This window comes from Loxodonta africana, chromosome 2, assembly GCF_030014295.1.
Source record: "Loxodonta africana isolate mLoxAfr1 chromosome 2, mLoxAfr1.hap2, whole genome shotgun sequence".
In the NCBI taxonomy this organism is placed as follows: Eukaryota; Metazoa; Chordata; class Mammalia; order Proboscidea; family Elephantidae; genus Loxodonta; species Loxodonta africana.
The window spans coordinates 188,790,007-188,862,095 of NC_087343.1; the positions used below are offsets into that span (position 1 = coordinate 188,790,007).

At 44.3% G+C, this 72,089-nt stretch overlaps 1 protein-coding gene across 2 annotated transcripts; it reads left to right on the plus strand.

The window, feature by feature from the left end:
* The first annotated feature begins 13,322 nt into the window (after window positions 1-13,322).
* On the plus strand, window positions 13,323-30,551 carry KCNIP1 (potassium voltage-gated channel interacting protein 1). 2 transcript variants are annotated; one of them, XM_010592436.2, is made up of 7 exons: window positions 13,323-13,454; window positions 15,268-15,337; window positions 16,969-17,039; window positions 17,885-17,992; window positions 26,161-26,265; window positions 27,168-27,230; window positions 30,347-30,551. In XM_010592436.2, exons 1-7 carry the CDS (start codon window positions 13,353-13,355, stop codon window positions 30,392-30,394), a joined length of 567 nt encoding a protein of 188 aa, XP_010590738.2. In that variant the 5' UTR covers window positions 13,323-13,352; the 3' UTR covers window positions 30,395-30,551. The 2 variants fall into 2 exon arrangements, with proteins under 2 accessions (XP_010590738.2, XP_023407159.1); XM_023551391.2 differs by having other exon boundaries at window positions 13,334-13,454; window positions 15,268-15,425; window positions 16,964-17,039.
* Window positions 30,552-72,089: the final 41,538 nt, after the last annotated feature.

Below are 72,089 nucleotides of genomic sequence, written 5' to 3' on the forward strand. Positions count from 1 at the left end.
TCATCCGGGTCTTATGTTTGCATATGTCATTGAAACCAATACAGAATGATTAATGTTCACTTTAACCAGTTTACGTCCAACTGAACTGGCCACTGGATGCCTCTCTGCCAGAGACACTCACAGAACAAAAAAATCTTCCTCTGTTCAAAGAGAAGCACACTTAATTAACTAGACTCATCAGAAGAAGCAGCATCGGGACCTAGAAAGTAACAAAAGTGATGATTGCATTCTGCTTTTGAACATGACCTTAAAGTCACAGTCCTAACCTGCCAGAAGATGGGAATAACATCGCTGAGCACCTACCATGTGCCTAGTGCTTTGCGTATCTGATCTTATTTAGACTCAGAGCTACCCTACAGGTGGCTATGACTATAGCTCAAATTAGTCTAATAACCATTTACCTCCTAGGGACTGTGGGATGATCAGATCAATTCTAAAACCATTACCATGCTCTCTGAGCTCACCAAGACAGGCTCTTAATACTGAGATGCATTAATACCAAATCCAGAGAAAGCTCACTGGGCCAATCCCCATTATTTCCCTGTTTGTGATGACGGTCTTCGATGAACCATACAGAAGTGTGTGTTCACACAACAACAAAGAAAAGATTCATTAGATCAGATCCCAAGGGCTAAACCTACCCTTTGAGATTGGTTTTAGGACCCTTAGCATACAAATTTGGGATAAACATATACCAAAAACCAAAACCAGATGCCATCAAATTGATTCTGACTCATGGCAACCCCATGTGTGTCAGAGTAGAACCGTGCTTCATGGGGTTTCCAATGGCTGATTTTTGGGAAATAGATCACCAGGTCTTTCTTCCAAGGTACCTCTGGGTGGATTCGAACCTCCAACCTTTCAGTTAACAGTGAGCATATTAAACTTTTGCACCACCCAGGGACTCCAAACATATACCAGTTATTCTAAAATAGCAGCAATATGATGGAGCTGAGTTATAGTGGCTGATCGGATACTGAGCACCACTTCCTAAATCCGTATTCAGGGACGCCACGTGGTTAGCTTGAACTCTGCGTGGTGGGAGTATTTATACCAAGGAAATTGGAAAAAACGGTATCAGTCAGAATCCCCAAGCCCCTCCTTGATAGCCAGTTGGGGAATGTTTACCAGCCCACCAAAGCAAGCTCTCTACTTGGAAACCATCGCTTAGCAAGTTGTCAGGTTATCTGGATAGCAGTGAACTACTCTTATTCAAAAAGCAGGCCATTCACACCTTACCCCGAACTTGATCCAATGTGTTTGCAACTACAAGGCTCTTTGTGTAGAATATCTAGGGATAGAATTACAAGAAAAATCCCTGCAGACCTGAGATATCCTACTCACGTGGCAATTTTACTCCCCCCCCCCTTTTTTTCCAGCCTTTCTTTGCGCTATCATCATTCCATCTTAAAACTAAAAGTGCCCTTTCACCCTGAACACTACCATACCCTCCTCCTCCTCCTGGTTTGCAATCAATTGTCATCTTAGTTCCTCAGTAAAACCAACCAACAAACAAGCAAGCAAACAAACAAACAAACAAAAAACAGTTGCCTTTGAGTCAACTCTGACTCATGGTGACCCCATATGGGTCAGAGTAGAACTGTGCTCCAGAGAGTTTTCAGTGTCTGATTTTTTGGAAGTAGATCACCAGGCTTTTTTTCCAAAATGCCTCTGGGTAGACTTGAACCTCCTCCAACCTTTCAGTTAGCAGTTGAGGGTGTTAACAGTTTACACCACCCAGGGATTCCTCCTCAGTCAGAAGGAGTAAGAAATCCCACCTATGTTACCCTGTTATTTCGTGCAGAGAGATTCTAGACCTGTCCATCTTGAGCAGCAGTGACCTATCTTCCCAGCCACAGGTCAGCACCTGCTCATTAGCTGGCTATTTCCGCATCCTGGTACTTCAGGGCAGCATCCAGCTGAGTTCAAAGGAGAAATGGCAGGAGATTTTCCCACTGCTCCTGATTGCTGCCTAGTGACAGGATTTGGGCTTCTTTTGACTAACTGTCCCCTAGATCTGTGAAGACTACTGGGGCCACCTAAGTAAATCATCAGAAGTTCCATTCCCAGGGCACTCTTTCTGGACATAAAGGTCTGCTTAAAATGTCCTCTAGGAATTGCTCCCTGCACCTGAGAAGCTACAAAGAACCTGGCAGTTCAACTTTGCACTCTGGCTTCCGACTAAATTAACTGGACATAAATTTTAAGAGAGGAGGGATCACAGGAGTCCCTAGTGTAGGTGGGTTTGCTCCTTACCCTGAAACACCATTTAGGGCTCCTTCTTTCCTCCAGCCTTAGCACCTGAATGACTCACAGCTACTTTTCCCAGAGTTGCTTTGGTTTTTCAGTCTTTATGGAAAATGTGTGAATGTTATACTGTCACAGAAGGAGTACCTGGGTGGTGCTCAACCACTGGCTGAAAAGTTGATGGTTCGAACCCACCCAAAGGAAGGACAGGCCTGATGGTCAGCTTCAGAAAGACCACAGCCTTTAAAAACCCTATGGAGCACAGTTCTACTCTACATACACGGGGTCGCCATGAGTCAGAGTCAACTTGACGGCAACAACTAACAACAACCAACACACTGTCACAGAACAAGCCGAATCATGACTGATGTCCCAATCTGGGTAGCTGGCTTTGTGAACTTTTATTTTTAATTATGTAAGTAAATATGTAGAATTCAGTGACATTAATTACGTTCATCTGTTGTGCATAATAGTTGCATTACATTTCTGACAGTTAATTTCCACCACCACCATCCCTCCCAAGAAATTACAAGGGGTGCTTGACACTCCCTTACCCACCCACCCAAACCAACATGCTCATCTGCAGCCCACGTTAAAAAACACCCTCATTCTGGAAGAAAGGTCAGAGGACAAAAATACACTGTATAGTGAAGAATTTTCTAGTCATTTGGTTTTGAAAATCTTCCCTCTAACGGAAGTAGCCACACGCAGAGATTTTTGTGTGTTTTTTTGTTTTTTTCAGAACATTTTCAGGACTGAGGTATAAATGAATGAGAAATGTATAAATTCAATTTTGCTTAAAAGGGGCAGGAGGGCTTCAAGATTAAGAGAACAAACGCTTGGAGCAAAACATGATTTGAGTTTTATTGAACCGAGAAGGCTGAAAAAAAAATGTCTAGAACACTTAGAAAATCTTTATCAAGGCTCAGTTCAGCACTCCTGGGACTCATTGTTAAGTTTATAAAATTCAGAGCTGATGAGCTAGTGTGCTGAGTGGGTTTATGACTCACCTCCAAGCTTGTCTCTAAGATCTTAGCCTGCAGGGTTATACTTAACAGCCAAATGGGACTTTCTTTTTCCCTTCTGCTCCAGACAAGAATCTTCACCTCTGGGGGACATTGTCAATCAGAAAGATGGTGCTAAATCCACCCAGAAGAAACCAAATCAACCACGTCCCAAAGGAGAGAAAAGATTACATTTTCAGATGTCAGCACGCCATCACTAATACAGTCTCTAATATAGCCAAAAAAAATTTAGGCAACATTAAAAATGAACCATTGGAAATACTAAAAATATGATTGCGAGAGGAAGCCTGGCATTCAGTGCTATAGATGCTGTCAGGTAAGTTGTCTGCAGCTCAAGTATGTCACGCTGTTTTAAGTTTCCCTCTGGGTACAGCTTTAACGACATCCCTCCCACGCGTTTTGATATGTCAGATTTTCATTATCACTTTGTTCAAAATACTTTCTAATTTCCATAGGGATTTCTTCTTTGATATACGGGTTACTTAGAAACAGATTGCTTAATTTCCAAACCACTGGGGGAGTTTCTGGTTTTCTTTTTGCTATTGATTTCTTGCTGAATTCCACTCTGAACAGAAAACATTCTGAATAATTGCAATTCTTTTAATTTTGTTGAGACTGGTTTTATGGCTCAGAAACCGATCCATTTCGGTAAATGTTCTATGTGCGTTGAAAAGAATGTGTGGTATTCTAGGATTATCGGGTAAAGATCAGTTGCCATGGAGTTGACTCCAGCTGATAACAACCCTGTGTGTGTCAGGGCAGAACTGTGCTCCATACAGTTTTTAATGGCTGATTTTTTAAAGTAGATCACCAGGCCTTTTTTCTGAGGTGCCTCTGGGTGGAACTTGAACCTCCAACCTTTCAATTAGCAGCTGAGCTCATTAGCCATTTATGCCGCCCAAGAATTCCGTGATTGTTGAGTACAGAGCTGTGTGTGTGTCAACGAGGCCACGTTTGTGAACTTCGTCGTGCAGATCTTCTATACCCTTACCGATTTTGTCTGCTCATTTTATCAGTTACTGAGAAAGGAGTTTTAAAATCTCCAACTATGATTGTGAATTTGCCTATTTCTCCCTTTAGTTCTGTCAGCCTTTGCTTTTTATATATTTTGAAGCTATATTATTAAAAAAAATAATATATTAGTGCACACTAATTTAGAATTGTTTTGTCTTCCTAGTGAATGGAACCTTTTGTTATGAAAACTCCCCCTTTACCTCTAGCAAAGCTTCTTACCTACTTTATCTGATGTTAAAATAGCCATGCCAGCTCTTCTTGGTTTGTGTTTTCATGGTGTATCATTTCCCATCCTTTAAATTTTTCTGTGCGTTTCTGCTTGCAAGCAGCATTTAGTTTGGTTTTCATCTAATGATTGTTGCCTCTTATGGAAATTTTTTTATTTGTATTTCAGCAGTTTTATGATGATGTTCCCTAGGTGTGGTTTTCTTTGTATTTACACTACTTGGGGTTTGTAGTGATTCTTGAATCTGTGGCTTGATATAGTTCACCCATTTTTTCTTTAAATCTCATTTATTTTCCCTTCAATTGTTACCTCTGGGTCTTTCTTTATATCCTCTCTTTTTGGGGCTTCAGTTACACATATTTTAGAACATTTCTTCAGTGCTGTATTTCTCTTCTGCTCTTCCCTGTATTGTCCATTTTTTTCTTCTCCCTGTGTATTGGACGGTATATTTTTCTATTGACCTATATACCAAATCATTAATTCTCTCTTTGCCTGTGTTTAACCTACTGTTAAATTCAAGTTGATAATTTCAGATAATACATATTTCAATTCTAGCATTTTTTTTATTGATGTTTTTGTGTGTAGATTCTAGTTCTACGGTGGTATTCTTTCTTTCTGTCTTTTTTTTCCCCCTATTTCCTTAATTGGTAAAATAATGTTCACCATTATTTTAAATCCCATGCTTTAATATCTGGATCACTTGTGGATCTGTTACTATAGTCTATTTTTTCTCTTGATCCTGTCTCTTAATATACCTGGACAATTTTCACTGAATAGTGGACATTAGTATAAAAAATTGGTAAACTATCTTGTTGAGTTTTCAACTTCTGGAAATTAATAGAGTCAGGGCAGATGAACTTAATCCAAATAGGGATTCAGCTGTTTTGGGTCTGGATTTCAATCTTTGTAAAGCCTAATCTATTTCTAAATTGTCCTTGGCCTTAGAATGTAGTCATTTAGAGGTCAAATTGAAATCCTGTAGTATTTACCAGGAATTCTTCTCCTAGGCAGACCCTGAACTCTACAGTTACCTCCCCAACTCTGTGAGCCTGCCAAAATCTCCGTTTAGCTCTGCAACCTTTTGGCTGTGGCTTTTGCTTAGTTTCTCTTGACCTCTGTCACTTAGGAATTAGTCAGTGCCTTAAAGAAATAAGCGTCCTGTGCTATCAGGCTCACTTCTCTGTGCTTCCCTTTCTTTGTAGGAATCTTGGCCCCTCAAGACCTGGATGTCTTAGCAGGACTGATGTCCAACTTTTGTCTCCCTGGCCCCGTAAGATTGCCAAAAGTTCTGCTGACATCCTTTGCTTGTAGAAGAACGTTTTTGCTCAGCTTCCCAACCTCTCCACCCATGCCATGTATGAGTCAGGATACGCTTTGTGTTGACAGGCAGCATTGACTGTCAAAATCGTCTTAGTGAGCTTACCTCCTCTCCAGGATCATGGACTCTCAGGTGCTGGCTACCTTGGTTGCTTTTCCATGACTTCAGACAGATGTAATTTGTTTTATCCCCCTTTTCTAGTTGTTCTCAGTGGGAAGTCAGCTCTGCTAAAGAGAGATCACCAGTCCTCGAAGCAGAGCTCCTGTCACAGTCCTTTCAGCTTCTGTGCCTTTGTGTATGCCCTGTCTTTGTACCCTATTTCTTCAGAACTCAGATTATCACCTTCCCTTGAAGCCTTCCTGCCATCCCTTCCAGGCTGCTGCCATCCAGGCAGCATGCATTAAGAGCTTCTTCGTCTCAGCATCTTAGCCGTGTTCATGCTGCTTTGGGGTAATTTGTCAAGGCAGAGTTCCAAACCTGCAGCTGACATATGCTCTATACTTGGCCAGTGCCAAGTATAAATACCAGGACAAACTTTTAATTTTAGCTTCTCTTGAAAAATAAGAAGATCTGGCCTTATTGGTCATAAATTTCTGCTTGACAACAACTGGCTGTATAACAGCTGCTCCCCTTTCACGGGCATTTGTTTTCCAGTTCCAGTCCCCACCACTCTATATACTTGAATACCCCATCACCTGCACTAATTAAAATACTGCCAATGACTCTAGGCATCTGAGTTTTTAGCCGCTGGTCTGCGTGAGGAGCCCTAGTGGCACAGTAGTTAAGAGCCCGGCTGCTAACCAAAAGGCTGGCAATTCAAATCTACCAACTGCTTCTTGTAAATCCTATAGAGCAGTTCTACTCTCTTCTACAGGCTCACTATGCTTCAGAATCAACTCATTGGTGCAGGCTTGGTTTCGGTTTGGTCTATGTGAGTACATCCCTGCCAACCTGTGAACTCCAGGTGAACAGAGACCATGTCTTTTAATCTCTATTCCAGTACCTACCATCACAACTCTAGCATGCCAGAGAAGGTCAATTCAAACTTGTAGAAATGCATTTATGAAAATACTACCTAATCAGGGAGTTCAATGGGGCAATTAAATCTTATTTATAGTTGTTGTTGTTAGTTGCCATCAAGCCATCTCCAACTCATAGTGATCTTATCCATCACAGAATGAAATGTTGCCTGGTCCTGTGCCATCTTCATGATCACTGGTTGTGTTGGTGTCCATTGTTGCAGCTATGGTGTCAGTCCAGCTCATTGATGGTTTCCCTCATTTTTGCTGAGTATAATAAATTCTTCCCATAGAATTCAGGTCAGGAGTCAAGAGCAGAAACACTTACCAGTGGATACCACCTATACCACCACTTTAAGGAGCAACTGGAAAATAAGGCCCTCCTGTCCAGGGTTGGGGAAGAATTACTAAAACACATGTAAAATGGTGGCTGGGCTGCCTTATACAGCCTTGGTCAGGGGCAGTAGTAAGGACAAGAGGAGGCTCAAATGACTGCATACAGAGGAAAACCAGGCTGACAGCAAATAGCCTTGAAAAGGCCCAGCAGTAGAGCAGCAAATAGAGCTTCCATTTCCTGCTCTCTGGGACCTGGGATCCACCCCAGGGCACCATGCCCTGGATGATTTTCCAGGTCTGATGTTTCATCTTATGTTTTATAGTAGGTATAACAGGGGACCTAGCCTGTGCCCTCTCTGCCCACATGTCCTAATATGCTAATCATTTTGTTCAACAGTCCTTTTCCTTTTCTGCATCTGTGTTATTTACCAAGCTTAAGAAGGGAAGAGAGAAGCAAACACTTGTAGATCTTATGAACCACCAGATTGTAAGCTCCACGAGAGCAGGGAATAGAATTGTTTTATCCACCAATATGTGCAAGTTGTTGTTATTCTTAGCTACTGTCAGGTGGCTCCAACTCATAGCAACCCACATACAACAGAATAAAACATTGTCCCATCCTGTGTTATCTTCACGATCGTTGGTATGCTTGAGTCCTTTGTTGTGGCCACTGTATATTTTGGTGCCTTCCAAAGTAGGGGTTCATCTTCCAGCACTGTATCAGATAATACTCTATTGTGATCCATAGGGTATTCCTTGGCTAATTTTTGGAAGTAGAACACCAGGCCTTTCTTCCTAGTCTGTCTCAATGTCAAAGCTCCCCTGAAACCTGTCCACCATGGGTGACCCTGCTAGCATTTGAAATACTGGTGGAATAGCTTCCAGCATTATACGTACAAGTCACCATGTTATGACAAACTGTCAGGTGTGTGGTGGGATATATGCATAGTAGATAACTTTACTCGATACCTGGTTGAGTGAGTAAATAAATCATCCTGAAGATACTCAGCTTCCAATTGCTAAGTAGCAGAGAAGGGTCATGGGGCCTCCTCATGGCAGAGGGTATCCTATAAGCTATACTTCAAATCAAGCATCTGGTATTCCCAAGGTCCCATCCATATTGAGCATCCGCTGCCATGCGCCATCCCATCTCTCCTCCAGCTGCATGGCTGCATGGCTGAGGCATGCTCAGTGAGCTGCTGCTGGGAGCCATAGACCTTGGGAGGCCACCATCGCTCTTGCCTGTTCTGGCCGTGGGAAGAGGACAGGGAGACGGTCAGCCCCAGCTCTGCTCACAAGAGCAGCAAAGGCCCCTTCACTATGTTGAGCTGGACAGTGACCTGGACAGACTCCACCCTCAGAGCAGCACTTCCATGGAAAGTAAAAGTGTGTTTTGCTTATTTGATGAATGGATTTGGTAAAATGTTTTCTTACTCTTTCCTAGACATCGCCTGGTGGTATTACCAGTATCAGAGAGGTAAAAAAGTTTAAACTCACTTGACTACTTTGGTCACGTTACATTCAAAGGAAGAGCTTCTTAACTATGTATTTTGTAATTTATCTTCCCACTCACCGACTTTCTGTGCCCCTTGATAGCAAACGTCTCTTATATAGAAACAATCAAAAATGTTCTTTTAGTGATGTTATAGGATAAGCTTTGTTCCCCCAAAGAAACTGATATGTTTTCTCCTCATGGGCAATAAGATATATGTAACAGCTCAAAGTCAATTTGTGGCACAAGCGTAGCAACTTTTTAGAACAAATGACCTGAATTTCAGTGTTCTCTTTTTCCCGACCGTCTTGATTTCCTAACGTAATCTATAATCTATATTCTCTAAGGTAGTTTTTCTCATTATTTTATCCCTTTTTCTCTTATTGTGTTTATTTCCTATAATCAGTTTCGAGTGCTTGCTGAAACAAGTGGAATGTATTTAAATAAATAGATGGTGAGAGAGAGTGAGAGGTAGATGGCTGCTTGGCAGGTGTGCAGCAGGAGAAAAGTAGGTGGGTAGGAGGGTAAGTAGACATAGAGCAGGAACCAAAACCTCAAATGCCCATGAGGCCAGCCAGGCAGCATGAATTAACTAAGTGAGCCAAATGTGAATGACAGAGAGTGCTAGAGACTACGGCTGCCCAGAAGGAGCAACCACTGCTCAGCTCTAGTAGACTGTTACCTTGTGAGAAATTGAGACCAGAGTTGCCAGATAATCCCATTTCCCCAGAGAAATCAGAATCCAAATTTGTATGTAAATTTCTCGTGTTTAAACATTAGCAACTAAGTCCCCCAAAATTAAAAGACGTTGTATAGGCCAAGCAATACCTATCTTTGGCACGCATTCAGGCTGCCATTTTGTAACCTCAAAACTAGATGGGTGGATACAAAGTCCAAACTAAAGAGCCCATGCAAATGCTATTTTCCAGTCACGGGGCAGTAGAAGGAGATGGTCATGGATCTAATAGAAGAGACACCGTCACCAGGGAAGAGCCCAAAGTCTTGGGCTCTCCTACCTCTTATAGTCTAAGACACAGAACTTATTAGGGGCAAGACTTCTGCAAGGCTGGTCACAAACAATTTACAGTTTGTGCTCAAGAAAAGCAGAATCCATTATGGAGCACATGGAAGCCAGATCTGATGAAAGGAGGATAGCACTGACTGGATTCTAGGCCCAGCTCTGACACTGACTGGCTGTGTGACCTGGCACTCAGCCAGAGCCAGTTAGTGGCAGAGTGTGGAAGAGATGGCTTGAGCCAGAAGGCCTTCACGTGGGCTCCATGTGTTCAAAAGCTACAGGAACTCTCTGAAAGTATGGACAATCTATCAGAATTAGGGGCATTTGTTTTTCTGAGAGGGGCTAAAGCTTTTTTTACACACTTGGGAGAGTCTGTGACTCCAAAACATTAAGAACCCCTTGATCTGAATCACCTGCTCCAACCTCCTGTTTAGTCTGGGAATTTCTTGCCCACAATTTCCTCTACAATTGACCATCATTTCTCACCTTAGCTACCCCCAGTGACAGGACTCCATTACTTTCTGAGGTACTTCTAATTAGAAAATCACTTCATCTCTTAGGGCTCCCTTCTTCCTAATGGATGTGATGCCACCACCCACCATACACAAGGTTGTGACAAAACAACAAACATAAAAACACCACAGATTAAAAGTACCTTACAAAGAGAAGGTAGTCTAATGTATTCATATCATGTAGTTATCACATAGTATTAAACCTCTAGGTTCATTCTGATCCCTGTCATCCAAATTCAGTCTGACCTAGTATCTGGCTCATCACTGTTTTTAACAACAAAAATAATAACAACAAGTAACATTTGGCCTTGGCAGCTCTTGACAAAAACCTCAGAAGAAACTGTCAGCCCCAGTAGTTAATTCTGGTTCCTTCTCCTCCAATCAGGCATGTGGGCTACCCTCCTTCCTTTTCTGTGACCTCCACAGCAGCACCCAGGAAACCCCTGAGGGAAAACAGTAGGGATGCAAAAACCCCTACAGCCCTGTCCAAAGTTCCTTCAGAAAATATTTACTATGGCCAGAACCATGAGGCATAGAAGGAAGGGAAGCAAGAGCTGGAGAGGGAGAAGGAACACTTAGATGTGCACTCCCCACCCTGTAAGATTACCACAGCTGCCCACAGTTTAAATCAGTGTTTCAAAGAGCAAGCCATGACACATGAGGGTCACAACCAGCATGTTTACAAAAAGGAATCATTTAAAATTAAGAATAAAATACATCTCATGTTAGCAAGGGAAAGTATTATTTCAGGAAGCTTTTATGTCAAAATATTTTACATACATTTTTGAATATATATACGTGTACACTGGATTGTGATATAAACTGTAGTTCTTAATGTGAAACAGTGGGGCCAAAAATGTTGGAGAACCACTAGTATAAGCCCCCAACACTCACATGGAGGCCATTTCCCAGCATTGTGAGCTCCTAAGAGTTGAGTTTCCTTCCATGACTGATGCTACCAGAGCCTGACAACTGGAGGGTGATGAGAAAAACAAAACACAACAAAAGCTTGCCAGTCGATACTCACTCAGCTATTATAGAATCTGTTTGATATGGAAATTGGTCCTGATGCCCAGACAGCAAACAAATCATTTATTAATAAAGTCCAGTTCTACCTTAATGAAGTGGGTTTAATATTTGATATGTCAATAATTACTTAGTACATTTTTAACAAAGGCTATAGCAAGCATTGTTTCTGAATCAAAAAGATTTTCTCAAATGTCTGCAAAGAGATTTCCCTGGGCTTGTGAGTAATTCAACCACAGGAAGATTAAGGGAAATAAGATGCTACTACAAAAAAATCTTTTAAGTTTCTGGATAAGACCTAGAAAGGTATAATGGACACCTTAAAAAATATGTCTTTGCTTTTGAAAATACATTTCCATCTTTCTCATCTATCTACATTTTAATGTTACCAGCTCTCCTCACACAGTAAAATATCTGTGCTTTTTTTTTTTTTTTTGTAAAAGTGCTATTAAATCTAATAGTTGGAGATTTAAACCAACAACTGATTTCTATTTTTAAACAAGTTAAAAATTCATGTATACGCTCTGAATTAGACTTTTGTGGATTTTTTTTTTTTTTTTAGACCAGGCCCTTTAATTCACATGGAAACACTGCAGTTTAGGTAATTTAGATAATTGCTGCTTGTTAGCAACAAACTTAACAATAATTAAAGGCTCTGGAAGAAATATGAGGACATTGACCACTTGCAGCTACATTGTATAAACAGAGTATCTTGTTTACCTTGAATCATCTGCCTTACGTCCACCGGGATAAGGTGATATGTGTTACCTAATACATAAGAAGGATGACAATGGGGAATTGTTGCCAAGTTATTCTGCCTCACCCTTGGAGCCTTGCCTGAATGTCCACTACCTTCGAGGATATATAGAAGATACAAACTTAGTTTGATGAATTCCTTTTGCATTGGGATCAAAGTCTCCAAAGGAAAAGTAACAATGGCAGAGGAAATCTGGCACAAAGAGACCAACAGGCACTGATGAGGGAAATGACAATGCACCGTACCCACCTCACCCTGCTCTCAGCTGTGGAACTAAGCCCGCCCTCACTCTCTGTCTCATGGGATACGACACGGTGTGTGTGGTTCCCAGCAGCGCCCATCTCCTCACTCTTCTCGTCAGCCTAGACTGACAGCCCTTTTCAATATATGGATTTGGGCATGTCTGCATGACAACAACAGGCAGAGGAGGTTAGACAGCAATTGATCCTTGATTGGAGTAAATTTATAAAAAGCATTCTGGTAGGGCCCAGAGGCAAACACCCACAGATTCCTCTGTGCGAGAGAAATGTGGAAAGTTCCCCTTATTTGGATTTTGTGATTCTTCAGTAGGAGATGGGCAGATATCTCACTTTATTTGACTGACACTTGCCATCTAGTGCAAAATTCTATTACATCGTGGCACATACAGGAGGAATAGTTAAACTACTACTTAAGGCAACTCTTTCTAGAGCTTCCCGGTGCTCTAGAGTACATAGTGCTCCCTTTTAAGTCATCCCCCTATTATTTAGGAATTTCTAGTAGATATTACAAAATGATACGTGGTAAAATATATTCAGATTTTTAAATTAATATTTAATATTTTATAACTTGAACTTTTTACTAAATCATGCTAGCCTTCCCCTAGTTGGCCCGAAAGGTGAGAGTTTATGTTTTCTACCAGATTTGTTTCCCTTTGCTGTTTAGACGGTGCTCATCATTCCACTCACTTACCTGGGTCTCTGGAATACTCAGAAGATTCAGTGGGCAGCAATTTGAATGCTCAATGAAGTTATGTTGAAAGGAAGGGGAATGCTTTCCTATGAACTTATTTTCGGCACTTGTGCCCTCATCTCCACTTGGAACATATTTGTCCCCAACTCTAAAGCTCCCTCCCTATATGGTACCTGATACACTGAGAGTTATAGGGTGGGCTGGCTGTGAGACAGGAAGTGGCTGGCAGGGAGGTGGAGCTTGGGGCAGGAAAGTCATCTGCAGTTTGACCCCAGCCCACAGCCCCATGTCCCAGGTCATGACAATACCCTTTTGACAGCCCAGACTGTGGTCTGACAAGAGTGACCACTGAGGCCATCCACTCCAATGCCATCTTCTCTGGTTTCAGATAAGATTGAAGATGAGCTGGAGATGACTATGGTTTGCCATCGGCCTGAGGGACTGGAGCAACTTGAGGCCCAGACCAACTTCACCAAGAGGGAGCTGCAAGTCCTTTATCGAGGCTTCAAAAATGTAAGACCTGTGTGGTCTTGGGAGGCCTGGGTGGGATCTCCCACTTGGGGCTAAGCTTTCTCAAATGCCAAAAACCTGTTGCTGTGGAGCCATCTCCAACTCATGGTGACCCCATACATGTCAAAATAGAACTGTGCTCCATAGGGTTTTCAGTGATTGAATTTTTCAGAAGTAGATCACCAGGCCTTCTTCTGAGACACCTCGGGGTGGACTCAGAACTCCAGTGTTTCAGTTAGCAGCTAAGCCCTAACCATTTGCATCAACCAGAGACTCCCCCAAATGCCAAGGGGGCCCATCAGGGTAATTTCCCATACACACAGTTGTACAAGGAAGGGTGGATCTATAGGGGGGCCGTGAGAGCAATATCACCTAATTAGAAAGAAAAGCTTGGGCAAGGAAGAGGCAATCTCAGTAGATGTAAACTGGACAGCTGCCCAGAAACTTCACAGAGTGGTACAACCTTGGAGAATTCACCCTGGCTCAGGCTCTAGCCTTAGCATAACATGGTCACACTCTCATTCTCCTTGGTGCACCCAAAATGATGGGGTTAGGTCTTCTGACTTATGCTGACCAAGCTCACAGAGACTGAAATGTGAGCTGACTGCCAACGTATTAACTTACCACGGGAAAGAGAGCTGACAGCAGAACCAGACCCTCCTCTCCACTTGCCAGCACCTTTCCCTTTCTCTGAGCTACATGGGAAGCCAAGTTTTAATCAAAGATGTAATCAGAGGACAGGCAATTAGTTGGCCCATTGTTTCTTCATATATATTAATACATTTCTGTCTTCTCAGGACAACTTGCAAGCTCTCAGATCCAATCCTGAGTATTGAATTTTTTTTTTTTTTAATTTAGCTCTCAGGAAAAAAAAAAAAAAAAACACTGCTGTCAAGTCGATTCCGACTCACAGCAACCCGTTAGGACAGAGTAGAATGGCCCCATAGGGTTTCCAAGGTTGTAAATATTTACAGAAGCAGACTGCCACATCTTTCTCATGGAGCAGCTGTGGGTTTGAACCACCAAGCTTTCGGTTAGCAGCCGAGCGCTTTAACCACAGCTCCACCAAATCCTAGGTGGGCAGAGTAGAAGAAGATGCTCATCATCTCCCTCTCTCCCTATAGGCCAAGCTTGATGAAGTTCAAACTGCCTACAGTCTCAATGCTCTCCAAGGTGCTGACTAGTAAGGATTTCAACACCTAGAAGTTATCTGACAAGCACAGGGATCCCTGTGCCCTCCCACAATAGCCTTGATCACATTTGTCTTGCACCTAGTTTCCTACCACCAGGACCTCTTTTCTTCCAATTGTGCAGAGGCAGTGTTATCAGCTGGCCACTGGATTGGAATGGGGTCCAGAAAAGGGAGGAAACTGACATTGATCGGCATCCACCATGCACTCGCCACCACATCAGTTTGCATATAAAACCTCATGATACCCTTGTAGGGAAAGCACTATAGCCCCATTTTACAGCTAAGGACACTGAGGATCAGAGACTGACTTGCCCAAAGCCACCCAGCTTGGAAGTGGCTGGGCCAGAATCCAAACCCAGGCCTTTCTAATCCCAAAACCCAAACTCTCCACCTCATGGTGTCTATTATCTGATGATGTCTCTTAATTTTCCAAAGCAGCGCCCATCCTACGATGGTGCCACCTCCTGACCACTCATCTGGAGATATGGGAAATTCACAGGTTGTTGCCCAGTCCCTGCCCACCTGGGATCACAAGGAACCCTAGACCCCAAGGATGGGCACAGCCCACTCTGGCTAGAACAGGTCCTCAAATATCTCCATTGACTCTGTCTCTCCATCACACAGGAGTGCCCCAGCGGCGTGGTCAATGAAGAAACATTCAAACAGATCTACGCTCAGTTTTTCCCTCATGGAGGTGAGTCTGACCTGTTAAAAGACTTGTCCCGCTCCCTCTCTGGTGGGCAGCCTTCCCTGCCTCCAGCACCAAGTCCACTCTTCTTGCTGTCTACCTCCGCCTCATGGTAGGGGAGAATGTGGAGCAGGATACCTTTCTTATTACAACAAGATGTGAATTTCTTTAAAGCTTTAGGAGAAAAGAGCTCTGAAAAGGGACCCTCTCCAAGAGAGGGAGAAAGATAGATAAAGCCATATCATAAACTCTCAGAAGATGTCAATACAGCAGGTACTGATATCCCTGGTGGGGCAACTGAGTTTCAGAGAGGCTAAGCAATTTACTCCAGATCCCATGGCTAGTGAGGATGAGACCCCATAAGCATGGGATGTGCAATGCAAAGTTTTGACATGTTAGCTCCACCATTGTGCCAGATACTTCCCGTTCTTTTCCTTAAAACGGCTGAGACAAACTGAATTAAAAAAAAAAAAAAAAAACTTTAGTAAGTAGCCAAAATTAAAAACCGGCTGCTGTTGAGCCATACTCAGAGAACAGAGTAGAGCTACCCCACAGGGTTTCCAAGGAGGAGCTGGTGGATTCGAACTGCCAACCTTTTGGTTAGCAGGCACGCTCTTAACCACTGTGCCACCAGGACTTCTTAGTCAGTAGCAGAAACTATAAAAATAACTGAATCCAAAAAGATGCAGGAAGTATAAAACTGTGCTTATAAAGCCAGACTAGTGAGGGCATGAGACCCTGCAGCACCTGCTCTGTGCTCTGCCTGGCTCCTGCAGGAATCTGCTCTGGCCCCATGGGGCAGGAACACATCAGTGGCTCCTCCTGTGGCCTCCATGTGTCACATGCCACCTCCCATCCTGCCCCAGGTGCTACCTCCTGTACACCCAGAGCTTGTTCCTGGGCCCTGACAAAATGGAGATTCAATCCTCTCAAACACTTCTTGGGCCCTGTTTCTTCTGGGCCCCCAGCAGCAGCAGATGGCCTCCGCAGGCGTGTGACCTAGTACATGGTCCCTAGGGAAGAGACAGGGGAGGAGGGGGGCAGAGTTCTTTGAGTTCCCTTGAGTGGCTGCTTATTGAATTTTAATGATGTGTTAAGCACTGCTGTAGTTTAAAATTCTCTTTTAAAAAATTTCAAGGGATACGTCTTGCTACATCCCCTTTTACCGAGAAGAGAAAGTAAAACTCAGAGAGGTTAAGTAAGATGCCTGCGGTCACACAACTATGTAGTGACGGAGCTGTGACCCAGCCAGGTCTGTCCATTCCCACATGAGTGCTCATTCCATGGTGGCACCCTGCCTCTCAGAAGAACATCTTATCCAGTCAATCACCAAACCCTCTGTCCCCCAAGAACTCCACACATGGAGAGGCAGGAGAGGCTTTCTCCCTGGACAATTGGATGGAGGGAGGAACAAGGACTTGTCTTGGCTCTTGCTAGAACTTCCCATCTAGACCCCAGAAGAGCCAGACAAAGCCGAGTTCACACCAGTAGATTCTCCCAGCCCCTGATTTTCTCCTTTCTACCATCCCAGTATCACCCTCCTCTTTTTCTTACTGGGACCAGGCCTCTGTTGTTAAATGATCTCTTCCCTCTGGGAGCCCCTGCTCCCATCACCTGCCCACCCTCTCTCCCTACAGATGCCAGCACCTATGCCCATTACCTCTTCAACGCCTTCGACACCACCCAGACAGGCTCCGTGAAGTTTGAGGTAGGCTTGTCTCCTGGGCCCACTCAGAGGAGTCTCCAGGTTCCTCGTCACTTCTCCCTCTGAACTGTGGGGCAACATGGGAAGGATTGGATCATCGAATGCTCTCAGTCAAGACAAGGAAACCTCTATCATTTAGTAAACATTTCCCGAAGCTACAGAGAAGAAGAAGCGACTGCCTCCTCACTTCCAGGAATTCAGGAACTCAAGGGGCTAATAATACCAGTTGAATAGCTCACATGTCCACTGAGTTTACCATGGGGCAGGCTCTGTACTCAGTGCTTTGCATATATTAACTCTATTAATTCTCACAATAACCCTACAATGTAGCATTCTATATTTGTTACCATTTTACAGAAGAGGAAAGTAAGGCAAAGAGAGATTGAGTGGCTTCCCCGAGGTCAAACAGTAACTGGCAACGAAGGGATCTGAACTCAGTCCATATGTTTCCAGAGCCCATGTTCTTAGATACGGGACTCTACTGCCACTCACATGAATAAAGCAAAAAGTAATTGCAGCAATGGGACAAGGCAGTAGCAGAGGACGCTGCATTTACCTGTGTCTGGAGGTGTCAGCACACACACACACACACACACAAACACACACACACACACTCACACACACGCACACCTCCGTTCTTCCTCAAGGGGGCACCTGCCAAAAATGTGGCAGCAGAGGGAATGGAAGGGGGTAGCTCTTCACTGAGCTGGGCCATATCCTTCAGGGGACAAGAGGATATGGGTGATGCCATTCTGGTAAAAGCTGTCATGAAGTCGGCCTCAAGGACAGAGCTTACCCTACTTGATGACTGTGTGGTTAATGTCCCTCGTGCCTTTTTCACTTCTCAGGACTTTGTGACTGCTCTTTCAATCCTACTGCGAGGAACTGTCCATGAGAAGCTCAGGTGGACATTTAATTTGTATGACATCAATAAAGACGGATACATAAATAAAGAGGTAAATGCATGGAGGCTGGGAGCCACAGTTCAAAGAGAAAACAGCCCAGATATGAGGACAGAAATGTCTGACTGAGGATGGATCTGCTCTGGGGCTAGCAGAGCTGGTTCCTGGCAAAATGAAGAAGGCCACCTTTGGCTACCCCCACTGTCGTACCCTGCTCTGGTCCCAGGCTCTTAAGAGAGGATTAAGCATATTCATTCTCACTGGGGTGTAAAAAACTGGTTTTAGTGGAAAGAATTACCCTTCCCAGGGAAGCCAGCAGCTTAACAAACAACCACAATTTGAAGCTCAAAGTTGGAATTGCAGTCCTCACCCAGAAGAGAAAAGGGAGATTTTTGAGGAGACTTGCCACATGCAGTCGAGTTGACCCTGACTCATGGTGACCCCACGTGCATCAGAGTAGAACTATGCTCTGTAGGGTTTTCAATGACCGGTTTTTAGGAAGTAGGTCACCAGGCCTTTCTTCTGAGGTGCCCCTGGGTGAACTTGAATGTTCAACCTTTCGGTTAGCAGCAGATTTCATTAATCGTTTGCGCCACCCAGGGACTCTTTTTTATTTTTTTTTTCATTTTTATTGTGCTTTAAGTGAAAGTTTACAAATAAGTCAGTCTCTCATATAAAAATTTATATACACCTTGCTATATACTCCTAGTTGCTCTCCCCCTAATGAGACAGCACACTCCTTCCCTCCACTCTCTATTTTCATGTCCATTCAGCCAGCTTCTGACCCCCTCTGCCCTCTCATCTCCCCTCCAGACAGGAGCTGCCCACATAGCCTCACATGTCTACTTGATCCAAGAAGCTCACTCTTCATCTGTATCGTTTTCTATCCCATAAAGTCCAGTCCAATTCTGGTCTGAAGAGTTGGCTTTGGGAATGGTTTCTGTCTTGGGCTAACAGAAAGTCTGGGGACCATGACCTCTGGGGTCCTTCTAGTCTCTGTCAGACCATTAAGTCTGGTCTTTTTACCAGAATTTGAGGTCTGCATCCCACTGCTCTCCTGTTCCCTCAGGGGCTCTCTGTTGTGTTCCCTGTCAGCGCAGTCATCAGTGGTAGCTGGGCCCTATCTAGTTCTTCCGGTCTCAGGCTGATGTAGTCTTTGTTTATGTGGCCCTTTCTATCGCTTGTGTTCATAATTACCTTGTGTCTTTGGTGTTTATCATTCTCCTTTGCTCCAGGTGGGTTGAGACCAATTGATGCACCTTAGATGGCCACTTGCTAGCGTTTAAGACCCCAGATGCCACTTTCCAAGGAGGGATGCGGAATGTTTTCTTAATAGATTTTATTATGCCAATTGACTTAGATGTCCCCTGAAACCATGGTCCCCAAACCCCCGCCCCTGCTATGCTGGCCTTCAAAGGATTCAGTTTATTCAGTAAACTTCTTTACTTTTGGTTTAATCCAGTTGTGCTGACCTCGCCTGTATTGTGTGTTGTCTTTCCCTTCACCTAAAATAGTTCTTGTCTACTATCTAATTAGTGAAAACCCCTGTCCCTCCCTCCCTCCCCGCTCTCATAACCATCAAAGAATATTTTCTTCTCTGTTTAAACTATTTCTTTAGTTCTTGTAATAGTGGTCTCATACAATATTTGTCCTTTTGCAACTGACTAATTTCACTCAGCATAATGCCTTCCAGATTCCTCCACGTTATGAAATGTTTCACGGATTCATCACTGTTCTTTATTGATGTGTAGTATTCCATTGTGTGAATATACCATAATTTATTTATCCATTCATCTGTCGATGGGTACCTTGGTTGCTTCCATCTTTTCACTATTGTAAACAGTGCTGCAATGAACATAGGTGTGCACATATCAGTTCGTGTAAAGCCTCTTATTTCGCTAGGATATATTCCAAGGAGTGGAATTGCTGGATCATGTGGTAGTTCTATTTCTAGCTTTTTAAGGAAGCACCAAATGGATTTCCAAAGTGGTTGTGCCATTTTACATTCCCACCAGCAGTGTATAAGTGTTCCAGACTCTCCACAACCTCTTCAAGTTTTATGATTTTGTGTTTTTTGGATTAATGCCAGCCTTGTTGGAGTGAGGTGGAATCTCATTCTAGTTTTGATTTGCATTTCTCTAATGGCTAGTGATCGTGAGCATTTCCTCATGTACCTGTTAGCTACCTGAATGTCTTCTTTAGTGAAGTGCCTGTTCATATCCTTTGCCCATTTTTTAATTGGGTTATTTGCCTTTTCGCAGTTGAGTTTTTGCAGTATCGTGTAGATTTTAGAGATCAGGCGCTGATGAGAAATGTCATAGCTAAAAACTTTTTCTCAGTCTGTAGGTAGTCTTTTTATTCTTTTGGTGAAGTCTTTGGATGAGCATAGGTGTTTGATTTTAGGAGCTCCCAGTTATGTAGTTTCTCTTCTGCATTGTTAGTAATGTTTTGTATACTGTTTATGCCATGTATTAGGTCTCCTAGCATTGTCCCTATTTTTTCTTCTATGATTTATCGTTTTAGATTTTATCTTTAGGTCTTTGATTCACTTTGAGTTAGTTTTTGTGCATGGTATAAGGTATGGGTCTTGTTTCATTTTTTTGCAAATGGATAGCCAGTTATGCCAGCACCATTTGTTAAAGAGACTGTCTTTACCCCCATTTAACTGACTTTGGGGCTTTGTCAAATATCAGCTGCTCATAAGTCTGCATTCTAAATCCTGTTCCACTGGTCTATGTGTCTGCTGTTGTACCAGTACCAGGCTGTTTTGACTACTGTGGCAGTATAATAGGTTCTAAAATCAGGTAGAGTGAGGCCTCCCACTTTGTTCTTCTTTTTCAGTAATGGTTTTCTTATCCGGGGCCCCTTTCCCTTCCATATGAAGTTGGTGATTTGTTTCTCCATCTCATTAAAAAATGTCTTTGGAATTTGGATCGGAATTGCATTGTATCTATAGATCGTTTTTGGTAGAATAGACATTTTTACAATGTTAAGACTTCCTATCCATGAGCAAGGCATGTTTTTCCACTTATGTAGGTCTCTTTTGGTTTCTTGCAGAAGTGTCTTATAGTTTTCTTTGTATAGGTCTTTTACATCTCTGGTAAGATTTATTTCTAAGTATTTTATCTTCTTGGGGGCTACTGTAAATGGTATTGATTTGGTGATTTCCTTTTCAATGTTCTTTTTGTTGTTGGTGTAGAGGAATCCAACTGATTTTTGTATGTTTATCTTATATCCTGACACTCTGTTGAACTCTTATATTAGTTTCAGTAGTTTTCTTGAGGATTTTTTAGGGTTTTCTGTGTGTAAGATCATGTCATCTACAAATAGGGATACTTTTACTTCTTCCTTACCAATCTAAACAAAAAATTACCAATCTGGATTCCCTTTATTTTTTTATCTAGCCTAATTGCTCTGGCTAGGACCTCCAGCACAATGTTGAATAAGAGCAGTGATAAAGGGAATTCTTGTCTGGTTCCCATTCTCAAGGGGAATGCTTTCAGACTCTCTCCACTTAGGATGATGTTGGCTGTTGGCTTTGTATAAATGCCCTTTATTATGTTGAGGAATTTTCCTTCTATTCCTATTTTGCTGAGAGTTTTTATAATGAATAGGTGTCGAACTTTGTCAAATGCCTTTTCTGCATCAATGATAAGGTCATGTGGTTCTTGCCTTTTGTTTTATTTATGTGATGGATTACATTAATTGTTTTTCTAATGTTGAACCATCCCTGCATACCTGGTATGAATCCCACTTGGTCATGGTGAATTATTTTTTTGATATGTTGTTGAATTCTATTGGCTAGAATTTTGTTGAGGATTTTTGCGTCTAAGTCCATGAGGGATATAGGTCTATAATTTTCTTTTTTTGTGGTGTCTTTACCTGGTTTGGTATCAGGGATATGCTGCCTTCATAGAATGGGTTTGGGAGTATTCCATCCTTTTCTGTGCTCTGAAATACCTTTAGTAGTAGTGGTGTTAACTCTTCTCTGAAAGTCTGATAGAACTCTGCAGTGAAGCCATCTGGGCCAGGGCTTTTTTGTTGTTGTTGTTGGGAGTTTTTTTTTTTTTTTTTTATCTCCTCTTTTGTTATGGGTTTATTTAGTTGTTCAACCTCTTTGTGTTAGTTTAGGTAGGTAGTGTGTTTGTAGAAATTCATCCATTTCTTCTAGGTTTTCAAATTTGTTAGTGTATAATTTTTCATAGTAATCTGATATGATTCTTTTAATTTCAGTTGGGTATGTTGTAATATCACCCATCTCGTTTCTTATTCAGGTTATTTGCTTCCTCTCCCTTTTTCTTTTGTCGGTTTGGTCAATGGTTTATCAATTTGGTTAATTTTTTCAAAGCACCAGCTTTTGGTCTTATTAACTCTTTCAATTGTTTTTCTGTTCTCTATTTCATTTAATTCTGCTCTATTTTTTATTACTTGCTTTCTTCTGGTGCCTGAGGATTTCTTTTGTTGCTGGGACTCCTTTTTTTGAGGAGGCCACTAAAAATGTATCAGACTGGTCCCATTTATTTTGCCTACTAAAAACCACAGAAAAGAGCCACCTTTAAAGAAATCCTCACAAATCATTTCTGAGTCTTCATACCTTGATGGTTTTAGAATATCAAAGTACCTGTGGTGTCTAACCAATAAAATACCTGCAGGTCTACCTTGAAACTCCCTTTGGTGTCTACTGCCTCCATGGAGGCTTGAGCTCAACATCCTGAACACTCCCACAGGAGCCCTGGTGGTGCAGTGGTTAAGCACTTGGCTGCTAACTGAAAGGTCGGAAGTTCGAACCCACCAGCTGCTCCACAGGATAAAGATGTGGCAATCTGCTTCCCGTAAGATTAGAGCCTTGAAAACCCAAAGGGGCGGTTCTACCCTGTCTTATAGGGTCGCTATTTTTTGGTTTTATGAGTCAGAATCAATTAACAGCAATGGGTTTGGGTTTGGAACCCTCCCATTTATGAGCTCTTATGTGCCAAGCCCAGTGCTGAGCATTACGAGCAAATGTCAGCTCTAATGTTAACTCAGCCCTGACAGGTTCTTGCCTTACAGAGAGAAAAGTAAAGCTCAGAGATCTTACCCAACTTTGAGTCCTCATTCATCCAGTCGTGGATTTGTTTGACACATATTTGAGGGCTTTTGAGGTATTCTGGGTGCTGGAGATAAAATGGTGAACAGTCAGACAAGGCCCCAAGCTCAGAGACTAGGGTAGAGAGATGGACATTAAACTGACAAATGTAAATCAACAAGTAGAGGGCATTTTGTCAGGAAGGTGAGCAAAGGCCTCTCTCAGAAGGTGTTACTATACTGAAACACCTTGCCAGTGTGATCTGGCAACCACTACTGTCTCGCTCAGCCATTACTGGACTCCTACCCTTTGGTAGGCACTGTGCCCAATGCAGGGACCAGAGCAAGGACAGAGACAACAGGTATCCTCACCGAGATCACAGTCATGGAAAACAGGTCTATAAACCAATCATAAAAACAACTTAATTGTTTTAATAGATATGTTCTGAGCACCTACTCCATGTTAGGAAGCTTTGAAAGACTGGAAAGAAAACACAGCAGAATTTGGAGCTTCTGTAGGGTCGCTATGAGTTGGAATCGACTCGACGGCAGTGGGTTTGTTTTTTTTTTATATGCCCCCATCAACCAAGAAATAGTAATTATTCTCTTTATAGTAAGGGGTCTTTTGGCTACAAAGAAGAGAAAATAATCAACATAAAGTAGCTTAAGTTCAGAGATTTCTTATAAAGATATAGAAACATATTTCTAATGGACATATTTAATCCCATTGAAACAGGAAAGTTGTTAGTCTCTTCTCTCCTTTTCTCTCTCTCTCCCTCTCCTTCTCTCTTTACTCCCCCTCCTCCAGCAAAGTCTGGGATCAAGATGACCATACCCTTCCCAGCAGGGACGGCAGGTTCGTTTCCAGCAACATGGTGGTGATGGGGGAGCCCAAGAGGAGGTTTTGGTTTATAGGGCAACCATTCTCGGACACTGGCTTCTCTTGGTCTCTGTATGTTACAATCTCTGTCTCTGTCTTCCTCAGTTGCTCTTCTCTCCCTGTGTGTGTGTGTGTGTGTGTGTTCCTGTTTCTTCCCCACCCCTCATCTCCCTTCTCCTCTTTCTTCTCTTCTCCCTTCTTTTTCTCCCTACCTCCCAGCATTGCTCTCATCTCCTCTACTCTCCTTTCACCTGCTACATCCTACTGTTTGCACACAAGACTCCCCTGCTGAAGTTTTTGATTTCTGCCCTCCTTTAACCTCAGCTAAAACTGAAACTGGCTTGCCCACAGCACCGATTCTGGTCCCAACTGCACTTGACTTTAGATTTCCAGGGTTCTACCCCTTCTGATTATAGGGTCTGTGTGTCTTCACTCAAACTTCCCAAAAGGGAAACATTGAGTAGCTCAGCTTTGGTCAGATGTCCACCTTTGTAACAATCAGTTGTGGCCACAGGGACAGGTCACCTGGTAAAAACAGCCACACAGGCCCAACCACTCAAAGGAATTATGGAGTAGGGAGACGGTCTTTCAAAAAGAGGGGTGTGAGCTGATCAGGAATAAATATGCTTGCTTTATCCATTTATGGAAACCTTGGTGGCATAGTGGTTAAGTGCTACAGCTGCTAACCAAGAGGTTGGCAGTTTGAATCCACCAGGTGCTCCTTTGAAACTCTATGGGGCAGTTCTACTCTGTCCTGTAGGATCGCTATGAGGCAGAATTGACCCGACGGCAGTGGGTTTGGTTTTTTTTTTTAATCCATCTGTGGTGTCCACATAATAACACAAAACCCACAGAGTGCAATTCTTACATCTCATGGTCATAAAATAAGGTTAAAAAGTGGATGAGAAATGAAGCTAAGAAGATGGATTGAGAAGGTGAGACTAAGAGAATGGTTCCAGGAATGTCAAGATGATCTAGGATATACAGTGAGCCATCAGGCTGACAGAGAGAAGGAAGCTGCATAATTCGTGTAATTCGAAAACAACAAAGGCTACCCTGGCCCAAATATCACCTTCGTTGCCCTAAAGTTGAAATTTTACCCTTACATATTACCCTTTATTTTTCTCTTAATTAAAATTCTGTATTATGTAGGCTGTTCTGCTAATATGCATTTACCTTCTGGGATGATATAACATTATCCTCATCAGCTAAAAATGTTGAGAATAACCATTCTTAATATACTTTGGTAAATATAGAGATCCTTAGACCCTAGTCCTAGGAGTTTCTGATTCGGGATGTTTGGCGTGGACCTGAGTACTGACCTTTTTAACAAGTGCCCCAGTCTGTGGAACCATTGACCTAGAGGGCCCTAAGGATAATACTGGCTGTCCATCATTTTTCTTAGCTGAAAACAACAACAGAACCTGTCAGGATTTTTAAATCTCTAAGTTAGAACATTGGCTAGAGAGAGATAGCTGCCCTCAAGTCCTCACCAACTCATGGTGACCTTATATGCAACAGAACAAAATGCTGCCTGGTCCTGTGTCATCCTTATGATCATTGGCATGTTCGAGTCCATTGTTGCAGCTATGTACAAATCCTTCTCACTGAGGGTCTCGCTTGCCCTTGTTCGTCCTCTTCTTCACCAAACACCATGTCTTCCTCCTCATGATGGATCCCTCCTAATGATGTCTTCCTCTAACGATTGATCCCTCCAAAGCAAGAGAGTTAGACAATGTTCTGTTGTGATCCTTAAGGTTTTCACTGGCTAATTTTCAGAAGTAGATTACCGGGTATTTCTTCCTAGTCTGTCTTAGTCTGGAAGCTTTGTTGAAACATGTCCACCATGGGTGACCCTGTTGGTATTTGAAATACTGGTGGCACAGCTTCCAGCATCACAGCAGCACACAAGCCACTACAGTATGACAAACTAAAAGATGATGGTGGTTAACCAGAACATTAACATTTCTCTAATTCAGAATAACCCTTCTTTTGCCTCAATTCCATGGAATAGGGATCCCAAACATAACTCGTCTCAGAAGGTGGCCCAAGAAAAGTATCATACCCAAGAACTTCTGCAGGCAATGAGAATTTCCACTGTCCTCTCTCTAGGAGTAAACTCCCAGTAAGAACAGAAAATAGCCCCTTCAACTTGCTTTCTAAGCTCTTTTTCATCAACCATCTCTTTGGCAAAGGGGACAAGGAGCTCCAACCTATCATTTAAGAAGAGCTTGAGCTCATGGTCCTCATACTGTGTGCTTCCATGTCCCCTCTCCAGGAGATGATGGACATTGTCAAGGCCATCTATGACATGATGGGGAAATACACATATCCTGTGCTCAAAGAGGACACCCCAAGGCAGCATGTGGACGTCTTCTTCCAGGTACGTGTGCCCACCCTGTGCACAAGAGCTGTAAGCCCAATTTAGACCAACTAGTCCACAAGCATCTGAACAAGTGGCTTGTGTCCAACACCATGCTAAGTACTGCAGGAAACAGAAAAGAATTAGAAGATACGTTGTCCTCAAGGAACAGCTCATCTAGTTCAGCAGACAAATACACACTATAGAAGAGAACAAGGGGGGAACTAATCAAGTGTAAGTAGTATAGTGTGGTCTCTGAGTTCCGTAGAAATTCTTGAGGATTAAGAGTAAACGAAGACTTCATCAAGCACATCTGTGGAGGTGTTAAGCATTTATGCCTGGGGAGTAGAAAGAAATAAGGTTGGAAACTAGGGCGAAGCCAGATTGTGAGATCTTTAAAGTTGAAGTTGAGGATTTCTCTGGCAAGTGATGGATGGCTACTACTAGTCTTTGAGTAGAGGAATAGAATAATCGGAGTGGTGTTTTAGTAAAAAAAAAAGAAAGTCTAGCAGTATAGAATCAAAGAATGTCAAAGCTCATTCCAGTACAATCCTCCCACTATACAGGTGGGAAAACAGAGGCCCAGAAAGGCTTAAAGACTTGTTCTAGGTCACATAGTAAGTAACCAAGATAGAGCTAGAACCTCTCATGTCTAGAGATCTTTCTGCCAGATGGACAAGATAGGAGAGACTGGGGAAGACATGTTAGGAAATCAGCAGAATAATCTAGTCAAAGTGTCTAGAGCAAGTCTTTTAATTTTAGGGATGCTCATAGAGGTCAAAGAGCTTTAACCAGGGCCTGAATGGAGTAGTCTGGTGGATGAAAAACCATGCTGATTCTCAGGGCAAAATTGGTTAATAGAAAGCAAGTTTTGGGATATAGATTAACAGGTTCCTTCAAGTGCTTCCTGTTGTGTCTTTCAGAAAATGGACAAAAATAAAGATGGCATCGTGACTTTAGATGAATTTCTTGAATCCTGCCAGGAGGTAAGGAGAGATCAGGACATAATGCCTCTAAATCTGGGAAAGGAAATCTTGCAGTTGGGAGCCTACAAAAGGAAAGGATTGAGAACCCCGCACATACCTGCTACCAGCACTAACACCATCACCAACAACAAAAATAGCAACAATGCAGAGTCCAGCAATCTCCACTCCTCAATCTGGCCTGCAGTTGATCTTGCTTTTTTTTTTTTAAGCACAGGCCTGAGCCAGGCAGCCTATGTAGAGGTCTGAGGGACTTGAAGCTATAGACTTCCCAAGTGGACAAGACAGTCATTTTTCAACCTGCCTCTGGCTCGATGGCACACTCCCCAGACTACATGGGAGTAGCTTGAAAAGAGATCTAAAGCTGTGATTCTTAAACCACGGCATGCATAAAAGTGCCTGTAAATTTCTAGGCCTCAATAGCAGAGACTCTTAATTCCATAGATATGGGATGGGGTCTAGAAATCTTCATTTTTAATCAAATGCCCTGGACCAATGCTTCTAAAATTTTCATGTGCAAACCAGTCTCCCCTACGATTATGTTAAAATATAGATTCTAATTCAGCAGGCCCGCGGTGGAGCCTGAGAACATGCATTCCTACCACATTCCTGGGTGAAGCTGAAGCTGTTGGTCCTTGGACCATACGTTCATTACTCTAAAGAATAGGCTGGCCCCAGAGTGTCTGCAGGACAGCCTGAACCAGAATAATTCCTCTCATCTACTTTAGAAAAGTGTTTTTATACCCCCACCTTATTTCAGAAAGGCACAAAGTTATTCTGAGATCTGCCAAATAAGAACTGTTACAAATGCAAGAAAGCAGGAGAGAAGGTATTAATGCATACTGAGCAGCAACCAAGTTTTGGGCACATTACACAAACCTCACAACAACCCTGTGAGGTAGATGTGCTATGTCCAGGGTGAGAGTCAGAGTATTTCACAACTAGACTGGCCTGAGCATTGACAGTCATTACTGACCTAGACCAAAGCCCTGGAGCAGTGCCCTGGAGGATCCCTGCTAAACTTGGTATTAACTTATTGGTTGATGGATCTTTGGGTGGTCCAGGGGTCCTTTGCCAGTTATCTGGTAGCCAGAAGGGTAGAAGATGCTGGGGGCGGGGGGAGGTGGTTCAGATCAGCAGCTATTTACCAACACAGTTAAAAGTATTTCAGCATTTTGACCATTAAGAACTGGCTGAGCTGCAGTATTGATCATACCCATTTTAAAGAAGAAAAAACTGAGGCAGCACAAGGTTAAGATAATTGCCTAAAGTCACAATAAATTGTAGAGATGGAACATGAACTCCTGTCTCTGATTTTAAGTACCATGCTCTGCTCAAGTGTGTTTTTTTGACTTTACTTATCAGTTGAGAAAGGTTTTTAATAGTTTCTCACATTAGCAACTTCTTCTGTAGCTATTCATTAGTGAAATTGTTTCTTTTTCACAACCCACACTATAGGTAAATACTGTGATCAATCCTGCCTTACACATGAAGAAACTGAGGCACAGAGAGATTAAGTAACTTGCCCAAGGTCACACAGCTAGTAAGTGACAGAGCCAGAATTTGAATGCAGGCAGCCTGACTCCAGAACTCATATACTTAAGCACTAGGCAATGATACCTCTCTGTTCCAGCAACTTTTAAAAAATTCCAAGTACCCAGAATCAACTTTGTCTCTGTCAGTTTTCTCTATGGTAGGTCTGCTTTCCATTAATTTGCGCTCTAATTTATTTCCCCCCTTTGATTTTTGTTTTGTTTTGTTTTTTATTCAATCTGCTGAGGTGGGGAGAGGTTTCTGGGTCTTGAGATGGAAGCTTAGGTCACTGGTTTTTAACCACTTTTTTCTAATATAAGCATTTAAAGGTATAAATTTCCTTGAGTACTGCTTTAAAAAAAAAATAAATAAATTTCCTTGAGTACTGCTTTAGGTCCCATAAAATGTGATATGTCATACTTTCATTATCTTTTAATTCAAAATATTTTCTTCTCTGACTTAGGGATTATTTAGAAGTGTGTTGTTTAACATCCAAATATTTGAGGATTTTCCACATTCAATACTTGTAACTTAGAGAAAATATGATAGAAAAATGCAAAATAGAGAACATGGAATAGACACATACAGTAAGAAAATTAACAAAGCCAAAAGTTGCCTTTTTGAAAAGATTAATACACTTGATAAATTCTTAGCAAGATTGATCAAGTTAAAAAAAAGAGAGGAGAAAACTCAAATTATCAGTATGAGGAATGAAAAGGGGAGCATCGGTACAGACTTTTCAGGTATTAGAAAGATAAGAGTTAATTATTCAATAAATTTGACAACTTATCTGAGATCTATAAATCTCTTGCCAAATACAACTTATCAAAACTAACACAAAAAGAAATAGAAAATATGAATAGCCCTATGTCTGTTAAAAAAATAATTAATCTGTAATATAAAACTTCCCTACAGAGAAAATGCCAAGCTCAGATGGCTTCGTTGGTAAACTCTTCCAAACATTTAAGGAAGAAATAATACTTGTCTTACACAATCTCAGAGAATAGAAAAAGAGGGACAACTTCTCAACTTGAGTTATGGGCTAGCCTAACCATAATATAGAAACTTGATAAGGCCATTACTTGTAATAAATTAAAAAAAAAATCAGGCTAATAGTTTCCTTTTGAAAAAAAAAAAATAAAATCCAGCAATATATCAAAAATATAATACATTATAAATAAAATGGCATTTATTACAAGAATGCAAGGTTGCTTGAACATTCGAGAATTAATCTGCATAATTAATCATATTAATAGAATAAATGAAAAACCAAATGACCATCTCAGTAGATGCAGCAAAATTATTTGATAAAATACCTTTGCCCAGAGCTTCTTAAAAGAAGCGACATTCACTATTTTACTGGATGATTTGCTTCTTCTGAATTCCTCTTTAAGGCCAGAAAAGATGCTTCTTGCTTCGAGTTGCTCACTTTCTAGGTCTCCACCTCCTATCCTTTGTTTTCATAACCTTGCAGAGTTCTGTCTGCACAGGAAACCCAAGCTGGAGGTTTGCTCCCCAGAATTACAGAGCTTGAGGAGACTCAGAGAGTTCTAACCATCCTATTTTTTCCCCTCTTCCCTTCCCAGGATGACAACATCATGAGGTCCCTCCAGCTGTTCCAAAATGTCATGTAACTGGGGACACTCAACCATCCAGCTCTCAGAGACTTTGTACTAAACAACCACTTTAACACCCTGATCTGCCCTTATTCTGACTTTACACACCGACTCTTGGGACAGAAACACCTTTTAAACACTTTGAAAGCATTCTCTGCTGAAGACTTTCTTTGGAACCCAGCATTGCCTGGCTGAGTCTCTGATTGCCAATCCTTCCTCCTCCCTCTTCTTGAGAGAGGCAAGATGAAATCTGAGTTTGTTTTGGAAGCATGCTCGTCTCATCAAACCATTGCCCCATGGAAGGTCCCTCTGCTTGAGCTTAAACAGTAGTGCACGATGTTCCGCTTGCACGCTCCCAGCCCACTGCCTCCAAGTCCAGAAGACCTTGATGTCTGGAAGCAAGAAGACCTGTGGCTAATGCACACTGCCCTCTGATGGCCTCCCAAACCAATGTGCCTGTTTCTCTTCCTTTGCTGGGAAGAATGAGTATTCTGCAGAACAATTAAGATCAACCATGGCTAGATCGGGAGACCCAGTACCTTACACAAGCAGGATAAGACTGATTTATTAAGCATGGCATTGTCTGATGACCCAAAGTGCCCACGTCCTTTGTTTCCAGAGGCAAGGGCCAAAATCTCTCTTCCACTAGCATCTGTGCTGTTAGCACAAGTCCCTTAATATGCCCAGGAAGGGAGTCATTGTCCAGTATGGTCCATACCTCCACCCATCCCCTGCTAAAGCCTGGCACTGCATGTCCTTCCCAGAAAACCCAGGATGCCCGCAGATTGCTGTAATTTTATACCATCTTCTAATCAATAAACAGAACTATTTCTTACACTTGTAATCTTCATTTCTTCCATCACCTCATTGGGCAAGGAGATAAGTCATGAAAAGGGAAGGTTAGTCCATTCATTTAGCATTCAGTTATTAGCACTTACTGTGTGCCAGGTACCGTGCCAAGCAGGGGAATCATCCTCCTCAGCCCCCAAACCACCCCAAGCAAACATGTAATTCAAATACAAATAGTATGACTATATGCAAATGCTGCTTCAAGACAAGCCCCTTACAACACCTCCAAAAAAAATGCAACTCCTAAGACCCTCCAATGGCGAAAGTCTGGAGCCTCAAGTGGTATGGTTAGAAATACAGAGATGAAGAGGAGGGAAGGCCCTCCTGCTGAGTTGAATACCTTGGGTCTTGTTTACTCCATTTGACATCAAATTTTAAAAAATTAAGAGCATTCTTAGAAGGAAAGCAAATTACTAAACCGTTATTATGTACCAACTGCTGTGCTAGGAGCATTGTATACATTATCTCATTTAATGCTCATGGTAGAGCATTCTGGAAGGTAGAGTCCCCATTTTACTGATGAGGACACAGAAGCTCAGAGAGGTGAGGCGACCTGGGTAAGGTACCACTATACACACCATAGATACAAAAAATCAAATCCAGCAATACATAAAAAGCATAATACATCATAAACAAATGTGTTTATTCCAGGAATGCAAGGTTGGTTTAACACTCAAGAATTAATCTATGTGATTAATCACATTAATAGAATAAAAAGAAAAACCATATGATCATTTCAGTAGATGCAAAAAAAATTATTTGATAAAATGCAATCGCCCAGAGCTTCTTAAAAGAAACAAGGCTCACTATTTTACTATATTTCTTTTTTCTTCTGAATTCCTCTTTAAGGCTAGAGAAGCATAGACAGTAGCTCCTAGAGGAGATTAAAATCTTCCCACTCTAACACAGAGGCTACTTAGCAGGGGATTCTGGCTCACCCCAGGCAACTGAGGGTGCCTCACACAAATATCACCCATCTTTAGCCAATTCAGAGAGGCACAGGTATTCTTTGAGCCCATGTCACAGATGAAGAAACAGGCACAGAGAAGGAAACACCTTGAGTAACTGTGGATCAGGCCACCACATCTCATGCATGAATGAAATAGTCCCAATCGATTGCCATTGGCTGCTGCCTCTCTTGGTTGGGAAATTCTAGGAGCCACAACTCTGTCCCTCTATTTGGGCTTCCTGAATGCAACCATGGGGTCACCTAATGCAGCTGGACATGTAGTCTACCCCCATTAAGGCATAAAAAAAAAAAGTTGCCATCTGGCCTCCAACTTATGGTAACCCCATGTGTGTCAGAGTAGAACTGTGCACCATAGAATTTTTAATGGCTGATTTTTTTCAAAGTAGATCGCGAGGCCTTTCTTCTGAGGTGCCTCTGGGTGGATTTGATCCTCCAACCTTTTAGTTAGCAGCCAAGCACATTAACCACTTGTGCAAGCTAGGAACTTCAAGCAAGGCATACAGAGGACCTGTACTCATGAAACTTCCCATGTGGGTTCTGAGCCTGTATCCCAAGGCTGTGTGATGTCTAGGCCAGTTGTTTTCCACCCTGACTGCCCAGCAAGATCACTTGGGTAGCTCTGAAACATGCCAGTGCCTTAGCCCCACTCCAGACCAACTGATGGAGAATCTCTGAGGGTGAGGCCCAGGCAACAGAATTCTTTAAAAGCTGCCCAGCTGATTCCAATGTGCATCAAGGACTGAGATGCTGGAAGATGACCACACCCAGCTCTAGGAATGGAGCACATATCTGAGCTAAGTCAGTCCCTCCATTCCATTCCCCCAGGCCACACGATTGTTCCAGGGGTAGATCTGAGACCTAAGCCAGTCTAAACCACAGGCATCTCAAGACTTTTGCAGGGAATATTGGGACAAAGATGTTGTCTCTTCTACTGTACATGAATGAGAAAGCATGTAGTCCTACAACATACTGGCAGCTATTTAGGGATTCTGAGAGCTCATTTGCCAACCAAAGGGAAGAAAAAGTTGACACCACAGAAGGCATGGTACCACCATCAGACACCGGTTGCCATCAAGTCTATTCCAACTCATGATGACCCCATGTTTGTTAGAGTAGAACTGTGCTCCATAGTGTTTTTATGGCTGTGACCTTTCAGAAGCAGATTGCCAGGCCTTTCTTCCAAGGTGCTTCTGAGTGAGTTCAAACTGCCAATCTTTAGGTTTGTAGTCAAGAGCTAAACTGTTTGCACCACCCAAGAACTCCTGGGTGGCATGGCAGAGAGATAAAAAAACAGAAAATGAGCCCTTGATGATATCACTGAGCTGCTGAATCAAGCTGTACCTGAAGCTAGACATACCTCTGCCCTTTACAGATACCTGTATCAGATGCCTATATAAAGTCTGGGTCAGTGTTTCTCTGCCTTGGCTGCATCTCAGTATCATGTGGGGAGTAGAGAAGTGAAAATTTTCTTATGTGACAAGTGCCCGGACACCATCCCAGATGTACTGAATCAGAATCTCTAGAGGTGGGGCTCTGAGCATCAGTAGGCTTTAAAAGCTAGTCCGGTGATTCCAATCAACGCCCAGGGCTGAGAACCCCTGCTCTAGAACCATGCAAGGGCTGATAGATACCCTTTGATTCTGAGCACCCAATGCTGACAGAAACATCAGTAACTGAGGATATTCAGAGAGAATTCTGAGAATGGAAGGAAGATTCCAAACTGGTCCTAAAATGAATATGGTCCTAAAATGAATAATCCAAAGAACAGGAGATGGCTGTGCTGGTTGGGATGAGGGGAAAGGACAGCACACTACAGCAACTGAGAGAGTATTGGCCACCATTCATCAACACTTTTAATCAAGGAACAAGAAAAAAATAAAAGCTGCAGTTTCCACAGCAGCACTAAAGCAAGACAAAGAGAGAGCCGTGCTTGTGTGAATCTATGTATCTCTCAGCAACTGGAGTATTAGGGATACAAGGTGCTCTACGTGGAACGCCTTCTCCAACCTGGCCTCCTGGAGGGCTCCTACTCCCCCTGAATGCTTCCAACAAATCATCCCCGATTGCCAGTCACCATGCCCGCTGATGGGGGTTCAGGTGTGCAGTAGATGCGATAGCTGCCTCAGCCGCATCCCCTTGGCACTCACCACCACCGTCCAGGTGGGCTCAGCTGCTGCCTGCGACTCGTTGTCTGCAACTCGGACTGTCATGGTCAGAGTCTAGCCATGAGATCATTCTGCCTGCATTCAGGGCTGGCCATAGGAATCCAGGAGCTAACACTTCCCAGGAGCGGCCGTTAACCAATGACTGGTGAGTGTTGGTGGGTAAATACCCCCAGATCCCTCTTCTCTCAGTAAGAAGAACTCTGAGGTATATTCTATCCTGTCTTCTATACGTCCTCATAGTTTTGAGCCTCTATTGCCCACAGCAGTAACCTGCTCAAAAGTTTACCCTTTACGTACCTCCTTCCCTTCCCTGTCTCACACCCACACTCCCCTACCAGTGCTGCCTGGGATCACCTCCCAAATAAACTACTTGACTTCACATCCTGTTGCAGGGTCTGCTTCTGGAGGAACCTAACCTAAAACAAACAAGGAATAAGACAGGTATGTGTCCTGCTCTCATTAACCTTATATTCTCATGGGAGGACGAAACAACAAATACATACAGTGATTTTAAATAAATTGACATGGAGACAAAAAGCATGTGACATGATAGTGACTGGGGTGGCTGAGGGAAGCTACTTTAGACAGTGTATCAGTTTTCTAGGGCTGCTGTAACAAAATACCACAAAGTGGGTGGATTATAAGAACAAAAATATATTGTCTCACAGCTCTGGAGGCTAGAGCTCCAAATCAGGGTATGAGCTGTGTTGATTCCTTCTGAGGGATCTGACAGAGAAACCGCTCCATGGCTCTCTCCTACTTCTGGTGGTTCCCAGCAATCCATGGCATTCCTTGGGCAGCAGTGTCACGTGACATCCTTTCTCTGTCTCCCTGTCTCTGTGTGTCTTCTCCTTTTTTTATAAGGACACCAGTCATACAGGATTAGAACCTGCCCTACTCCCGTATGACCTCGTGTTAACCTAACTGACATCTTCAAGGACTCTATTTCCAAACAGGGTCACATTCACAGGGACACAATTCAATCCATAGCAAGCAAGGTGGCTAGGGAAGGCTTCTCTGAGGAGGGAACAGCTGAGCTAGGACCTGAACAGTGAGAAGCCAGTCATGCAGACATGGGGCAAGGAGGGGGTAGGTGGGTAGAAGGCAGGAAGAAGAAATGAGCAGGTATTGATAGAAAATCTAGACCTCCTGTCACCTTTTGTTCAGCATTTGAGATTCTATTCGTTGTTCCAATAAGAAAATCACATTTTGGCCTCTCCCTATGGCTCTCTAATATCGCATCTCTGAATAACTCCTCTGAGCAGGGGCCACTAAGGCCCATTTGTGAAGCTCTCAGGAGGAAGTACAGATGGAACTAAGGGCCCGTGCTAGGTGCCAGGCTCTCTATGGGCATTATATTACTTCATCTTCTTAACAATGCTGTGTGATAGATATCCTAGGCACCTATTTTTCAGATGAAAAACAATTCCCAGAGACACGTAGAGACTTGCCCACACAGCTGGAAATGGGGTTAAAAGTCTGCCAAGTTCCAAAATCCATGCCCTGCTCTATATGAGCCTGAAGACGAGTTTTCACCTAGTCCTAAAAGTACCTCTAATGATACACAAACACCAGAAGGTGTTGGAAAGCAGCTGCCGTGAAAACTGTTAGTAAAAAAGCAATGAAAACAAATCAAGAATTCAAGCCAAATTACTCTCCTTCTAAAGGAAATAATGCCAAGTACATGTGCAAAGATGCCCATATGGTTTTCTTACCGAAAAAGAACAAGTTGCTGTGGACTCGATTCTGACTCATGGAGATTCCATGTGTGACAGAGTAGAATTAGCTTCATAGGGCTTTCAATGGCTTTTTTTTTTTTTTTTTAAGTACACTGCCAGGTGTTTCTTCTGAGGTAACTCTGGGTGGGTTCAAACTTCCAACCTTTTGATTAGCAGTCGATCCCTTAACTGTTTGGACCACCCAGGGACTCCACATGGATTTCCTAGAGCAATGGAAATACATATGTCCCTCCACATCAAAATAAGGGCCAACTTCATTAGCACACCTCAACAAATTCTATACTGCAGCCCAGTGATTGACTGGAGGCCAACAAAACTCAGAGCCTGAGGTGTGTGGAAAAAAAAATAGAAACAGGCACCTCGCTGGGTGGATGTTTGAAGGCCCATGAGATGCTGGGGGCTGACTGTACTCCCACTTCTAGAAATAGAACACATGCCATAGGCTAAGTCAGTCATGGCCTTCCATGCCTCTGGCCACAGTGTCTGGTTCAGGGGTAGGCTTAAGACCTAAGCCAATCCAAACAGCATGAATTTAAGGGCTTTTACTGAGATTGATGAAACAGGGTTACTCATTTTCCTGCTGGATATGGATGAGAAAGCAATTAGTGCTGGCAATCATTTTGGAACCTGGAAGGAAGCCAACTTACAGGTAAACATAATACCACAGAAGTCAAGGCAGAGGGATGAAAGAGATTAACTCCTTAATAGCTTCATTGAACTGCTGGATCAAGCTGTACCTGAATCTGCTTTTACCTCTAGTGTCTTTGGTTGCATATTTCAATAAATTCTTCTTTTACCACTTAAGACTGTTTGAGTTGAACTTTCTGTAACCTGCAAATTAACACATGCTGACTAGCCTCTTCCACCCCTCATATGACAGATGGGTAACCAAGGCACACAGCTACACAGTTGATTAGTAACAAGTCTGATACCAGAAACTCAGTTTACTGCCATATACTCCCCAATGCTCTGCCACTGACTTTACAACCATGATATACTAATAATAGCAAATATCATGTATTGAGCAGCTATTATGTGTTAAATAATCCACATGCATTCACCTCATTCAATTCTCACTACCCTGAGGTCGGCTCAACTGCTAACCTAAAGGTTGGCAGTTCAAACCCACCCAGTGGTACTGTGGAAGATAGGCCTGGTGATCTCTGCTTCTGTTAAGATTACAGCCAAGAAAATTTTATGGAGCAGTTCTACTCTGTAGCACATGTCCTATTCCACATTTCCCTCCACTGTGAACCAAATTCAGGTGGTATTTTCATGGGAACACTTGAAAGGGTCAAGGATCTTGTGGCAGCAGATCGGTTGGTTATTTATTTTGACATTTTATTCCTGCATTATTTTCCTGAATTCTTCCATTGCTTTGTCTGTGTTTTCCCTGATTTTCTCTGTTTTTTCCATGATTTTGTCTGTTTTTTCCCTATCTTTGTATTTTCTCTCATCTCTTTCCTAATCTCTTGGAGACCCCTGGATATTAGACTTTTGAATTCCCTATCAGGTAGTTCCAGTGCCTTTTCTTCTACTGGGAGGTGATCTGGTATTTTATGTTGGTCACTTACTGGAGCCATCCTGTCCTGTTTTTTTTAATATATTTTGATATTGTCTGCTGTTACCAGGAATTATTTTCTTCATTTATTGATTGTAGATTTGTTTGTTTCATCTTGCATGTTTGTTTTATTTGGTTATGTCTGGGCAGGCGGGCTGGGCATGTTTTATTGCTTGCTCATCTGGGGGCATGATACTTCTCACCACCTTGTCCAGATAGGCAGGGCTGGTTGCTCAGTTATGGTGCAGCAGGGCAGGTCCAGCAGAAGGGGAAGGGCGAGATGGGTCATTTGTGGCACGAACTGGGGTTGGTAGTGAGGGGCCGCGGGCAGTGTGGGGCAGGGTCTGGGGGTCCATGCAGGTACCACTTGGGGGTGTGGCACTCAGCATGTCGTGCAGATAGGTAGAAGGGAAGGAAGAGGATGTGATGTGCAGAGCTAAGTGGATGAGAGAAAGAACAGAGAGAAAAAGAAGTGAAAAAACAGCACAAAAAAAGGAAAAGTAAATAAAATGGTAATGTGATGGGATTGGGCTAGTGGGGGTGGGGCAGATCCAGGACAGCCATGTGCTGGTGGCTCTCTAGCTGAGCAGTGGAGCTCAACCTGTCAAAAGAATCATGAGCAATGCACAGGGATATGTGGGTGGGAGAAAAGAAGGGAAAGAAAGAGAAGAAACAAATAAAAAACAATAGCAACAAAAAATAAATAAATATGATGCTGAGGGAGCCAGCCACTGGGGACTAGGCAGAATCGGGGTGGCAGTGAGCTGTGAGCTGTAGTCTGTCTTACTGCGTGGCATGACATGGTCCCTCAGAAAGGGGTGGAGACAGTGCAGGGCCTAATGGGGAGGGAGAAGGAAAAGAAAGAAAACAAAAGATAAAGAAAAACAACAAATATGGTGCTGAGGGAGTGGGCCTGTGGGGGCAGCGCAGACCCATGGAGGCCACGTCCCAGTGGCTCTCTAGCCTAGTTGTGCAGCATGGCTTGTTGAGGCAGCACATGGGCCTAGAAGGACAGGAGAAAGGAAAGGAAGGAAGGGAGAGAGAGAAGAAACAAAAAACAAACAAAATAATAATATGGCACTAAAGGAGCCAGCTGGTGGGGGTAGCACAGATCCCGGAAAGCCATGTACCAATGGCTCTGTAGCCGAGAGGTGCAACACAAGTAGCAGCAGATTGGGAACTAAGAGTATCCAATTCTCCCACAACCCCACTCCATGACCAGCTCAAAGGGCCCAAGACTCTCACTGTTAATGCCAACAGCGAATAGGAAAATGCTTTGGGAGATAAGAAAAGAGACAAACTATTGTGGATTCTATCAAAGAGAGTAGTAGAGGACCTTAAAGTTGCTACTCATGCAGAAAATAGTAAAAGAGGGACAGAAGAAAGCAGAGAGGTATAAAGGGAGGCAGAGGAGGAATGAAATAAATGAGCTTATAAAGTCCTTACATGACAAATGTTGTTGTTACCTGCTGTGGAATCAGCCCCTGACTCATGGCAACCCCATGCACAAGAAAAAGATCCCTACACCATCCCCATGATGAGCTGTGGGTCAGACCTTTGTGATCCATAGGGTTCTTATTGGCTGATTTTCAGAAGTAGCTTGTCAGGACTTTCTTCCTAGTCCACCTTAATCTAGAAGCTCCACTGAAACCTGTTCAGCATCATAGCAACATGCAAGCCTCCAATGACAGATGGCAGTAGTGGCTCATGAGGTGCATTGGCCAGAAATCAAAAACAGGTCTCCTTCATAGAAGATGAGAATTCTGTCACTGAGCCACCACTGCCCCCATGATAAATGTTGGTCCATTAAAACCAATTTCTGTCCTTCAGGTTAATGTTTCTTTGGAGAAACACAGAGAGAGGTTAAATAACTCTGTACCAGAATTAAATAACTTTGGAAAACAAGGAACTGAGAAAGGGGACTATCTGATGAGCGGCCACAGCAAAGAATGAGGGAGGGAACTAGCATCTCTTGAACAGCTCTGACATGCCGGGCACCTCACTGAGTATCACAGATATCCTCTGGGGTTGTTGTTGTTAGGTGCCGTCCAGTCAGTTCCGACTCATAGTGACCCTACGTACAACAGAATGAAACATCGCCCAGTCCTGTGCCATCCTCATAATCATTGTTATGCTTGAACCCATTGTTGCAGCCACTGTGTCAATCCATTTCACTGAGGGTCTTTCTCTTTTTCACTGACCCTCTACTTTACCATACATGATGGCCTTCTCCAGGGACTGGTCCCTCCTCACAACATGTCCAAAGTATGTGAGATGAAGTCTAGCCATCCTCACTTCTTAAGGAGCATTCTGGCTATACTTCTTCCAAGACAGATTTGTTTGTTCTTCTGGAAGTCACTAGGTTTTTTTTTTTTTTTTTTTTCTGGAAGTCCATAGTATATTCAATATTCTTCACCAACACCATAAATCAAAGGCATCAAGTCTTCTTCAGTCTTCCTTATTCATGGTCCAGCTTTCACATGTATAGGAGGCAATTGAAAACACCAGGGCTTGGGTCAGGCTCACCTTAGTTCTCAAGGTAACATCTTTGCTTTTCAACACTTTAAAGAGTTCTTTTGCAGCTGATCTGTCCAATGCAATGCATTCTTTGATTTCTTCACTGCTGCTTGCATGGGCATTGATTGTGGATCCAAGTAAAATGAAATCCTTTACAGCCTCAATATTTTCTCCATTTATCATGATATTGCTTATTTGTCCAGTTGTGAGGATTCTTGTTTTCTTTATGTTGAGGTTTAATCCATACTGAAGGCTACAGTCTTTTATCTTCATGAGTAAGTGCTTCAAGTTCTCTTCACTTTCAGCAAGCAAGGTTGTGTCACTTGCATATTGCAGGTTGTTAATGAGGCTTCCTCCAGTCTTGATGCCCCGTTCTTCTTCATATAGTTCAGCTTCTTGGATTATTTGCCCAGCATACAGATTGAGTAAGTATGGTGAAAGGACACAACCCTGATACACACCTTTCTTGACTTTAAACCATGCAGTATCGCAGTATCCCTTTGTTCTGTTCAAACAACTGCCTCTTGGTCTATATACAGATTCCTCATGAGCACAATTAAGTGTTCTGGAATTCCCATTCTTCACAACATTATCCATAATTTGTTATGATCCACACAGTGAAATAACTTTGCATAGTCAATAAAACATCAAAAAACCAAACCAAACCCATTGCCATCGAGTCGATTCCAACTCAGTAAAACACAGGTAAACATATTGCTTTCAGCCAGGAACCACCTGACATCAGCAATGATATCTCTGGTTCCACATCCTCTTCTGAATCTGGCTCAAATTTCTGGCAGTTCCCTGTTGATGTCTTGCTGCAACCGTTTTCGAAAGATCTTCAGCAATCATGGGGTAGGAATATGAACGATATCCCCCATTTTCTAGATAGGAAGGCTCAATGAAGTGAAATCACTTTCCCAAGACCACACTGCTAGTATTAATAGATTAATAAATTAATTTAATAATAATATAATAATTACCATAACATTTATTCAGTGCTTATCATGAACCGGAAACCCTGGTGGCATAGTGGTTAAGTCAGCTGTTAACCAAGAGGTCGGCAGTTCAAATCCTCCAGGCACTCCTTGGAAACTCCATGGGGCAGTTCTACTCTGTCCTATAGGGTCGCTATGAGTTGGAATAGACTCGACGGCAGTGGGTTTTTTGGTTTTGGTTTATCATGAACCAGACACCATTCTGAATGCCAAATATGAATTATTTCATTTAATCCTCACAAAAATCCTATTTCATTTTATTCCTACTTATTGACAAAGGAAGGCAACCCTGAGTGGAGCAAACAGTTAAAGACTAGGCTACTAACCAAAAGGTTGGTGGTTTGAGCCCACCCAGAGGCACACCTCAGAAGAAAGGCCTGGCGATCTGCTTCCAAAAGGTAACAGCCATTGCCTCTGTTCTACTCTGGAACACATGGGGTCGCCATGAGTCCAAATCGACTTGATGGCAACTAGTGGTGGTGGACTGACAAAGGAACTGACTCAGAAGAGAAGGAGGCAGGTTGCAAGCCCACAATCGTCTAATCCCATCTCCCACATCACTAACCTGGTTACCTCTGACTCCAAGTCCGTGTTTTGTCTCCCACCGCACCTCCATACTGCTGTTCCCCCCACAGAGGATGGGTTCCCTGAGGATTCTAGTAGCCCTAGAAGCCTTCCTGTCAAAGGTAGGACCTGGAGTGGCTCACAGGCAGAGGACCCCAAAAAGGAAGTGATGTCTGCAAAGGCAGAGGCAGGAAGAAGCTGTGTGTTTCAAAGACAATGGGTAAACCAGGACAGTGAAGATGAAGATGAAGGTGGAGAGGCACACTGGGCTACAAGGTGACAAGTCTTAGATGCCAGACTAAGGAAATGAGTTTTCTTCTGGAGGTGGCAGAGCCCCAGAACGGCTTTTAGGAGGTGGAGATGGAAGCAGGGCTCTCGGATGCAGGCTGCAATGGAGCTGGTGGGATGGTGCATGGAGAGCACCAAGAGGGAATAGTTCTGGATAGGCTGGTGGGGATTGCGGTGAACCACATGGCAAGGGCGGCCCAAGGAGGTATTCACCAAAAATTTGGGGAGGCGAGTGAGCGGGTGAGGGGGCCAAGGGACTAACGACTGGAGGTGGGGGAGCAATGTGAGAAACCCTGGAAGGACAACGTGGTGACTAATTGGAGATAATAATGAAAACAGAGGTGGCAAGTATGACTTGGAAGCACGCTATCTACGCCCACCCTTGGGATGGCGGGGACGGTAGCAATCCTGGCTAAGGAGGCCTCGGCCAAAGGAATGTGAGAGGCGGGTGCTGTTCACCATTATGCCGCTAGATGGCGCAGACGCCTTGCTGAATGCGCGGGGCTTCCGTGGCATTGGTTTCCTTACTGGGCCGGGGAGTCAGAGGAGGAAAGCAGCCCCTACCGGGGAGAAGGAGAAAAACGGGCTCCACTGTTCCTAACCCCAGGGCCAGGGCCAGGGCCAACTGCAGCCACAAGGTCCCACGTTTAGAAGGGCCGGCACTTGGTTTAATGCCGTGCAGTCACCACCTTGAAATTCCAACTAATTTGTGAACAAGGGAGCCTACATTTTCATTTTTGCACTGAGCTGTGCAGGGGCTACCTGCGGCTTTCAGTTTGGAGCACTTTCACACTGTGACTCATTGATCCCTCCTCATACCACAGTGAAGGAGTTCCTGGGTGGTGCAAATGGCTAACACGCTCAGCTATTAATGAAACGGTTCCGAGCTTGAGCCTACTTCCAAAAAATCAGCCATTTGTAAACCTCATGGAGCACAGTTTTACTCTCATACGGAGTTGCCATGAATTGTGGCGTTAATGGCAGCTGGTATACCATTGTGAGGTGAGTCTACGATCCCATTTTATAGATGAAGAAACAGGTTCAGAGAGGTGAAGATCTTTGTTCAGGATCACATGCTGGTCACTGGTGGAGCCAGGCTTTTGACTCCAAAAGCAGTGTTCTTTCCTGCCCACCAAGGCAGCTGCCTCTCCTGCAAAGACCTCTGTCCACGCCCAGCAGGAATCCTCCTTCAGGACCACCTGTGCTGGTGGCAACTCAGGGCTGGCCAGGTCGGCACTGTGCGTGCGACAGGACTCCTGTTACTCCGAGGCTGGGGTGGGGCTGGGGGTGAAGGTGCCAATGGCACAGCTACTCCCAGAGTCTCAATTTCTTCTGATAGTTGGAAAATTCTAGGCAGCTGGAAGTAGAGGAGACAGCACTCCCAGTCCAAGTTGTCAGTCCTGGCTTCTGTCTCCTGGACAATCAGCCACAGACACGCAGACACTGGCCTTCTGAAGGACCTGCCCCAAATGGAGCCCAGGTGTGCAGTGTGGGAAGAAGGAAAGGGGTCTGGCTTGGGGTGACTGAGACAGACCAGAGCTGGTATCCTGGCCCCCTTCTTCCCAGCTGTGTGCCCTTAGGCAGGCAGCCCCTCTGAGCCTGACCTTCAGCATCAGAAAACAAGATAAAATTCTCACAGTTGCTGCGAAGATGAAAGAGTTAAAGTGCCTGGTGAGTTACTGGTAATCAGTAAATAGGCCTTTATTTACCTGCGGTTTTTGTCACAAAGGCAGCTGGGTTGTCTGCCACAGAATCTCAGACTCCAGGAATGAGGCTCTGAAGCCAGCTTGTTATGCAGACTAGGGGCGGAGGTCTCAGGAGAAGGTTGGAGGGCTGGTGGGCAGAAAAATGAAGGAATGTGGTCCAACAGGCCAGAGCAGCCCACCTGAGGGGTAGCTACACTGAGACCTGCACAGTGGCCTTCTGTGCTGATAGCGGCTGCAAAGGAGGCAGGTAGACAGGCTAGGCACCTTGGAAAAAAGACCAGGTTTTCTACTTCCAAAACATCAGCCACCGAAAACCTTATGAGGAGGGGAGGAGGAAAACAACAAAAAGATAATAATATTCACACTGCCCCTGTGTGGTTATACAGCCTGAGCTGTTTTCAAAGCCATTTCACGTTCTTCCCCTTATTTGATTCTCTTCCCAGCTCATCACCTGACTTTACAAACAAACGCAGTGAGTGACTTGCCCAAGGTCAAGAGGGTGACACAGGCTGGCACTAGGGCTTGACCCAGGCTCCTGACTCATGACTCAGGGTTCACAGCAGTACTGCAGATACAGGGCCCCCAGAGCATGGGCCCAAGGGGCAGGGAAGGCATAACAACCCTCTTGGCTTCTCCCTCTGCTGGACCCACAAAGTTGGAAGTGGTTTGGGGGTTGGGGACTGAAGAGAAAAAGAAGCTCCAGATTCCAGGGTCTAGGCCTCCTCAGAACGCAAGTGCTGAGCTGAGCCAGGAGAAAAAGTTGTCCTGGAGCCTTTGGAGTCAGACAGTCTGGGCTGCAACCCAGGCTACAACCCCATGCCTGCTGTGTGTACTTGCTGTGTAACCTCGGGTCACCCCTCTGAGCCTGTTTTATCATCTATACAACAGAGATGATAATACTTATCTCACAAGATGAGTATGGTGTAGGGGGAAAGTGAGTGGGTTTTGCAGGTAGACTGGGTTCAGATTCCAGCGCTGCCATTTATTAACTGTATGACCTTGAGCAAAAGTCTTTGCCTTGCTAAGCCTCGGTTTCCTCAACTGAAAAGTAGATCTTAAGAGATTAAGTGAGATAATAGCTATAGACCACCAGACGTCTTGACTGGTCTATGGTCCACCACCATCACTAGTTGTCATTGAACAGATTCTGATTCATGGCGACCCCACGTATGTTAGAGTAGAACTGTGCTTCGTAGGGTTTTCAATGGCTAATGTTTCAGAAATAGATTGCCAGGCCTTTCTTCTAGGGCACCTCTGGGTGGATTGGAACCTCCAACCTTTCAGTCAACAGCCAAGCACGTTAACCGTCTGCACCACCCAGGGACTCCTGGATTATAGTGGAGGTCCATAATTTTAGTCTCCCAACTGCACTGCAGGAGAGAAGGAGGCTGGACCACTGCTGTTGTGTCTTGGTAAAGAGCCCACCCCAGGTCCAAGCCTAGTGCCTGCCCCAGCATCCATCCATCCTGAGCCCCAGGCACATGGGCCCACAGAGCCATCAACACAGAGGCATTCCTGCTGTCACCAGGTAGTCTTTTGGGGATAACAGTTGACACTCTGAGAGGGTGGTAACATTAACCAGGCAACACCAACAATGGAAAGACTGTGAATTATTTGAAATCTGGGCCTGAGAGACAGAAAACTTTTGTCCCATGACCTCAGAACCCTTGAAATACTCATTTATTCCCCCTCACAACAAAAACAGCCTGGCACAAAAACACTTAAGTAAAAACCAAATCTCAGAGGCGAGGCTAGGGCGGCAACGATGGGACCGCTGAAATGTGCAGAGCATCTATCACGTTATGGGGTTTATGTGATTGTTGTTCTTCACTTGAAGCAAAAGGTAGTGGCAAATGTGTGTCGTGAGACAGTGCACCCTGGAGTCAGGCAGCCTGGGTTCAAATCCAGCCACTGACTCACCTGGCCATCTTTCTGTGCCTCAGTTTCCTGATCTGTAAAATGGGGCATATCATAGCATCTATTGCAGGAAGTTGTCTTAAGGATTAATGTTGTAATTCATGTAAAGCCTTTAGGAGAGCACCTGCCACAATGCAATCACTTGGTTACAAAAATAGAATAATAATTAGTATGAGGATTATTGTTATTATTGGTGGGTCCGTTCTGTTGAGGGCCAAACAAGGCTATTGCACAACCTATATAATGAAACCCCAACTGCTTAGCAAGGCCTTTCACAACCTGGCCCTCCCCTTCTGTTCATCTGCATCTGCTGATGTTTCTTCCCTAGGATTCTATATTCAGCTAAACCAAACTGATCTAGGCAGCCCCCCTTGATGTCTGTGAGTTTCCCCTTCTTGGGATGCTCTTTCCACTTTGCCCAAGGGCAAATCTCCACTCACCCTTCACAACCTCATAAAGTGTCTCCACTTCTAAGAAGCCCTCCTGCCCTTGAGTGGCTGGCTTCTCCTTCCAGCAAGGTTCCATGTACATTCCAACCCCCCATGCCAGCACCTGTCCCGCTGTGTCCCTGTCCGCCAGGATCACAAGTTCTTTAAGGGCAAGGCCCCCACTGTATTCACCTCCCTGACACACACCCAGTGCTTCACATAGCACCTGCACGGAGCAGGCACTTGAAAATTCTTTGCTGAATGAACCCATCCCTCACAGCACCACTGAGGTTCTAACACACAAATTGTGCACAGGCAGAAGCACCGACAGCATGGAGAAGTGCGTTCGCCTTGAACCTTACTATGGAGTTGCACCTGAACAGCCTGTACCCGGTACCTTTCCTTCCCCAGGGTGACGATTGGACTTTACTGGGAGCCAGGCTTCCCCCAGGCTTCAGTCCATCAGCACAGAGGACCGGAGGAAACAGGCCTTTGAAATCATCCTGAAGGGCTTCCACTTCCCACGGGTAGCAGTGATGGGTCCTGTGCCAGGTTCTTTATGGGACTTCTGGATTACTGCCAGGAGAAGCCTGGGTGGCTCTTGACATCCCCACCCTGATCAGGGAGGAGGAGCTCCATTTATAGCCAGCCCTGTGCACCTAGCTGACTAGCCCTGACCTGAAGGTGCCACTCAAAATGATGGGGACAGACTGGGTGGGTGTTTCCGAGATACTCTGAACAGGTCTAGGAAACAGCTCTATTGAGAATACACCACCCTGATTTTAGGCTTGCTAATTCCTTCTGTCCCTTTTCATGTTGTGTGACCTCTGGTGGCCTCCCTTAAGAGGTAGAATGAGATCAAGAGCTAACATTTATTGAGCACCTGCTGTGTGCTGGCTCCTACACTAGAAAATTGATGTACTTTAACCTCACCTAGCCCACAGGCCCAGAGCTAGTGCGTTGCAGAGCGAGAAGGTTCATGCAGGGCTGCTTGATTCCAAAGCCCACACCACGGCATTTCCCCTCAAAAATCAACAAACAATTTACAGGCTCATGATGTGACCTGACAGTTAAGGGAGTGAAGTTGGACACCAGGCCAGCTCTGGTGCCAGCTCTGCCATTAACTAGCTGTGAGACCTTGGAGAAATGACTTAACTTCTCTCTGCTTTAGTTTCCTCACCTGTAAAATGGGGATATGGTGGCCACGGAGAAGTACTGCTCAGATCTACTTCAAGAGAGCCTACCTTGTGAATAGGGTACAATGATGTTAATGGGACCACCCACCCCAGAAGAGGAGACTGGGGTTGCTGCTGCTGCTGGAGCCATGTGATCTCCCAGGCCAATGACAGCACAGAGAGGGTGCTAACACCACCTTGTTCCTGCCTAATGTGGGATCCTCCTAAGGACTGGCTTTGGCTCAGTGTTATGGATTGAATGGTGTCCCCCTAAAACATGTGTTGTAAATCCTAACCACTGTACCTGTGATTATAATCCCATCTGAGAATGGATTTTCTTTGTTATGTTAATGTAGAAGTATTCCTGTAGGGCGTGTTTTAAGTCAACCTCTTTTGAGATATGGAAACCCTGGTGGCTTAGTGGTTAAATGTTACAGCTGCTAACCAATAGGTCAGCAGTTCGGACCCACAACACTTCTTGGTAACTCTATGGGGGCAGTTCTACTCTGTCCTATAGGGTCCCTATGGGTCAGAATCGACTCAATGGCCATGGATTTTTTTTTTTTTTTTTTTTGAGATATAAAAGATCGAGCAAGCTAGCACAGATGGGGGAAGATAGATGCCACAACACAGGAGATCTCCAAGGAACCAAGAAACAGAAGCTGAAGAGACAATGTTGGCTTCCCCCAAAGCCAACAGAGAGAAGCCTTCATTTAGAGCAGATGCCCTGATTTCGGATTTAACTACTAGAAAATAAATTTCTGTTCGTTAAGGTCGCTTACTGTGGTATTTCTGTTAGAGCAGCACTAGATGGCTAAGGTATTCAAGACCACCCATCAGCCTGCCTGAGATTTTTCTCAAAACAGCACCTCTGTCTAAGGCTCTGTCTACCCAATCTTTCCTGCCCTCTCTCCTTTTACAGCTGTCTGCCTAACAACCCTTCCCCTGTATCTTTCATGGACATTCTGCCCTGTAAATCTCTGGCATGTTGAATTCCATCTTGGCACCTGCTTCTTAAAGGACTGGAACTAACACAGAGACTTCCTTTTTGGGGTTGTTGTGAGGAGTAAGTGAGTTACTCTATGCAGAGGCCTCAGAACACGTAAGAAGCACAACATGTGTGTAGCTATTGTTACTGCCACAAGCAACCTCTTCTCACGGATTGGTCTGCTGGAATACAGGATTTCTGTGGTGTTCCTTGACAAACCTAAAGAAAATATTGTTTTAGCTGAAGGCATTCTTATTTCCTGTAAACCAGTCTTGGCCCGGCTACCAGAATCTCCTCCTCCTGCAGACACAAACATTTGAAGGGGGTCGGAGAGAATTTATTCAAGGACTATCTCACACCTTTGCTCAAAGAGACATTGGCTCCACTGCTAGATCAGCAAAGTGTACAGCCCAGCCTAAGTCTGCTCATATTTCCTCTCTGGACTTCAATTTCCTCATCGACAGGCAAGGGTCTAATCTAGCTTTCTAGATTTCTAAGGTCCCTCCCAACTGCTGTATTGTAGGATGAGGACATCTGTTTGTCTCCGCCTGTTGTCTCAGATACAGACAGCTGTCCCCCCTCTCTTCTCTCTGGCTATGTCTTTTCTTGATGGCTCCTGAGTGTGTGGAGGCCACAAGGGCGGTCCAGGATAGGCTCCGCTCAAACCATGGAGCAAGGGTAGGAATGACGGTTTGTAGAGGGAGGATAAGGCAAGCCATTTCCACTTACTTTGGCCTTATAGTTTATATGATGAGCACTATTTTGATAGAATGAGGCAGTGATGGTTCGGTGGTAGAATTCTTGCCTTCCATGCAGAAGACCTAGGTTCAATTCCCGGCTAATGCGCCTCACACACAGCCTCCACCTATCTGTCAGTGAAGACCTATGTGTTGCTGTGACACTGAACAAATGTCCACGAAGCTTCCAGACTAAGATGGACTGGGAAGAAAGCCCTGGTGATCTACTTCTGAAAATCAGCCAGTGAAAAACCTGTGGGTGACAATGGTCTAGTCCCAAAGCGTCTCATTCCATTGAGCATGGGGTCACTGTGAGTCAACGGCTGACTTGTCAGCAGCCAGCAACAACAATCCCCCACCTTAGAACCCAACTTAAATCCCTGATATTTTTGTTATTGTTCTTGTTTAATTGTTGTAAAAATATATGTAATGGATCATTTGCAAATTTAACTTTGTTCACTTGTACAATTCAATGAAAGCAGCTACATCAATCATGTTGTGCAACCATCACCAACATCCATTGCCATATTTTCCATCTCCGTAATGAGAAATTCAATGCTAGCGACTACAATTTTGATAGATGGTTTTCCTTCACATCCTCTTCCTTTCCTCCAGAATGAGCACCCCGGACCTAGGAGGCACTCCAGTGGGACCAGACACAGGCTTTTTCTTTCCAATGGTACTTACTAACATCAGCACTCCCCCAGGGGGAATTCCCAAGAAGTCCGGGTTCCTGCCTACCTCTGAATCCCTCTGCTCCCAGAATTGAATTCCCCAATCATGGGAGCAGAACCCTGGTGGTATAGTGGTTAGGAGCTCGGCTGCTAACCAAAAGGTTGGCAGTTCAAATACACCAGCTGCTCCTTGGAAACTCTATGGGGCATTTCTATTTTGTCCTATAAGGTCTTTGTGAGTTGCAATCAAGTTGACGGCAACTGGTTTATTCATGGGAGCAGCTTGCTCTGGACGACTGTACTCAGTGTCAGCCACCTTGCTCCTCTCCCCCCGTGAGGGACCATCCCACGTGGACCACCTGCCTGGGTTGTCCTACCCTCTAGCACCAAACATTGCATCTCCTGGGCTTCCTTCCATCTCCTAAGTCTAAGGTACCCAGCTCATGGGCGTCTCCCATTTATAACTCGGGCCAACTCTGACTCCCAAGTTCCCACAGCCTCAAATACTGGAGGTTTTTTTCTACACAAACCTGTGGAGCTTCTGTTAATCAAAACTGTGGTGTTAATTATTTCTGAAGACTTGAAGACCCAGAAAGACCTAAGAAGGTTCTAAATGGTTTGTAACATGAAGGAAAGTAGTCTTCTTCTCCTTTTTTTTTTTTTTTTCTGACTGAAAGAATCATTTTTTAATGAGAAGTTCACATTAAGTGAAATGGCACAGTGCCAGTTATGAATCTTTCTTTGTTGTAGTCATTAATGGTGACCAGGTACAACCAAATCCCAGGGTCATTAGAGGGCAGTTTGCTGGTAGACCCACCATCACCATGGTGGCAACATGACCTGGAAGCTCCCAGTGCAATTTGTTGGAGATGAAGAAATTGTGTTATGTAAACTTTATAGATTGCCATGCCATCACTCATGGCAGGTCTTAAAATATATCCACACAAGGATACAATTAATAGGTCTTAGATAAAAGTCCCCTTCTGTTTAAGAATTGACTGTTTTATCCAATGGAAGGGGTGAAGGGCAATGGAAGGGGGAATAAAAGCCTTTTCAGATAGACCTGGTGTTGAACCCTGACTCATCACTGACTGAGACCTGGGCATGTTGCTTAATCTCCTGTAACCTGCTTCCTCACCTGTAAAGTAAAAATAGTGACGCTTGCCTCACAGGGCTCTCCTCAGGGTAACTGAATAAATGTTGGGCAAACACTTAGAATGGGGGTTGATACCCAGCAAAAAAACAAAACCAGCTGCTGTTGAGTCAACTCCAACTCATGGTGACCCTGTGTGTCAGAGTAGAACTGTGCTTCATAGGGTTTTCAAGGCTGTAACCTCTCAGGAGCAGATTGCCAGGCCTTCTATGGCACCATTTTTGGTGAATAGTCAAACACAAACCATTTGCTCCAGCCAGAGACTTTCCTTCCTCACTAAAAACCCATTGCCACCCAGTCAATTCCCACTCATAGCAACCTGATAGGATTGAAATGCAGATGCAGCCCTTAGCTGTGGGGATTCACAGCCACCTGGGGACTTACTTCTCAGAGAGAGGCCCAGGTGTCAGACACACAAAGCTTGGGGTCCCCTTCTGAGTCAGACAGAGGCCAGAACCAGGGGGACTTATCAGAGAAACATCCCAGAAAAAGCTGGGACAGGCCCAGGGGGGCTCTCAGGGATATGGTGCCCTGAGCAAATCCACTCATTCTTTTTGAATGGGCTGGTGCTCAATGGAAGGGTCAAAGTCTAACATAACTACTTACATTCATTGTGTATTCTCATTTAAGCTTCACAGCTACTCAGTGCACTAGGTATTATCCTCTTCGCCCATGAGGGCCTGAAGGTTCATCAAGGTAAAGGATTTACCCAAGTTCACACAGCCTCTCTTGGCAGAGTGGCGGGAACTCAGGTCTGTTCTCACTCCCTGCTTACTCTGCTGCAAGGGAGAACAGTGTGCTGGCCCCAGAATCCATCTTTGCAGGCAGCCAGATGCCCACTCTGTCCCCTTCCCTTACACTCACCCCCCAAGCAGGCACCATAGGGTCCCAGTCCTGACCCCGAGGAGCAGGTTCATCCTTGAGGCCAGTTTGCTGTTGGGAACTCCTTCAAGAGAGCTGTTGTGAAAGGGAGGCAGACAGACAGACATCTGCAGAGGTCACATTCACAGACAGACAGATCATTGCCAGGAGGAGGCCAGATGCCTCACCTCCCAGCTCATGTGATTGGAGCCAGACACAGCCAGATGCAGGCTATTGTGCCCCCAAAGGCCCTCAGGGGGTGGTGGAGGCCTTTCTCAACAGCTGCTACAAGGGCCTGTTTGCTGAACGCATAACCCTTCTGAGGACCCTTTGGGCTAAGGAAGACCACACTCCAGGTGAGCTGGACAGTCAAGAAAAGAAGGTTCCCTCCAGAGAGCTGGGTCTGCCAAGGTCTTCTAGAGGAGCCCCAACTTCTCCCTCCCCCTTTCTGCTTCTTAGAGAGATGGGGTATTAGGGGCAGTAGCTGGGAATGTGGGAGGCCACTGTTCCACAGAGGAAGAGACCACGCACCTCCTGAGTTTTAGGAACCAACAAAGGAATACCCTCAAACACCTACCATACACCCCCAAGCAAGAAAAAGGGGCCCTTAGTCCCAGTGGCTGGGCAAAACCCATCAGGCTGGAGGCGGAGGCAAAAGCCTAGGGCCACAGACTGCAGTGGGTGGGCATCGCCCTCAGCCAGCTTGGCTTCTCCAAGGAGGGGCTGTGGGTTCCCAGGAAATGAACAAAAGGCTCACACAGGGATCTGATCCGGGAGGCATCAGTTGGCAGCTGTCTCTGACCAGGGGCCATTCCTGAACTGCTCAGTCACTCGGCCCTCCAGACAGCCTGGGGTACTGGCAGCTGCCAAGAGGAACTTTCACCCACTTTCACCTACAGACAGGCAGTGGTGTCACTGGAGAAACAGAAAAGTGAGTCAGCTAACTTTCCGGGGTGTTCTGCTCAGCAGGAGTTCATCAAGTAAACAGGCTGTTAGGTTTGGAATGCAGTGACCACCACCTGCTACACTGGAAGCTCCCCCAGCATTGGGGGTGTCATTGGGGATGTCACCCTGTCCAGACAGACAGCGCCTTAGCAAGAGAGAGCCACCACAGCAGAGGTCATGGCTCTACCTGCTGACTAGTCACCACAAGTCAACACCCTGGACCTTTCCTCCACCAGGAGTGCACTTCCCTGCTATCTCCCCTCTGCTTCAGTCACAGTGGGCAGGATTCCTGCTTCCCCCTCCACTGTCCTAATCTACGCTCTGGACACTGTACAGGTGACATGATCCTGAGGGCCTTTCTGAGCAGGGTCAAAAGAGTGCCTGATTTTTCTCCTCCACCTGGGGAGCTCAGGACCAAATGTATCGCATTCATCACTTACCAGCTCTGTGGCCTTGGAAGGTTATATGAACTTTTCTGAGCTGCAGCTTCCCTGTCTGTATAATAGGAATAACAATATTTATATCAAAAGGTCATCTTGAGATTCAATGAAATGAAGGCTGTAGAAATGTTGGTCGCAGAACCTGGTATATAGTAGCTTCTCAACAGACTTTAATTCCTTCCTTCCCTCAGACCAACACCTTGAATTGTATACAACATGCCCCACAGTGCCTACCCAGGGTTCACCTATGCAGATTGCCTCTCTATTCGGATGCCTGCTCTGAGATGTTAATAGGATGAATCAAAGTGTTGTTCATAAGGCAAAACCTTTATCATCAGTAGACAGGAGGGTCAGATCCTGCCACCCTGCCCCCTTTGCCACCCTGCTGGCAACCCTGCTTCACTGGTCAGATCCAAGAGGGCCTCACACCAGGACTGAGTCCTGCTGGAAGAGAATAAAAGTTTTCTTAGTACCAAGTGTGGTATTTCTCTCAGTATCTCCTCATTGTTTCCACAAAAGTCATCATCCTAAAAAAAAAATGAAACTGAGCAATGTTAGGAAGCAGTTTTCCAAAAATCTCTTGCATTTCGGCTCATCTTGTAAGCAGAGATACTGTCTTTGTTCCAGACTATCTCTTCAAGAATGTTTATATACAACATACAAAAATCCTTTGGATTCCTATACACCAATAAAGAGGACTATGAAAAGGAAATCAGGAAAACAATACCATTTACAATAGCCCTGAAAAAAATAAAATACTTGGGAATAAATCTAACCAGGGATGTAAAAGACCTATACAAAGAAAACTACAAAACACTACTGCAAGAAACCAAAAGAGATCTACATAAATGGAAAAACATATCATGTTCATGGATAGGTAGGCTCAACATTGTGAAAATGACAACTGTATAAAGCAATCTACAGATACAATGTAATACTGATCCAAATACCAACAACATTCTTTAAAGAGATGGAAAAAATTATCATTAACTTTATATGGAAAGGGAAGAGGCCCCAGGTAAGTAAAGCACTACTGAAGAAGAAAGTAGGAGGACTCACACTACCTGACTTCAGAACCTACTATATCGCTATGGTAGTCAAAACAGCCTGGTACTGGTACAAAGACAGAAACATTGGCAATGGAACAGAATTGAGAACCCAGATGTAAATTCAACCACCTATGGTCACCTGTGAGTCGGAATCGACTCGACAGCACTGGGTCTGGGTATGGTCACCTGATCTTTGACAAGGGCCCAAAGTGCATCAAATGGGGAAAAGACAGTCTTTTTAACAAATGGTGCTGGCAAAACTGAATATCCATCTGCAAAAAAATGCAATAGGACCCATGCCTCACACCATATACAAAAACTAACTCAAAATGAATCAAAGACCTAAATATAAATCCAAAAACTATGAAGTTCATAGAAGAAAAAATAGGATCAACACTAGAGGCTCTAATACACCGCATTAACAGGATAAAAATCACAACCAACAACACATAAGCTCCAGAGGATAAGCTAGATAACTGGGATCTTCTAAAAAGTAAACACTTATGCTCATCAAAAGAGTTCACCAAAAGAGTAAAAAGAGAATCTACAGACTGGGAAAAAAAAATTGGCTATTACAAATCAAACAAGGGTCTAATCTCTAAAGTCTACAAGAAAATCCAACACATCTACTACAAAAAGACAAATAATCCAATTAAAAAATGGATATGAACAGACACTTCACCAAGAAGATATTCAAGCAGCCAAACAGCCACATGAGGAAATGCTCATGATCTCTAACCCCCAAAAATCCCCACTGCCGTCGAGTCAATTTAGACTCATAGTGACCCTATAGGGCAGAGTAGAACTGCCCCATAGAGTTTCCAAGGAGCGCCTGGTGGACTAGAACTGCCAACCTTTTGGTTAGCAGCTGTAGCACTTAACCACTATGCTACGAAGGTTTCCTCATGATCTCTAGCCATCTGAGAAATGCAAATCAAAACCACAATGAGATACCATCTCATCGGGGCATTACTGGCACGAAACCATAAAACAGAAAATAACAAATGTTGGAGAGGATGCGGGGAGATCAGAATTCTTATGCACTGCTGGTGAGAATGCAAAATGATACAACCATTTTGGAAAATGATATGGCACTTCCTTAGAAAGCTAGAAATAGAAATACTGTATGATCCAGCAATCCCAGTCCTAGGAAAATATCCTAGAGAAATAAGAGTCATCACACGAATAGATATATGTACACCCATGTTCACTGCAGTATTGTTCACGATAGCAAAAAGATGGAAACAACCTAGATGCCCATCAACAGATAAATGGATAAACAAACTGTGGTACATACACACGATGGAGTATTATGCAGCACTAAAGAACAACAATGAATCTGCAGGACATTATGCTGAGTGAAATAAGTCAATCACAAAAGGACAAATATTGTATGAGACCACTCCTGTAAAAACTCATGAAAACGTTTACATACAAAAAGAAACAATCTTTGATGGCTATGAGGGCGGGGAGGGGTGGGGATGGAAAAACACTTGACAGACAATAGATAAGGGTCAACTTTGGTGAAGGGTAAGACAGTACACAATACGGGAAGCCAGCACAGCCTGTAGAAGGCAGGGCCATGGTAGCTCCATAGACACACTTGCTGGGCTGACGGCTGTGGGACCATGGTGGTCTGTGGGAACCGTGGTCTTGGGGAACATCTAGCTCAATTGGCATAACAAATTTTATAAAGAAAATGTTCTACATTCTACTTTGGTGAGTAGCGTCTGGGGTCTTAAAAGCCTGTGAGCAGCCATCTAGGACACTCCTCTGGCCTTACCCCTTCAAGAGAAAGGAAGAATGAAGAAAACTAAAGACACAAGGGAAAGATTAGTCCAAAGGACTAATGAACCACATCTACCACAGCCTCCACCAGACTGAGTCCAGTACAACAAGATGGTGCCTGGCTACCACCACGGACTGTTCTGACAGGGATCACAATAGAGGGTCTTGGACAGAGCTGGAGAAAAATGTAGAACAAAATTCTAACTCAAAAAGAAAGACCATGCTTGCTGGCCTGACAGACACTGGAGAAACCCTGAGAGTATGGGCCCTGGACACACTTTTAGCTCAGTAATGAGGCCACTCCTGAGGTTCACACTTTAGCCAAAGACTGAACATGACTAAAGGGACACACCTGCCCTGGGGCAGGGACTGGAAAGTAGGAGGGAACAGGAAAGCTGGTAATAGGGAACCCAGGGTTGAGAAGGGAGAGTGTTGACATGTCATGGAGTTGCTAACCAACGTCATACAACAATGTGTGTAGTAACTATTTGATGAGAAACTAGTTTGTTCTGTAAACCTTCATCTAAAGTTCAATTTTTAAAAATTTGCCAAATTAAAAAATATATATATATATATATATTTGTATAGTGGGTAGCCTTGGAAGATAGAGACCTCCCTTCAAAGCAAAGGGCAGATATGCTTACTGTCCTTTATAAAAGATTCATGCTCCCTAGCGTGGGATTTCTCTCTTATAATGCAATTCTTTGTGTCACCATATGGAAGCTGGAGCTCAAGGACCTGGCACAAAATACATTGTACATAGCAAGGACTCAAGTAGTATTTGTAATCATTGTTGTTGCTTTTCTCCCCCACGAGGCGGTAAGTTTCTTGAGAGTAGGTAGCATATTTTATTTATCTATATCTTCATTTATATCTTCATAGAATAAAAAAAAAAGAATAAAAAAAATCTTCATAGAATAGGCACTAATAAATGTTTGCTGAATGAATTGAGTGGATGGAATGAATTGAGTGGATGGATGGATGGATGGGTGGATGGATGGATGGATGGGTGGGTGGGTGGACGGACGGACGGACAGACGGATGGATGGCAGTCTTACCCTACTGTCACGGATTGAATTGTGTCCCATAAAAATGTTTGTCATGATTACCACTATTGTGTGATTGTCCACCATTTATGTGATTGTCCACCATTTTATGTGATTTTCCTATACTTTGTAAATCCTACCCCTATGATGTAATAAGATGGATTAGCGACAATTATATTGATAAGGTCTACAAGATTAGGTAGTGTCTTAAGCCAATCTCTTTTGAGACATAAAAGAGAGAAGTGAGCAGAGAGACATGGGAACATCTTACCACCAAGAAAGAAGCACCGGGAGCAGAGCACGTCCTTTGGACCCAGGGTTCCTGTGCAGAGATGCCCCCAGACCAAGGAAAGATTGATGACAAGGACCTTCCTCCAGAGCTTACGAAGAGAGAAAGCCTCCTCCTGGAGCTGACGCCCTGAATTTGGGCTTGTAGCCTACTAGACTGTGAGAGAATAAACTTCTCTTTGTTAAAGCCATTCTCTTTTGGTTTTTCTGTTATAGCAGCACTAGATGACTAACACACCTACCTTGCCCCTCCCATATGGCTTTCCTAGCTCCTAGCACCTTGTCAGCTTCCTGGTTGAACTGCTTGCTCAGGACATCTGATGTGGATGATAAGACCTAAATACTCTGACTTGGGAGCCTTGCATCTGATTATCTGGGGGATCCTGGGTCCCTGCCCAGGTCTGGTTACTTCCCTGTCTTGCTCTGTCTTATACTCAGCCCCTTGCCATCTGCACAACCTGGTTGTGGTCCATGGTTCTAATGTGCACATCAAGACATCAGTCCAGGCTCCCAAACCACAACTCACTGCTCACCCCTGAGCCAGCCAAACGAGAAGTATGTTTCTCAGGTTCATTCCTGTTATGGCTGCAAGAGGATCACAGCACTGGGCACATAGCAGGTGCTCTGCTAATATTTATTGATTGAATGAATGAACAAACCTTAAATATATCATCTCCTTCTTGTAATATTTAAACCAGCCTCCCAAGCAATAGAACTCATAATACAGCCAAGAAGAGAAGAACCTGAAATATTGCTCTACACCTTCCTTGGGCTCAGCATCCACATGGCAAACAAAATCCCCAGAATAGAGCAGTGATGGCATTTAATGTGACACCCAGCCCTCACCTGGTACATAAGCCCCTGCCCCTGTGTACCCTTCATTGTGCACACTGCAAGATAGATGAGGTGATTACTATGTGTTCCTGCTCTATATGCACTTGCAGTTACAAACAGCCCCTGACCTCTTCCGTAGCAATGCAGAAAAGTTAAGCAGTCAGTGTCTTGCCAAGAGAAGCCAGCAGTGAAGATCTACATAATATAAAGGCTTTGAGTCCCATTTTTCACATGGCTGAGAGAATGGAACTAAGAACATTCAGTAGGTACCTTAGTTTCCGAAGGCTGCCAGGGCAAAATACCACAAAGTGGGTGGCTTTAAAAAACAGAAGCATATTGTCTCACAGTTCTGGAGACTAGAAGTCCAAATCAGGGTATTGGCAGTGTTGATTCCTTCTGACGGCTTTGAAAGAGGTACTGTTCCACGTCACTCTTCTAATTTCTGGATTCCTTTGCTGCTTGTAGATGTGTCTTCACATGGAGTCTTCCCCCTGTGTGACCCCCCCCCTTTTTTAAGATACCCCTGAGAAGGAATTAGGATTAGGACCCACCCTACTCGGGTATAAAACCAGATGCCATTGAATTGATTTCAGCTCGTGGTGACCCCATGTGTGTCAGGGTAGAACTGTGTTCCACAGGGTTTTCAGTGGCTGGTCTTTCAGAATTAGATTGCCAGGACTTTCTTCCAAAGTGCCTCTCAATGAACTCAATCTTCCAACCTTTTGGTTAGCAGACAAGTGCACTAATCATTTGTACCACCCAGGGACTCCTGTATAAACTAGTTTAATTTAACTGATAACAAAAGAAAAATCCTATTTCCAAACAGGGTCACACTCACAGGCACAGGGATTAGGGCTACAACATATCTTTTGGGGAAGCACAATTCAACCCATACAGCAGGCAAACTGAAGAGCTGAATCGGTGGCTCAGGGGTCCCTGGAGTCTTCAGTCACTGGAACACTGCGTTCTAGATTGCGTCAGTTTCCCCTCACTTCAGTTCCCCTGAGAAGGACTAGTCTTTTTTAAAAGAAGAATATTTAACTGGATATTACCCACCATTACCAAAACCAGTTTCCATCAAGTTGATTCTGACTCATGGATCCCCCGTGTGTGTCAGAGTAGAACTGTGCTCCATAGGGTTTTCAGTGCTGATTTTTTTGGAAGCAGACGGGTGGATTCCAACCTCCAACGTTTCGGTTAGCAGCCAAGTGCCAGATTATCCACCATTAGACACCTGTATTCAATGATGCATTTGTCTGTTTACACCTCCTTCACTCTAAAAGAAATGTGTATTAGCCTAAAAAAATCCATACAGCAGGATAGAAGGGCCCTGGAAAAACACAGGCAGGGAAGTAAAACAAAACCAGACATAGTTAGAAACCCCAAAATTGATTGCATATGTAGCCCAAGGAGAGCCCAAAGACATTGCCATAGCACGCTGTTGAGTTAGGTCGCCAAGGGAGTAGACCTTGGTGTGGCTGCTGCATTCTGGGGCCCGGCCCCCAGTGTTATAAGTCCAGGAACTTGATTTTTCCAATATCCTGATAGGTGACCAGCCTTTGTGCGGAACCTATGCACACTACCCAAGCTCACAAGTGGCTCCTGTATAAACCAGAATGAAATCCACCTTACCAACTTATTTTGAGAACTAGATCTAGAAGAAGACAGGGGGGAGCAATAGGAGGAGAGAGAGGCAGAGGGAGAGGAGGAGGATGAGAATAGAAAGAGGAAAAGAAGAGAGAGAGAGGAGAGGATGGCGAGAGGGAGACAGGAAAGAAGAAGGAAACACCAGAATAACTATGCTACATTGTCAGTGTTGATAGCTCTGCAGCCAGGTGCCCTTGAGTCGACTCTAACTCATGATGACCCGATATGTGTAGAGCAGAACTGCTCCATGAGGTATCAAGGCTATGACCTTTCAGAAGTAGATCATCAGGCCTGTTTTCCAAGGTGTCTTTGGGGGGACTTGAATCACCAGCCTTTCGGTTAGTAGAGCACTTAACCATTTGTACCACCCAAGAACTCCATTCTCTGTATAAGTCTTTGGGGGGACTTGAATCACCAGCCTTTCAGTTAGTAGAGCACTTAACCATTTATACCACCCAGAACTCCATTCTCTGTATAAGTGAAGCCAAAAGGGGAACCAAATTATAAACCGAAAGTCACTTCTTGGACTGAAATCAAAGCCAAGGAAAATGAGGTCAGAGAGGAGGGTGTCACCCAGAACCGTGCTGAGACCTCCTGAACTACCCTGCCCCACAAGACACACCTTTCTAGTGACTTGAAAACATACTTCTCTGGCAGACTCCAGCCTCTCTCCCTTGGAAGGCACTTGATAAACACTGTCACATTCTTGTTCTGTGAGTTGTCTTTTCAAGGCTCCAGGCTGACCGGCCCTCTGGCTAATTCTGATGCTTTTCAGACAGAATGTGATTCTGGGGAACACATGTCAACTTCCTTCGTTACAACTTCAGTGTCTCTTTCCTCCAGAGTGCCCAGGTCACCTTGATTAGAGTTCAGGTCTTTCCAAAAACACTTCCATCATCCCCTGGAGTAACATCTACAGATAATTCTTTCATTCATTTTGTGTGAATTTTACTCTGTAACCCTCAAAGAGTTACCTTAGTTCTAAATGAGTGGGGAGAAGAAAGGCGGGTGTCCTTTTTCTCAGGTGTGAACTGTTTATTTATCAGCTCATTCATTTAAAGAGACCAGACTTAATGGTCTGACTGAAACTAGGACCCCGGAGGTCATGGTCCCCAGGCCTTCTGTTAGCCCAAGACGGGAACCATTCCCAAAGCCAACTGTTCAGACAGGCATTGGACTGGACTATGGGATAGAAAATGATACTGGTGAAGAGTGAGCTTCTTGGATCCAGTGGACACATGAGACTGTGTGGGCAGTTCCTGTCTGAAGGGGAGATTAGAGGGCAGAGGGGGTCAGAACTTGGCCGAATGGACACGAAAAGAGAGAGTGGAGGGAAGAAGTGTGCTGTCTCATTAAGGGGAGAGCAACTAGGAGTTTATAGCAAGGCGTATATAAATTTTTGTATGAGAGACTGAGTTGATTTGTAAACTTTCATTTAAAGCACAATAAAAATTTAAATGAATAAATAAATAAAGAGAAGTAGTAGGCACTAGCCCCCAGCAGGTGTTGTCCATGCTTTAATTATACTTTAACCATAATTGTCACAAACACCAAAACAGCCTGCTGAAAAATGAAGGTATTTACGATATAGGCTTAGGTAGAAGCAAGTGACTGACTTGATTTTCACAAGTCTAATCTATCAGTACAGGCAAAAGAAGGAAGTAGCATCATGAGAAAATTTGCTAATGATTAATCATCAGAAATATGCATATTCGGGTTCAGTTTCCCACACTACTCTGGAAATGCAGTTTTCTGAGCTCCCCAGGCATTCGTGTATTTTGATTGGTTATTTAAACAAGTTCCACGCTGACATCATAACAAAAACAAGTAAAATAAATTGCTTTCTAACCAGAGAAAATAGGTCTGGAGGCACTTTCCTTGTGATAGAAGTAGGGTTGCCAGATAAAATACAGTAAAATCAAAACCAAACGCACTGCTGTCGAGTTGATTCCGACTCATAGCAACCCTATAGGACAGAGTAGAACTGCCTGATAGAGTTTCCAAGGAGCGCCTGGCAGATTCGAACTGCCGACCTCTTGGTTAGCAGCCGTAACACTTAACTGCTACGCCATCAGGGTTTCCAGGGTTGAATTTAAGTCCAATTAAATTCAAATTTCTGATAATCACCAAAGAACGCAATATTTGGGACACGCTTATACTTTAAAAAAGTATTTGTTGTTTACTTGAAACACACATTTAACTGGGTGTCCTATATTTTTATTTCTTCAATCTGGCAACTCTAGGTAGGAGTGAAAGAGGAAAATGTAATCCTTCTTCTACCGCCCCCAGTTGCTGTCCAGTTGACTCCGACTCACGGGGACTCCGTGTGTATCAGAGTAAAACTATGCTCCACAGGGTTTTCAATAGCTAATTCTTTGACAGTAGATCACCAGGCCTTTCTTCCGAGGCTCCTCTGGGTGAACTTGAACCTCCAACTTTTCAGTTAGCAGCTGAGCGTGTTTACCATTTGCACCACGCAGGGACTCCAAGTCCAACCTTCTTAGTAAGTTACATGTAAAACACACCTGCAGACATGCCCCCACCACAGCAGCAAAAGATTCACACTAAGGCAGTCTCGGAGAGGAGAGTTGGCAAAGCCAGCTGTGAGGAGTAAGGGATAGTGGCTGCATGGTTTGTAAATGTCTCTGGCATGGAGGGGCAGTGGAGAGAGGGGCTGTATTATTTATTTCCCAGCCCTCCGTGGAAACACCTGCTAGCAAGCTCTGAGCCAAAAGCTGCCTTTGGGGCCTCACCTGGTCCCTGGATAGAGCAGGCAGCAAGGCAAGAAGGGAGCAGGTGTGTTCTCCACTCCTCCCCCTGTTCCCTGTTCTGTTATCTCATCCTGGAAGATGAAGATGAAGCTTGTAGAAACTGTGAAAACATGGCTGACAAATCAACAGCCTAGAGCCCTGGGATCCAGATGATCAAAGCAGAAGGTAGAAGGCTTCCCCCCCTCACCCCCACCCCCAAAAAGCTCTCTAGGCCACGGCAGCAGCACATCCTGTCCTGTAAGCACTTCGAGCATCTGTCATTTCATACTCAGGGTACCCCAACCCCACCTGTCCTCATGAGTCCCAGCGCCAGCCGCTGCCCCGAGTGGGATCTGGACCAATTCACTGAAATTTTAGGGACCTCAATTTTCCCACCTTTAAAACAAAGGAGGGCATTTGTTAGTTAGAACAGCAGGAGGAAGAATTTAAAAATTTGTAAGTAAACTATACGTAAATTGTTTTGTGACATTGGTTGCAATCCCTGCGATGTGCCAGCACTCTCCCCCTTTCCCTTTCCACTTGGGTTCTACACGCCCATTTGTCTAGTTTTCCTGTACCTTCCTGCCTTCTCATCTTTGCTTTTGGGCAGGTGTTGCCCATTTGGTCTCATATACTTGACCGAACTAAGAAGCTTCACTTCTGAGTTAGCAGGGTGTCCAGGGCCATAGGCTCAGGGGGTCTTCCAGTCTCTGTCAGCCCAGTAAGCCTGGTCTTTTCTGTGTGAATTTGAATTTCGTTCTACATTTTTCTCCCACTCTGTTGACCGTAATCTTTATAGAAGCAGATCACCAGGCCTTTCTTCCTCAGAGCTGCTATGCGGGTTCTAACTGCCAACCTTTCAGTTAGTAATCAAGTGCTCAACCATTGGTACCAACCAGAGTAGGTGTTACTAAATGTTAAATAAATTAATGAATAAAGAAGCCACATATACAGTGAAACCTGTGAGAGCCAGAACTCGATACGACTGCCTTGTCTTTCTGGGTCTTACAAGTTTTCTGCCTTTGACAAGGTGCAGTCTCACCACTTTTCTATCTCTCCTTTTAGTGGAAATGTTTTAGTTTTCCTTCTTCGAGGAAACCCTGGTGGTGTAGTGGTTAAGTGCTACGGCTGCTAACCAAAGGGTCGGCAGTTCGAATCTGCCAGGTGCTCCTTGGAAGCTCTATGGGGCAGTTCTACTCTGTCCTTTAGGGTCGCTATGAGTCGGAATCGACTCAACGGCACTGGGTTTCTTTTTTGGGTTCCTTCTTTGGCAGGAAAACCTGTGCCTTACACAGATTCTGGCTTTCACAGGTTTTAATGTAATTCAAGCAGCATTTTTCCTAGCCTGTAAGCTGCTGTTTGATGAGGGAGTTCATCACCTATGAAGAGTCTCACCCACAATATTATTAGCCACAAGGGGCAGGAAGCTCATCGCAGAGTGCAAGTGCAGGAGAATGTCAACACTGCTTCAGCAGAGGGCACCTGCTTCCATTCTGTGGTGTTTGGGTCTGGAGTGCCTGTGACCACTCTCAGAGGCCCAGCTCCAGATGCTTCTGTCAGGATCTGTGATGCTGCCTTCTTCCTAGTGGAGACCGAGGGAAGGACTGTAGACCAGGTGAGTCCTTGGATGGTCCTAAAGCTCAGCCTGAGCCCCTGGGTCAGAATTCCCCTCCTGGCTGTACAGCGAGCACTTCCAAAGAGGTGAGAGTGGGAGACGGCGCCCTGTGTACTCAGGCAGCCGTCCCTGCCCCATCCCGTGGCTTTTGTCAGCTCCAGGTTCAGTTACTGTCCTGAAGACCAGAGATGCTTCTCCAGACAATGCGACTCATGAGAAAATGGAAGTAATCGCCTTGCCCAAGAACAGGCCAAATAGCCGTCCACCACCCCCCACATATTTGGGAAGATGTGGCCCAAATTGTCATACAGAAGAGGAACCAGCTAAGACAGTACAGTCGATGATGCCCAGAGAACCACACTGAACAGGGCTTGGCTTATGCTCCTGAGAGTCAAACAATCCCCACCGACTCACAAACCCCCCCCCCCCCACACACACACGGCCGTAACACACACAGTTGGCAGAGCAACCCCTGTCCCTCAAAAGAACTTTGGCTTCAAGGGCCCTGTAGATGATTATTACCAATTCCATCTCCCCCTCCCTCCATTGCAGGCCCCTCAGGATAGTGACCCTGATAGCCCCCACACCCTGGGCCATTTTTTTGAGCTCAGTAACTATTGACAGGTAAGATAACCCTAGATAGACACAAAGCAGACCCAGCTCTGCAAATAGCTTCTACCATTTCCCAGCATCAGCACACCTTCTCCAAACCTTTCCCACCTCCCAACCTCGCCATTTTTTATCGAAGAGTCTTCAGTCTGTACCAGATGGAACCTAGAGTCATTCACAAAGTTCCTGGCTGCACTTTCACCTTCAGCTCCCTCACGGGGCTGCTTCCCTCTGTCTCCTTCTCCAAACTCTCTCAGGGTGGGGTAGACAAAGAGCATGGGCTTTGTCTTAGTTTCCTAGTGCTGCCATTACAAAAAATACCACAGTGGTGCCTGTAAAGAACAGAATTATTTTTTCATAGTTCTGGAGACTAAAAGTTTAAATCAAGGACTTGGCCATGTTGAACCCTTCTGTGGGACTCTCTCCTAGTTCCTGGCTTCTGACGGTGATCCTTGCTGCACTTTGCTCATAGACGAGTCCCCACGTGGCATCTGCCTTCCCCCCGTGCATGTCTGCGTCTGTTCTGTTCATTTTATAAGACACCACTAGAAGGGATTAGGTTTAGGACCCACCCTACTCTGGTATGACCTCATTAACATAGCTAAAGAAAACTCTTCTTTCCAAATAGGGTCATATTTACAGGTATTAGAACTTTATGTTTAGGAGGTCATAATTCAATTCATAACAGACCTTAGTGAGGGCCAGAGAGTCCTCACTTCAAACCTCATCTCAGCCAGGGACTCGCTGTGTGAACTTGGGTAAGTTGCTTGAACTTTGGGACTTGCTGACTCACCTGTAAAATGCGGATAATATTACCTACTAATAAGGCAGCCTGGCACTGGGGAGTCAATCCCTTTCATTTCCTCTAAACCAGTGGCCTGGCTGCTCTTTGTCTTTCTAATTTCCTGCCCCAGGTTCTGTGGGAGGAAAGTGTGGGCAGATTGGGGAGGAGCATTATACATATACCTATTATGGTTGGTTTCCAATATGGTTGGTTAACATCTATAAAAGGACCCCTGGCAGCACAGTGGTTAAAGGGCTTGGCGGCTAACTGAAAGGTCGGTGGTTTGAACTCACCAGAGGCTTCACAGGAAAAAGATGTGGTAGTCTGCTTCCGTAGAGATTTACAGCCTTGGAAACCCTATGGTGTTGCTATGAGTCTGACTCAACTCTACAACAGTGGGTTAAAAAAAAAAACAATCTACCCAAGAAACAGAGAAGCTTCTTGCTTAATACCCAGCTTCTGTCTTTGATAACACTCCCCACTCCCCACTTTCTGTTCCTCTCCCCTTTTTCACTCAACTGCACCCAGAGGTTGTAAGACACCAAACATTACTCAGGGAGGCAAATGGCCAGTTCAAAATTACCCATCCATTCAACAGCCATTTACTAAGCCTGTGCCAGACACTGGCCTGGACTCTGGGGATTCAGGGATGAATGTGAGGGGGCCCTGGTCTCCCAGGTATTTCCCCATCTTGTGGTTTTGTATATATGGAGATTGTGGAGAGCAGGCTAGCTGAAAGCAAATGAAGAAGTAAACAACATGTGAAGAAAAGAGATAAGGAAGATGATGTAACCTAGAGTAGAAAAGCAACTTTATCAACAGAAGAACTGGGACCAACTAAGTCACAAACAAGGACTTATCTATATCAGCCAAATGGGCTCAAAGAGCACCAACTAAGTCGTAAACAAGGTCTTATCAACACTGGCCAAAAGGGCTCAGAGAGCCCCAACGTGTATAAAAGAAGGGACATTAAGACTCAGCTTTGCTCAGAGCATATCAAAGCCACCCTCTTTTGGACAGTGGAGAGACGGTGTGAGACCCTTCATCTGCCAGAGGACTCCCTGTGCGAGAGGTTGATCGACCAGGGTCCCAGAGCCAGCTAAGTTTGGAAGTAAGGGCGATTGGCCTTTGAGCAACCCCAGTCTCCACTCAGTCTGAAGGGAAGTCGATCCCTTCGTGACCCTAGCCTGATGAAAGCCTTGCTGAGGTAGAGGCCTGACATAGTGCTCCTGAGCCCAGCAAGACAATGCGGTCAAGAGTGAGAGAGGTTTTTGGACTTTGGACCTTGGACCTTGGACTTTGGTCTTTATAGTTTGTTTGCTGTAAGCTTGCTTGCTCTCTCTCTCTCTCACTCTTTCGGTGACTGAGGCCTCTGGCGTCTGGGGTAGCCAAGAACCTGTGTGCTTAATTAATAAAGACATTGTGGAAAGACACAAATCATTTGGAGTAGTCCATAGAGACCCCCTCCTGATGACAGGGATGTATGGGGGAAGGGAGGGACCAAGTACAAACATGCAGGAATGTACACTAATCATCACAATATAATGTGGTAGGTGTTGGAGTAGAGATAAATCCAAAGGAGGGGGAGGAGAAGAAACACCATGTGGGGGAAGGGTCCACAGAAGAGAAGCTGGAGCTTAAAAGGTGAGTCCCTGGGTGGTGTACAAGGTTAACCTGCTCACCCAGCTACCAAAAGGTTGGAGGTTCAAGTACACCCAGAGGCACCTCAGTAGAAAGGCCTAGGCATCTACTTGTGAAAAATCGGATTTTGAAAACCCTACAGAGCACAGTTCTACTCCTACACATGGAGTTGCCATGAGTCCAAGTGGACTCAACGTCAACTGGTTAACAATTCACCAGGTGGCCTAGGTTTGAGCAGACATACCCAAGGCAGGTGTCCGGGCTGAAACACTTTAGCGCCAGGAATCAGAAGTAGCAACAAGTGTCAACTCCAGGAGAGGGATTGGGGGGTGGGGAGAAGAGGGATGCACAGGGCACAATGGACCCAGCACAGGGAGGCCTCAAACCCGATCCTGGAACCACCACCCACAGCAATCACACCAGCCACAGACACCAATCATCTGAGCTCTAACAGCTAGTACAAAATGTGTTCCATAAATGTTCATTAAATGAATGACCAAAAAAAATGAATGGACATTCCCATCTGTAAAATGGGATTCATAATATTTACTCTGGAGCCATGGTGGCACAGTGGCTAAAAGCTATGGCTGCTAACCAAAACGTCAGCAGTTCGAATCCACCAACCACCCCTTGGAAACCTCATGGGGCAGCTCTACTCTGTCCTATAGGGTGGCTATGAGTCAGAATCGACTCAATTGCAGCAGGTATTATTTATTTTAGTTATCCCATGGAATTATTGGTTGAGTAACTTGAGACCATGGACACAGAAAAGCTCCGTAAGCTATGAAACATTCTACAGATATGTTAAAACAAAAATCATATTGTCAATAATAGAAATTGATTGGATTTTATTTAATACACAATTTGCAAATCACAGCAACATTTCCAAGTAGAGAGTCAAAAACGTTCCAAAGAAGAAAAATCTTTCAAAGCTTCTGATACTGTAGTTTATAGCTAGTAATTACACATTGCCATGGAAACAGGACCAGCATAACTTGTGGACATGCAACATTCTCTTGAAGAGCAATTCAGAGAATTACTGATTTACCCTAAAACATAGCTCTAGTCTGACCTTTGGAGTTTCTGTTGTTGAAACTGCACATAGAGAATTCTTTAAAAGAGCACAATACCCAAGGCAAAATCCTTTTTACTAATTAAGCTGGTCTATTGTTTGACTTCAAGAGCCCTGGTGGTCCAGAGGTTAAAGCACTCAGCAGCTAGCCAAAAGGTTCAAAACCACTGGCCTGCTCCACTGGAGAAAGATGTGGTAGTCTACTTCTGTAAAAATGTACAGTCTTGGAAACAGGGCTTGGACAGGGCAGTTCTACTCTGTCCTCTAGGGTCACTACGAGTCAGAATCAACTGGACAGCAGTGGGTCTGGGTTTTTTGTGTGTTTGTTTGTTTCATCGTTTGACTTAGAGGTGACTTTTAGGAAACCAGTTTTCTCACAGCTCAAGGTTCAGAGATCATCTCATAGTGATAGTTTGGATGGGTCACCTCCACCTCCATGGAATTCAGAAATGTGAATTCCAAAAGAATTAAAAGCTCCATTCCTCAGATCAAAGGATTATTGTGGGAGCTGGCACAGTTGGCTGCCAGAGACAAAAGCTATCTGAGGAAGCAGCTGGTGGTAGTGCAGGGACTTCTGACGGCAGGGAGCAGCTTTAATTGAAGCTCTTAAGGGAAGTCACTTCTCTCCATAGTCATGTTATTAGGACTATTATTGGAGAAAACTTTTAATCATCAAGTGGAACAAATCAAGTGAGATTTAGGGGATAAGAAACAGCAGCAGAATTGGGTGTATAAATAGTTGGGGGTAGTAGGGAGACATAAGAAAAGCTACACCATCCAAGCATTCTACCTGAGAGTTTCTGATGGTCTAGTCACATGCAGCAGTCAAGAAATCAAAAAACACATTGCATTGGGCAAATCTGCTCCAAAGGACCTCTTTAAAGTGTTGAAAAGCAAAGATGTCTCCTTGAAGACTAAGGTGCCCATGACCCAAGCCATGGTATTTTCGATCGCATAATATGCATGCGAAAGCTGGACAGTGAATAAGGAAGACCAAAGAAGAATTGATGCCTTTGAATTGTGGTGTTGGCAAAGAATGTTGAATATACCATGGACTGCCAAAAGAATGAACAACTCTGTCTTAGAAGAAGTACAACCAGAATGCTCCTTAGAAGCAAGGATGAGGAGACTGCGTCTTACATACTTTGGACGCGTTGTCAGGAGGGATCAGTCCCTGGGGAAGGACATTATGCTTGGTAAAGTACAGGGTCAGAGGAAAAGAAGAAGACCCTCAAAGAGGTGGATTGACACTGTGGCTGCAACAATGGGCTCAAGCATAACAACGATTGTAAGGATGGTGCAGGACCGGGCAATGTTTCGTTCTGTGGTACATAGGGTAGCTATGAGTCAGAACCAACTCAACGGCACCTAACAACAACAACAGTCACACACCAGGAAACCCTGGTGGCATTGTGGTTAAGAGCTACGGCTGCTAATTAAAAGGTTGGCAGTTAGAATTCCTCAGGTTTTCCTTGGAAACTGTGCGGAGCAGTTCTACTCTGTCCCGTAGGGTCGATATGAGTCAGAATCAACTCAATGGCAATGGGTTTGTTTTTTGTTTGTTTGTTTTTGTTTTAGTCACACGCCATGGAGTCCGTGGGTGGCACAAATTGTTAAGCACTCAACTACTAGCCAAAAGGTTGGCAATCTGAATCCACCCAGAAACACCTCAGGAGACAGGCCTAGCAATCTGCTTCCGAAATGTCACAGCCTTGAAAACCCCATGGAGCAGCTCTACTCTTTACACAAGGTCTCCATGAGTTGGAATCAACTCAATGGCAACTAACTACAACACAACGGTCTCTGCTCCTGTTTTAGAGAAAGGGAAGCTGCAGTCCAGAGAAGGTACAGTGTCTGTGATGGTTGAGGTTGTATGTCAGCTTGCCTGGGCCATGATTCTCAGTGGTTTCACAGTTACGTAATGATGTAATTTGGCAGTTATGTAATGATGTAGTCATCCTCCATGATGTGATTTGATGTGATCAGGCAATCAGTTGTAAGAGGAGTTTCCTCGGAAGCATGGCTTGCATCCTATATTTATACGGACATTCTGGCAAAGCTCTCTTGCTTGCTCTGAATCCTGCATCCAGCTCATCATCATCTGACCTCTGGTTCTCGGGTCTTGAGCCAGCAGCCTGCCATATTGCCTGCCGATCTTGGGATTCATCAGCCTCCGCAGCCTGCAATCCAGTGGCTTACTGTGTGACCTGTCGATCTTGGGTTCGCCAGTCCCTGCAGCTACATGAGTCAAGAGAAGTCTCCAGCCTGACACCTGACCCACGGACTTGGTACTTGCCAGCCTGTACAACTGCATGAGCCATTTTCTTGAGATAAATCTATCTATGTAAGTGCGCTTCACTGGTTTTGCTTCTCTAGAGAACCCAGCTTAAGAGCATCACAGTGCTCACCTGAATCAAGTTATCATTACAACAGCTCACATACTTGAGTGCAGACCTGTGACTAAGCAGCTACATATATTAGGCCATTTAATCCATACTACAACCCTAGGAGATAGTTACTATAATTATCTCCATTTTACAGATAAGAAAACTGAGGTCCAAACAGTCAAGTAGCTTGTCCAGGGTCACACAGTAAGTGAGAGTTATGATTCTCATTTACCTGTTGCCAGGGAAACCAGAAGTCCATGGATAAGGGTATCTTTGTGGAAAGAAATGTGTCATTTAATTTTTTTTGGGGGGGGGGAGATTTTATTAAAATGAAGATTACTAGTATTGGACACGGAGCATTGAAAAACCTGTAATGACATTTCTTACCTGGGACTGAAAAAAAAATGTGCAAGGACTCTTGTAGGACTTGGAAGCAGATCAGCTTTGCCTCAGCTCAAGCCAGACCCCAGAGAAAGGAATGCAGTTAAGGCGCCATAGTTCCTGAGCCCTCCTGCTCTGTCTCTCTCATTAGCTGACACCATCAATTCCAGGTTAATGCATGCCAGGATCGGGAGCTAATTATTCTACCATTATAGACATAAATTTCCCCTGGAAAGCTGCCAGGGATGGGAGCCGGAGAGAAGAGGAAGAGACTGAGGACGGAAAAAGGACACCTGGCTCTTACAAATGGGAAAATAATATGGCATCATCTGGGGCAGGCTCTCCAACCACCAGATCACACTCTCCAGGAAATCTCAACATCTTCCTTGGCTGTCGTCCATGCTGACTGCTTCTGCCATGCCCCTATTTGCCTGGCAGCGGATGATTTCCAGCAGACATAAAACCCCCCATTCCCATCTGTTAGCATGAAGATACTCCTACCAGTAGCCATCAAGTCTAGTCTGACTCATAGCGACCTCACATGTGTCAGAGTAGAACTGCGCCCCATAGAGTTTTCAATAGATGATTTTCAGAAGTAAATCGCCACACCTTTTTTCCCAAATATCTCTAGGTGGACTTGACCACCAACCTTTGGCCACCCAGAAGCGACTCAGAAGAAAGGCTTGGTGATTTACTTCCAAAAGAACAGCCATGGGAAACCCTATGGGACTCAATTCTACTCTGATACACACGGGGTCGCCATTCGTCAGAATCTACTTGAAGGCAACTTGTTTTAATGCTGGCAGATGGGAATGAGCGCCGTTAAAACCAAACCAAACCCACTGCCATCGAGTCGATTCCGACTCATAGTGACCCTGTAGGACAGAGGAGAGCTGACCCATGGGATTTCCGAGGCTATAAATCCTTATGGAAGCAGACTGCCACGTATTTCTCCCGTGGAGCAGATGGTAGATTTGAACTCCCAACTTTAGGTTAGTAGCTGAGTGCTTAGCCACTGTGCCACCATGGCTCCGTGGGGGTATTACCATTACTCATTGCCGTCGAGTCAATTCCGACTCATAGCAACCCCTATAGGACAGAATAGAATGGTCCCATAGGGTTTCCAAGGAGTGCCTGGTGGATTTGA

Coding starts and splice junctions, on each gene's coding strand:
- KCNIP1 (XM_023551391.2), top strand. CDS start 13,353: ATGACTATGGTTTGCCATCGGCCTGAGGGACTGGAGCAACTTGAGGCC. Junction 17,040..17,884: donor CAGGCTCCGTGAAGTTTGAG/GTAGGCTTGTCT, acceptor TTCACTTCTCAG/GACTTTGTGACTGCTCTTTC. Junction 26,266..27,167: donor ATGTGGACGTCTTCTTCCAG/GTACGTGTGCCC, acceptor TGTGTCTTTCAG/AAAATGGACAAAAATAAAGA.